At 38.4% G+C, this 72089-nt stretch overlaps 2 long non-coding RNA genes across 2 annotated transcripts; one reads left to right on the forward strand and one right to left on the reverse strand.

Annotated features, from left to right (window-relative positions):
• Window positions 1-2108: 2108 nt before the first annotated feature.
• LOC134474080 (uncharacterized) lies at window positions 2109-21252 on the forward strand. Its single transcript, XR_010044684.1, has 3 exons — window positions 2109-2171; window positions 6687-6812; window positions 21142-21252. It is a non-coding gene; the product is annotated as an uncharacterized LOC134474080 (long non-coding RNA).
• A 24113-nt stretch (window positions 21253-45365) lies between these two features.
• On the reverse strand, window positions 45366-50717 carry LOC134474082 (uncharacterized). Its single transcript, XR_010044685.1, has 5 exons — window positions 50356-50717; window positions 48740-48891; window positions 46966-47060; window positions 45973-46224; window positions 45366-45569 (listed from the first exon to the last, which is right to left on the reverse strand). It is a non-coding gene; the product is annotated as an uncharacterized LOC134474082 (long non-coding RNA).
• Window positions 50718-72089: the final 21372 nt, after the last annotated feature.

The raw sequence follows: 72089 nt of genomic DNA on the forward strand, positions 1-72089 counted from the left end.
CCCCAAATATTTACCACATTAGACATCTTGAGAACAAGCAACAAATCTAATAGGAGATATAGAGAGCTAGAGCATAGATATAGAAGACATAGATATATAGATGTTTATAATGGGAATTGGCTCATATGATTATAGGGGTAAACCCACAAAATGTTATCTAGGGGTGAGAGAGGGCTGCTCCCTGTGTGTATTCCGGACCCCGGAGGTCTGAGATCTAGCATCTCCGCTATCCAAGAGCTGGAGAAGGTGGCTGTCCCAGATCAAAGAGAGGAAAGAATGAATCCTTCCTTCACCTTTGTGTTCTGTTTGGACCCTGGATGCAATAAGTGCTGCCACCCACACTGACTACAGATTCAGACACTAATCCTTTTCAGAAACACCACACAGACCCACTCAGAAATAATATTTTATCTGTGGAGCGTCACTTAGTAAAGTTAAAAAATAAAACACCATTGTACCACCTGATTTAAAAATCTTATAATCTGTTCACTGATTCTTAATTTGGCAGTTATAAGACATGGTCTGAAATGCTTCCAGGTAAAAGATTCAGGTCTTGTTTGCTCTTTGTTTTCTGAATTATTCAGTGCTCATTCTAAAGTTCTGTCAGAACTTGAAAATACACTCAGCCATTGTGACCCTGACAAATTCACGTTTGAATTTTAATTCTCAAAGAAATCTGTCAAGAGTATTTGGAAGTAGAACCTTTCAAGCATGGTCAGGATTATCCTTATCAGAATGATAAAACCCTGTAAGACTTCCATTATGACATCAGTGACTTTGTAAGAAAAAGAAAGGAGAGGTAACCTATCACATTGCTCCCTCGCCATTTGGTGCCTTCTATCATGTCATGGTAGAGCAGGAAAACTCTCAGGAGAGACCAGTCTTCTGCACCTGGACTTCATAGTATCTAGAACTCTGAGATAAATAAGCCTCTTTTCTTCATAAATTTCTCAGGCTTGGATATTTTGTTATAGAAACAGAAAATAGAATAAGACACATTGTAATTGATAGAACTGTGGAGGGGAGGAAGAAGAGGAGTACTGGCGGAGGATCAGCGGCGGCTGAAAAGATAAGAAGTATAAAACATAAGTAACCTTTATTTTGGGAATGCGGGGAGAGACACCCCTGACCCCCTGGAGCACGGCATCTCCACCCCGGGGCGGCGATCTCTCCGTGGAACACGAGGAGTGAGGCACATAAGTAGCCTCGGCCTGGGGTGGAACCTAAGGGGACATTAGGGATGCACAGGTAGCCCATTGGTCTTAGTTTGGCGCCAGAGGCAATTCCTAAGGGTGGGGGGAGATAGGAGCTCCTTGGCTTTATCGGCTACAGTATCCGGCCTGGGCCAAAACCCTTTCAGTAATAAGTTATAAGACATCACATAATTTAAGTACTTTTTGCCTTGGGGACATCTCCCTTTGAGCTTGTCATCTGCCTCTAAGTGAAGTAGATACTCCTTGGCCAACTGCATAGCAGGCATAGTGGATTTCTCTTCTTTCCATCTCTCTCTACACTAAGGGCCCCTCCATTCTGGATCTTATACTCTACCATTTATTTTCTTATCTCCCTGTATGCACTGAATGAGAGGTTGTGTCCAGAATCTTTTAGAATTCTCTCTTTAGTGCTAGTGTTTTCTATTTCTTGATGATAAGCCTTGGTGTCTTTTGTCTTTATTTCATTAGGGATGGTGCAGGCCTTTTTAATCTAGAACTCAAATCAAAAGAAAGCATTTGTTTTTGAGTGTTGATTGAAAAACATTTTTAAGAATCTAGGTTCAAATTGCTTTTTTGCAACCTAGTCCTGAAATTGATATTCTATCTACTGATTCTATTCATTTGTAAGACACAGATCAGTAAATCCAGTCTATGCTCGAGAGAAGGGGATCACACAAGCACATGAGTGTGAGGAGGGATTCAGTGGGATCACTTATGACTGTGCACCAACCTACAAATAGCCAAGTGGACTTCCCTTCATTTGCCTCAGATAAAAGCAAACTTGTTATATCACAGCAATATCAGGCCTCATATCTGATACAGAGAATTTTCTTAAGAGCGTCCTATATTAAGGGAGAATTGTATTGTGGAAATTAATTGATTTTCTTTTCTATAGAAAAAGTCTACAGTACTTCTTTTGCCAGCAAATGAAGAGTCCATACATGCATACACAAAAAGGTAAAAATTCATTGGTTTGCATTGCTATTGTAAAAACTTTTTGTGCCAGAATAACAATAACAATTACTCTACCCGACTAAGGGCATTAAGGTAAAAAGAAAAACTACTGACAAGAAATTTAAGATAAAATTTGGTGTAATTAATCATTCATTTATTTTGCATAAAATATTCATTTGTCTTCATATTAAGATATGTAAGGATAAAAGAGCACCTCCTCAAAATTACGTAAAGCAATGAATCAAAACTACCTTTTGGTTTATTAACAGAGACAGTTTAAAAATGATTATCACTTATTTCATTTCTCAAAGAAAAGTCACCAAACCAGAGAGTTAGAACTAGAGTTTTGGGCTGGGGATTTAGCTCAGTGGCCCAGTGCCTGCTGGGAAAGTGTGAGATCCTGAATTGGATTTCTGGTACCCACTCAAAAAAGAACTGGAATATTGAAGGTTATTTCCATGACTCTATCACTTCCAGCAAAGAGAAAAATCAGATAAATCATTCTGTACTTGACACAATCTAGGTGGTTATAATTGAGTTTGTCTCACTTTTTATATCAAATTATTGCAACTACAACATAGCTAACTTTCTTTCCTATGTTGTCAGTGTAGACTAATCATTAAACAGTTCCCTGCTCTGAGTACAACTTATTTTGAGGCTCTGGATTCAAATGAATAATTGAAGAGGTATTCTCACCATCAGCTCTCTGTATGTGTCTCCTAGCTTCACTGTCTCACAAAATATATTGTAAGCTGGCATTGGTTGTTAGGTGCAATATATGAATTATTTGGAGCCCAGTCAAAGGTGAACAAAAATGGTATTTTCTTTATGGAAGTTAAAAATTGATTGGGCATCATGTCACACACACTTTCTCAGTCCCAAGACCACAGTTCTCATGATCAAATCCTACTTGAACTCAAACCTGAAATAATTGACCGGGTCAAGAAAAAGCTGTATGACACAAAGATACTGGTCATTCTATTAAAGTAAATTTTCCTTGTGTTTTGATGGGATAACTTATTATATATTGCTATATTTTCAAACCAGTACTTAAAGACTGTATTATTAAAAAATACATATTAGGGCAGGAAGGAATGAAGGAAGGAGGAAAGAAAGAAATTTACTTATTCATTTACTTTTTATTTTAAACAGATTAAGACAAAACAGGACATAACAAAGAAGATCAGATCAGAACAATACAAGTAACACAGCATTTTACCACAAGAAAACCCATAATTAACACTAACTACCATAGTGTCTCTTTCTTTGAAATAGTTGAGCATAGCTTCATATACGATAGTATCAAGCATAACAAAACAGTATAAAACCAGTCAAGAGAATGAAAGCATTACAGGGCTTTCAGAACCCAATAGCAGAGAACGAACAATGGCTACTATATTATCTCATTTTCCATAGAAAATTTGTTTATACTATTACACATAATAATATCCAATAAGATATAACAGGATAGAACCAAAGTCACAAAAAAACAAAAGCATAGTAGGACTTCACAGTAAGATGATACTAAATCAGCTTTGGCTTTTCTAATATCTTCTTTTCTTTAAAATAGCTATTTATACTATCACAGATAATAAAATCAAACAAACTAGGATAAAACCATTCCAACTAATGAATGCAGACATTATAAGGCTTCAGAGCAATGTAATGGGGAATCATGATTACTATTAACTCTTATGTACTCTTACCATTTCTTTTTTTTTTAATTTTATTTAAAGAGAAAAAAAGCAAAACAGTAAAAGGGTACAAGTAATACAGAATTTCAAAAAGAATAAACAGTAAGAAATAACTAGTTAATAGATTACATATGGTCATCTTAGAAATAGTTGTTCAGGTTACAAAAGTAAAGTATACGAAGTGGACATTCAAACAGTGAGTTTGCAATGAACTCTTCTGCTTATGATCCAACAAAAACTTAGTAATATGGCTATCTGTCTTACACATTTAAATATACTTGCAGTTATATCCTTGAGAGCACTTTCTTTTCCTCTTTTTTTTTTACAATAACAATTACACATTTTGGGTTTTATTACCTCCACAGTTATTATTTTTTTGAAGAAAATAAAATCAAATGTGACAAAACAAAACAGAGTCAGTCAAAACAAAAGGATGGACATAGTATATGATATAAAAACAGAATTACAAGGTGATCAACAATGGTTACAATAATGCCTCTTGCTGTCTTAAAAAGAATTGCCTATATCATCAGTTATAATAAAATTGAACAAAACAGTACAGAACAAAACCAATAAAACTGAAATGTTGGAGACCTTACAGGACTTCAGAAGAAGATAATAGTGAAACCAGAATGGGCATCAAAACAAGATGATATTAAATCAGCACTAGCTATTATGATGTCTTGTTTTCTTCAAAACAGCTGTTCACACCATCACAGACAATAAAATTAAACAACCCAGAATAAAACCATTACAATTAATGAACGAAAACATTATAAGGCTTCAAAGCAATATAATGGGGAATCATGATTACCACATACTTTTATGTATTCTTATCATTTCTTACACTAGGGAAATTATTCGGTATTTATACGTATGAGTTTGATTTATTTCACTTATGAATTAATCTTATGTTGTTTTTGTTTGCATCATCTTGCAGCTGTTGAATTATTTCCTGATTCCTTGTTTTTTTAAAAGATCTTTCCTTTCCTGTTCGCTAGCTGCTATCTTGTCTTTGAGGTCTAAAATTCCATCTTCACTTTTTTGAGTCAGTTTTGACAACTTTCGATGGAATTTTTGATTTCCTGTATATCTGTTTGAATCTGCTTCATGCATTGCGTTTGTCTCTGAAATTGTTCATACAGGGATTCTATCTTTTTGTTTTGTTCCTCTAATTTTTTAACTGTGTCTTCTTTAAATATGTGCAGGATCTCTTTCATTATTTTTATCATTCTTCTTTTACCTGGGAGATTAGTTTTAGTTTGAATACCTTTAAAGCTTCCTGGAGTTGCTTCTTTATTTCAGTTGCTATTATTACAGGTATTTCAGGTGTATGGCATATGTTTTCTTCTATGTACATGGCTCTTGGGCTTTCTTGGAATGGGCTGGAGGTTTGAGATTGCATTTTGGTCTTTTGTTTTGTCATTTTCCTATATTTCTGTGTTTCAAGTGTTTTTCTAAGGCTTCCCCTGGATGTGTTGGAAATCGTCTCCTATGCCCTAGGCTCCTGGGACTGAATTGAGGTTGCTGAGCATGGTCCAGTCAGGCCCTCATGCCCTCCTTCAGTGTTCCAGGTAGCTGGGCTGGCACCTACCCACTGTGGATGATGGGCTAAAGCTCTCCCCGGGCAAAGACCACTGCTCTTGAACTCACTTCACCTGCTTTCAACTCCCATAATTGAAGGTGGCTGAGCACAATCTACTCGGGCTGCAAAACCTCCCAGGGCTAGTCTAGTGTGGCTGGGACCTGGGTGGGTCCTTGAGCTCTGGGAACGATGATCTTAATAAGTCCTTTGGGGCTCAGGATGGCACGTGGACTCACCCCAGTGGCCAGCTGAGTTTCCTGGTACCGGAGAAGGTCACTGGGCTTGTCTTGGGCAGTCCTGAAACCTGCTGGACAAGTGCAGCCTAGTGTGGCTGGGCTCTGGGCAGGTCCTTGAGCTCTGGGAGTGATGAAAATTTATTTTCTTGAAAGAATAATGTCTGTATTTTCAAGCTTCTAGTATGTTTCTACTACCACACTAGGCACAATGGGAAAGGGTCACAGAAATTACAACACAAAAATTCACTATTGAAACATAACTTAAAGAAGACAATAATACAAAACTGTAAGTGATTGAACTATATTTTCAGGGATATATATTTCTAGACTTAAACCTGAGAAGCACAATTCATGTCCTTTTCAGTAGGTCATCAGTGCCTAATACAGTATCAGGAGCTTAAACGATGTTTATAAGATGGCAAATGGACTAATAAAATAATCAGCAAATTAATAAATAAATTTATAAATGAGCCAAATGCACAGAGTGCAGTGGCAGTTAAACCATGGGAAATAGTCCTGCAGACTAGTACGACTAAAGTATTTTTGTAAGATATGGGATTTACCCAAATCTTGGAAAATTAGGAATATTTTAGGAGGACAGAAAGAAGGTAAAAATATTAGCAGAGTTTTACTGACAAAATGCTCTTCCCCAGATTGCCCAAAGAGTCATAAAGTCCTAGTCTTTTTTTTTTTTTAAACTACTTTATGAGTTTGTCCCTTTTTGACAGTCACACAGAGCAGGTGTTATATAATGGTTAAGAGCAAGGAATCAGGAATCCGCTTGCCTGGACATGGTTGAAATCCTGTTTTGTGAATGTCAACAATTTATTTGTTTTTCTACCTCAATTTTGTCATTTAGTACTAAGAACAGCAACACAAGATACTACGAGCTGTTGTAGATATTAAAAGGAAAAGTATACAAAAGGTCATAATAGTACTTAGCACAACAAGACTATGAAATATGTATCAGCAGCATATTTTTATATCTTCTTCAATTCTGCAGGATTCAGAATGGAAAGAGGAAGTGAAAGACCTGAACCTCCTGCATCAAGGTGTGTCCAGATGAGCACTTCTTACCTGAAATATAAGAAGAGACGTGTCCCCTTCAGGACAGGGTTTGAAAAAACAAGTAAGTCTCCTCTGGATTCCTTTGTGTTTTTTTCTTTTCCCAACCAACTGGGCTTAGTTATATGAGAAATAAACTTTGTAATTATTTTAAAATGCTCATATTCAGTAAGACCTACAATAACTTAACCCTGATAAGAACTGGTGAAAATACATCCTGCCATTAAAATTTAAAAACTTTTCTGAGTTTTCTGGGACAACTATTTGAACCAATAGAATAAAGCTAAATAAGCCAAAAGAGTAAAGTTTATCTTTTGCCTTTGCTCTTTCTTAGATGAGACATTTAAGCTAGTTGAACAACCAAGTTAAGCTGGGTGTCCATAATCTAGAAAAACATAATCAATGACTATCTGGTCAAAACAGCAAGAATCAAGGTACTTTTTTTATAAGGAGGCTTGTTTTGAAAAGAGTCTCTAAAACTTAATTTGCCCTGACTGAATACCTAAGTTTAAATCATACTCCACAAAGCCTATCACACTGCCAAGCAGAAAAATCTCAGTAAGTAAGATCTTAGAAAATCCTTGTGAAATAATACGCTCACATTGCCATCATAACATACAACAGACAAGCTAACGTAAACAGCAGAAATATTTCTCAAATTCTGAAGGCTGGAAGTACAAGGTTGAGGTGTCACTAGGGTTTGCTCCCTACCCCTCTGTCTTTGGCACGTAGATATTCATCTTTTCCCTGTGTCTTTACCTGGTCTTCCCTATGCACATATCTGTGTACTAAACTCCTATATATGAACACAGTCAATTAGAACTCACCTTACTGACTTCCTTTTAATATACTTACCACCTGCTTAAAGACTCTCCAACTGTAGCCACTTATGTGGTACTAGAGAATAGGACATCAACATATAAATGGGGGGCCACAGTTTCAGTACATAATACCAGGTGACCTCAAATGACTCAATTCAAAAAAATTAAATAACTGCTTCTATCAATAATATCATTCTTTCCCAAAGTGTTGGAATATCTTTCAATATGTTTCAGAGTGTGATGCACCTTATCACTGTCCTTCAATTACAACAGGATGGAGCCACCACTATCTCTCAGTAGTGCCAATATCTAGATTCATTTTCTAGCTAACATACCCATGAAAAGTGCTTCATAATCCTCATTTGGAAACTGAATACAGCTTAAAACCTCCAAAGAGTGAAGTTTGTCTACCAGGGAAGACCTTTGCACAAACATTCTTGATACTCTTTTGAGATATTTTACTTGGTAACATTAATTTTTTCCACTTTAATTATTGTATGTGTCATTTCTTTGTTTTATCCTAAAATCTCAGACAACAAGCAGTTTTAGGAACACTGTTCATTGCTTTCCAAGTGGGCTCTTTCATCTGAGTAAAGTTTGAAAATAAAATCTCTTCAAATAGTTTTTGGTTAGGAGAGGAGGAAATACAAAGGTATCTTATGCACAGATGTTCCTCAGCTTGGAAGACCATCCTTGAAGGACTTAATTGCAATTTGAGCAGAAGTTGCATGACGTTTATGAAAAAGTAAGTTGTTCTGAAAACAGCTAAAAGAGGTAGAGCCTATTTGTCTTAGCTCAGTTGGCAGCTGTTTGGGTACTTAGAAATGAGATGAATAATTTAATTGGCAGTTCTGTAGTCACCGTTATAGACATGTGTCTGTAAACTATTGGCCAATTTGCCGTACTGGAAGACATTAGAGTCAGAAATTGAGTTTTCCAGTACTAGAGGAAGCATTCTTCATAGGCTATCATTGAAAATGATAAAATCTGATCAATTTTTCAAAAAACTTTAGGCACTCATAAATACTATAAAAGTCTTCCAAGGTTATTCATAGTATGGAAAAAAGTTAAATAATTATTTTGTTGCAAACATAAGTAGATGGAACTCAAACAAGGATGGAACATGTAGAAAACTGCCTTCATTTGTATGAGGTCTAAAGAAATAAAATCATGAATTCAACCACCAAAGAATCCTAGAAGTATTTAGCATCCATGAGACAAAATATCCTCCTATAATGAAGAGTAATGGAGAATGAATATTCGATTTGGCTCTCAGATCTTTTTAAGTCAGAGTTTCCAGCACTTATTCTTATAAAAATAAGAACAAAAATTAAATTATCAAAAATGACCTGCATATTACTAGTCCAACAAGCATTCTACCTTACTGTCTCATTAAAACCACGTAAAATGAAACTGATAGTAGCAGTTTAGATCTTTTTTAACTTTCTTCCATGAAATTTGTATAACTTTATAACAAAAATGATTCTCACTCATGAAAATATTATTTTTACTCTTCACTCTGAAATAAAATCCTAGCCAATGGTTTTCATTGTGCTATAAATTTTGTTGGAAGAAATCGATCAGTCCTTATCAAACTGGAGGTTCTGCCTGTCTGAGCTTAAAAGTTATAAATCCCTTAGTCACTAAGGACCTCTCTCTATGTTCCCCCTGTCAGAGTTACAGCACTCATTCCAGCTATCCCATTACTGTGGCAACATTATTCACTGCATTTGTGAGGGGCAGGTAGCTTGCTTGTCTAGTTTCCTAGGATTTTATATCAAGAGGATTAGTGACCAGAGGACTAACCCACGAAGCCTTATCTACACTTGTACTCAATTTGGATGATGAGATCCTTGACCAGGAGTCTTAGACTCAGGCCCAAGTGACAAGATTTTGGGAGAATTTTTGGAGAAAAACAGACACTATGTTTTGTAAGTGGAAGGATATAAAAAATTTGTAGACAGAAGACAGAACAGGGTGATTCTTTAAATATGCCAAAATATATTGATTTTCTCATTGAGAGAAGCCATGCCTGGTCTTCTTGGAGATTTATTCTAAGGAGAAGCAGCAATGATCTAAAAATCAATTATCCTGACACAACCCATGAAAGCCAACAGTAGACATTCTGGAGGACTGGCTCACCTGAGTGCCCCATCAACAGCAAGAACAATCACCAGTTAGAAGAAGCATCCTAGGACTACAGTCCTATAACCTTCTGATGTCTGGCACCTGATTTCCACTGCAATGAAAAAATACAAGCCAAAAATGGATCAGCTGAGGACTTTTCATATTCCTGACTCAACTCATGAATAAAATGAAATGATTATGGTAAGCCACTTAGACTTAAGGTAATTTTAAGCAAAGAATTAGCAACCAGTCCAGCAAATAGAAATCAACCCTGGCTTATTTAAAAAGAAAAATAAATTTACTGGATCAATAAATGTGGCTCATGGTGTCAAATAGAAATTATAGCCTCCTTGGATGTGAATTCAGAAAATACTAAACTATTTCATCTGAGTCCTTCAACTAAATGAATGATTCAAACACATTGTTTTTTTCCTGTGCTTTTTCTTCAGTCGAGCTGAGGTCTCAAGTTTCCAAGTGTCCTAAATTTTGGCTATTGTCCAAAATTGGGATGAGGAAAGCCCTCATATTTTGACTCATGACCCCAATATCTCAATTACCTATTGCCATTCTAATGCTGTATAGCAAACAGTATTAGTCCTAATACAGCAATCAGCATTGAGTATCCACGCATGTAGGGTTTGCTCAGGATCACATGCGACCTTTGCTAATTTTAGCTGGGATTTCTTACATGGAGACAGCTGAAATTTGCATGATTTCCAATGACCTTGGCTCACATATCTCTCATGTTCCATCAGGTTAGTCCAGTAATTTTTCTCATAGTTGAAGCAAAAACACAAAAGAAAGGGGAAAATTGTCCAGCTGTCTTGGGGCTGAGTCCCCAAACTGATAAACTTGCATCTTCACTCTGGGGGAAAAAACTCAAATAGAGCAGTGGGGGAAATGTACTCCGTTGCTTTCGTGAAAGTAGCTGCTAAGTCACATATCAATGAGGATGGACACGAGAGAGGGTAGAATGTTGAAGCCATCAACACAACCCTGCTGTCACCAAGGCTGCATAATGTGGGTAGAAGAAATGTATCAGTAGGAATCCAAATGGCAAAAAAAAAAAAAGGAGATTTAAATTAATACTGGGAAGCCGATTATATAACTGAAGTACAAACTTATAAAGAACATGACATGTACACAGTATTTTTAGTAAGAGGTCTAGAGTTTTGCTTCAAATACTCTTGTAAGTTTTAGGTTTAGAAAATTGCTTTTTATAATTTCTCTAACTGTAGGGACTCCATGTCAGAACGCTGCTGTCTGAAAGGTAATGACTGACCCTGCTTGCAGACAGAAAATAGCATCTGTGGGCAATGGTTTTCTCCTTACTCCCACCTTCCAGAACTTAAGGGAATGTAGCATATTGGTAAAAGCTAGTTATATTGAGAACCCTATCTTCAAAAGAGTCTAGGAAACATAGGATTCTTTTGCCTTTCTAATTTCTGCAGGAGATCAAAATACACAACCGACAATAGTCATTACACTCATTTTCCAAGGGAAGAGAGGTGAAGTGAAGCTTTATATTCTTTGGGGCAAAAGCTGTACAAATTGTGAAGGCAAAGAGAGAATGAAATTTCCAAGAGTAACTTTAGAGTTTTTGGTAGATCTCACGTGGCAACAATACCATCACCAGAACGCGTACTTAGGTCCCACCCCATTTTTCAGTGACATTAAATGTATCTAACCTATTAAAATATTCAAAATATCACTAAATATGCTGTGAAAATTAATGAGACGATGGATGTGAATGTAATTATTGCAATAATGGCAAAGCTATTGAGTTCCATGAAAAGCCAATCTGAATTTTCAGGAGCAGAAATAAGCCCTGTTTTTTGATTCTCCATGCATGGTGTAATGGTTAATTAATTTTGTCAATTAGAGACATTTAGAAGCTTAACTGAAATGGTTCAACAATTCTACATGCTACAGTGTAGAGGACCCACTCTAGGGAAACAATAGAAAGAGGAAATGAGGAAGGACAGATCTGCTTCCGTTCTGAGGAGCTCTCCTGGCATTCAGCACAGATTCATCAGCTTCTGCCTCAAACCCTTCAGCCTTCTGGCATAAACTCTTCAGCTTTCTATTGCAGACTCATTGGCCTCCTGATATGGATTTTTATGAGACACTGCCGTGAAGTCCTGACCTTGGACTGGATCCTTCAGTCTCCTGTGTGCAGATACCTTCTGCACGCCAGCTCATCCAGCTCTATGGGTGACCATCATAAGCCAATCTTGTAACTTCTTATACATTTAGATATCTCGTGCTATATCTGCTTCCCTAGTAAAGCACTGACTGATATGCAAGTTGTGTGGCCCAGAAATAGACATTAATACATGTTGATAGGCTGTACCAACCAGAAAATGTATGGAAATCTGGGGATTAAAGTAAGAGAGGAAAAGAAGGAAAGAATTCCTTTTACAAAAATTCACTACACAGGAAGCAGCTGCTTTGTCTCTGAGGAGAGCAAAATTCTGTCTTCACTGAAGGAACATTTCTAAGTGTTTAACAATTCTTCCAATGAGGAACTGTAAAGAAACAGAATATCATTGGATTTTCGGATTTAATGCCTATTCAAAAATTTAGGCTTTTTACTCTAGAACTATTTCATTTACTTATTTCATAAATTTTTGAATCTCCTTCAAAATATGACAGCCATAGTACTTTTAGAATTAACAAGGCAGGCATATTGTCAGTGAATTCATCTGCTGGTTAAGAACAGTGACATGCATCAAAGTATCCCACGAAAGGCAGCAATTTATTACACTGTTTTCTAGAATCAGACAATGTGTCAGACACAGGGTAGTGAAAAACTGAGCCAAGGGTTTCCAGAATCCCTACTATGTCAAGCACTATGGCACTGCACGCGAACTACCCTCATTAACTGGACTGGGCAGAGCCACCCTAGCACCATTAGAATTGTCACCCTTCTTTTCTGAACTGCAGTGTTTTCACCTCTAAAAAGTGAAAGCTCCTGAACCATTCAATAGAGTTTTTGAGGTAATATGTTCTGTCTTAGATTCTTTTCTCTCACTGCTGAGACAAAATATATGATGCCTAATATGAAGGAGGGGAAGGTTTATTTTTCTTACAGCTTTGGAGGTTAAAACCTCCAAAGATCACACTCAGCTGGCTCCAAGGCAGGATGGCACGTGAGGGTAGTCCTTCTTGGCCACTGCAAACAGCAATTGCAAACAAAGCAAAAGAGGAAAGACATGCCTGCTTCCCGCCCTGACACTGTATGTTGGCTCAGCCCCTGGTGGATGCAGCACTCAAGCTTGCAGCACAAGTCCCAGCCTAGACAACAAACTAATCACAAATGTAGATTAGCTGTGTCCATGACTGCACGAGGATTATAGGAGGTGGGGTCCAAATACAAACCATAACATGTGCAAAAGCAAAATGTGAAAAGAGTATATAACAAACTGAAAGACCATTACCACTGAGAAATTTCTAATTATTGAAATTGTCTTTTGAAGTTATAAAACAAAAAGTTTAAAACCTCAATCTGAATATCCTAAAGTGCCTTTTATTTTCAAACTGTCAGCATGAGAAATAGCAATGGTACATCACATCGTAAAAGAGACAAATTAATATGAAAAAGAATAGAATCAAGAATTTGAAACATTTCTAGAATTTATACCTGAAGTCTGCCCAACACCTACAACTATCTTTCTAAATAAGCAAGAGTTTCTAACAGTATTTTTAAAAGTGAAGTACACAAAATTTTGATGAGAATTTTTACTGTGCTTAACCTGGTAAAGACTGGTATCAAATAGATAAAATATCTCCATAGAGAGAAAATCAAATTACAGGCATTATAATCTTCAGACTCAGAGACAAAAAAATTAAATCTAGGTTGTCTACAAAAATTACAACTCATGGAGTTGAATTTAGAATAACAAACTTTTGTATTTAATGTCATCTTTTAAAAAAGATCCAACAGGTATTTACAAGAAATGATTTTGCCAAATATGATTTATCAAGCTCTGAATGATAGGCTCCAACAAATCTTGCTCGGTTATAATGTTTAAAAGAGGGGTTGGGGATTTAGCTCAGAGAAAACAACATTACTTGCATTGCCCAAGGTAGGTGGTGCTATTTTATGCAAAAGCAGAGACTCTAAATTGGAAGAGAAACAGATAATTATGCTTACTTATCTCAGCTTTAGTAGCAAATGGTAATGAATAAACAAGCGGTTACTTTTCAGCAAGAATTTTCATCCATGGCCCAGATCAGAAAGAAAAGTTGAATTTGACAAAGAGTGTTACTAATCAATTATAGCTTCTACTCTACTTTATTTCTATTTTGTCATAATTTACACTTTCATATGAGTTACCATCCATTTAGATTGTTCCATCACCACATCAATCATTTGGGATATTTCTTGTCTAGAATGTTTGTAAAGTAGAATTCATTCTTCATAGGTGTTCTCTCTGTGTCATTTTATTTAAACTCATTTCTACCACAATAAAAATGAAAATAAACATAAGACTATTACAAAGCTTCAAAGTCAAGGTTTTCAATGAAAACAGTTCCTATTCTCCAAAGCTCAGTTCCATGCTGATTATACACAAAGCCCCATATCGTCTTTACCTTCCTTTGATTTCTGAAGTAAAACTTCACCAAACTTTTCTTCTTTCTTCCCAACACCTCTACCAGGAGGTCTACTGATCCTCTGCTTGTTTGTTGTCAGATCTTTTCCCCACCTTTCCCCTAAGCTACTCTCAGTTCACAGGTGGTGATGCCTGGGAACCGTGAACCATATGTGGAAGCTCCTTTGCCACATGTTTTCACTTGTGGAGCACAGAAAAAGACTACAGGAAAAAAAGCCAGTAGATCTCTTCCTTTCCACGTTTGCTTTAGACAGTCTCCACCGCAGCTGTATCTGTTTTCTGGTCCCAGCCCCATTTCCCAGATCCTTCTAAAAGGGTCTGTCCACATGGTTCCCATGTCCATTGTGGACCTCAGGTCTTCTCTTCATCCCTCCAACTCAAGAGTTGAGAGCTGCTTCCCATAGTTCCAAATCTTGTGATCTGCTCATGTGTTGTTTCTTCTTCCTAATAGTTGCATATTAATTATTGAATTTCTTTCATTAAGTTATCTAACATAGGCATCTTTGGAAGCCATAATCCTGTCTTGTAAGGATTAGTGTTGCTTCATGAAAGACCTCATACAGTTTATCAAGATACACAATACTAACTTTTTTTATAACTTCACTCTGTGGCAGACACATTGCAGTTACCATTAAAATATTTTTTTTAATTTTACTTAAAGAAAGACTAAACAAAATAGAAAACAGGTAGAAATAATATATACTTTCAAAGAAAAAATTAACAGAAATCACTAGTTGGTGATGGATTACATATTGTCCTCTTACAAATAGTTGTTCAAGATACAAAAGTGAAACATACAAAGAGGGGATTCAAACAGAGAGACTGCAAATGGATCTGTTCAACTATTCAACAGAAACTTAGTAATATGGTTATCCATACTATACACTTAAACATACATGCAGTTATCCATATCTTCATTTATGTTGAGATTAAACAAACCAAAGCAGGCTAAAATCACTCTGAACAAAGAATAATAGTACTTCTGGATTTCACATCATGACACTGCAGGATCAGCACTTGGTACTGTAGTGTCTCTTTTTCTTCAAAGTATTTGTTCATTTCATCATGCATTATAAGATCAATTCTCATAAACTATTTATAGGATCTATGCATGCATGAGCCTTGACATTTATTTCTATACTTTCTGTATTAGAAGGAGAAACAAAACAAAGCAAGACAAGACAAAACATATTCCTATAGACACATGAAATGAAAAAGACATATAAAGCCACTGTACAAGGAATTCTACCATGGTTACTGTGTTGTCTCTTGTTATCTTCAATGGAATTGTCTATATCATTAGACATAGTATAATTGAATATAGCAATACATAACAATATTAAGAAAAACACAACTTTGTAGACAGTGTAAAACTTCAAAAACAAGTAGTAATCAAACCAGAATGGGTATTGTAGTGGATCTTGTCATCTTCAGTGTAGTTGCCTATATTCTCAGACTTGATACTATCAATCATAACAGTTTTGAATAAAATCTGTCAATACCAAACAACAATCAAACAAACCAGATTTAACTAAGATCAGTCATTATAAAACAGTATAAGTTATACAAGACTCCAGATTGAGTTAACAGGAAATTAAAGATGGTTACTGTGCTTTATCCTGATATTTTGTGGATAGCTGTCTGTGCCCTCAGATCTAGTGCAAATAAACAAAGTGGGACAGAGTAAAATCTATCTAAGCAGAGTGGTGCGAGTATTGTGGGTTTTAAATCCTGATGCACTATTAACAATGTCCTCTGCCATCTTTTTAAAGACTATTCCTTCCCTTTCACTCTCCCAGGGTGCACTGTGCATTTTTGGGTCTCACCAACACCCTCAGCTTTTAGATTGGGGGGGGGAAACCTGTCATTTCCATAAGTGGTTCCAAACCTTCTCCCTCCTGGACTTGATCTCTAGTGTATTCCTTTACCTATTAAAGCCTGTCTTTCCAACCTATCTACAAATACTGGTCAAGTTGCCCCTATTACTCTGTCACATAGAGAATTGTTTTCTCATATTTGATTTTTGGTCCATAAATACTTTTTCAGGTTAATTATATTTCCTATAAAGAGCATCTCGGTGGACTGTACCTCCTGATCTGCTCTGCCTGTCTCTCTCTCTCTCTCTCTCTCTCTCTCTCTCTCTCTCTCTCTGTCTCTCTCTATCTCTTTTAGTGTATCAAGGCCATCTATATTAGAGATTATAGCCAACATTCTCTGCCTCATTTCTGTTGTGTTCTTTTCTGCTATTAGTTGTCTGCTTTTCTTCTTCATTCCACTTTCTGCTCCATTGATTGAGGCCTCTCTGTCACTGTTCCTGGAATCCTGGTACTTTTCTCTTTCTCTAGAATGTCCTTCAGTATTCTCTGTAGAGTTGGATTGGTGGCTGCAAATTCCCCCAGTTCTTCTTTGTATTGGAAGCATCCTGTTTCTCCATTAATTTCTAGAGACAGTTTTTCAGGGTACATAAATCTGGGCTGGAGGTTATTTTCTTTCAGGGCTTGGAATACATCACTCCAAGCTCTTTCTGATTTGATGGTCTATGTCAAGAAGTCTGTCGTGATTTTGATGGGTTTTCCTTTATAGGAAATCTGTTTCTTTTCTCTGATGGCTTTTAATATTCTGTTCTTATATTGAATTTCTGGGATCTTGAATATTATATGCCTGGGTGCAGCTCTGTTTTGGTTGTAGGTGGCTGAATTTCATATATCTGAATATCATTTACTTTTCCTATGCTTTGGAAGTTTTCCTTAATTATTTCTGTGAATAGCCTTTGCAGTTCCTTTGTTTGTACCCCTGCTTATTCATTCACTTTTTTTATTCTTAAGTTATAGATTCTCTTGTCATCTTTTAGCCTTTGTATTGTTACTGCCTGTTTCCTTGTTATTTTTAAGAAATTTTTCCTTTCATGATCACACATTGCAAACCTGTCTTCCAGTTTGGATAACCTATCCTTAGTTTCTTTCAAGCAGTTTTGCCAGCTTTCAATAGAGTTTTTATTTCCTGGTAATCTCTTTGAACCTGCTTCATGTATCCTATGTTTTCTTTATATTCTTCACCAAACATTTCTCTCCTTTTTTTTGCGTTCCTCCATTCTTCCATCTGTGTCTTCTTGATAGGTGCTTAGAATTTCTTTTATTAATCTATTTATATTTTGCTTTACTTGGTTAAATATTTCACTTTTGAACTTGTCTATGAGGTCCCGAAGATATCTTTTTATGTTCACTGATGTCGTGTCTGATATTGCATGTTTGCTGTCCTCAATCTCTTCTGTATTTACCTCTCCTGGATCAATATTTTTAGGATTGGAGGCTGGGGGCTTTTTCTTGTTGCTTCCACTTGTTATATTTTTTGTTTCTTCTATACAGGCATATAGGAGAGGTCTCAGTCCCTTTCTTTGTTGGTTATGGTTTTCTAAAGCACACTGGCTAGGTGATCCTGCCCACTCCAGTGTGTTATTGAACACACTGTGGTGTGTGCTGGCCCCTCCCCTATGGCTCAGTCAACCTGCTGAGGCCTTCACTGCATTAGTGTGCACTGCATGTAGGGAGTTGGTTTGGGACAACTTTTGGGTCTCAGCCAGGGGTTATCCAGGCCAAGCATGCCCCACCAATCTCATCTGGAAAGGGAACAACTGACTGAAGTCACTGCTGTTCCTTGTTCTTGCCAGTCCTGCCTGATTCCAAAGTGTCATCCCATTGCTGCCCCTTTCCTGTGGAAGGGTTTTATTCCTGGCACTCACCGCAGCTCAATGCAGGCCCCTTGCTGGCTCCATTCTCAGTTGGGCTCACAGACCTCCAACTTCAGTATGACTTCAGTGTGACTTCAGTGTGACTGCACTTCAGTACGACTGCAGTTCCAGTGAGTTGAAGCAGCGGGAATTTAGGTATGTGAGAGCACAGAATCTTAGCTTCCCCAATAATCTTAGCTGCCCCAACTAATGTGAAAAGAACCAGTCAAACATGCAGTCCCAGGGCTCTCCCAGGGCTCTCCCTGGGACTGCATGTTTGACTGGTTCTTTTCACATTAGTTTCTTCCTGGGTCAAGAGAATCCATCTCCCTCTGTCCAGGATATCCCATGATGTATTATTTCAGCATCTGAGTTGTCTGTCTCAGGGATCCTCTGTAATCTGCTCTTATCTATCTGCCATCTAAATGAGTCCCAGTCCAGAGTCTATGTAGCAAAAGCAAACTCTCACCTCCACTCAGTGATCTTGGTGGAAGACCTCCAAATAATATACAGGAATGAAACTCTCAACCTCGTGTGTCCTAGAGCTCATGTTCTCTAAAATTGATGAATGAATTTTAGGAACAATGGAGGTTAAGAGTAGAATATACTTCTTGAGAGAAAGAAAACTATTGTTTGAAGAGAGACAGTAGGGGACCCGAGCAGGTTGCCCCAGTTACCATTAAAATCTTGAAAAGCTGATGTCAGTGGAAGTATTATTTTTAGGGAGATCAGAAGATCCACTGTTAGAGCTTCAAATTTCCCTGTGGGCAATACTGTTATCAACAAATGGCTTGATTAACTATGTTCCCTCGAACTGAATTATCTTAATTTCATGTAAAATAATTTCTTAGCTTCATTTATGCCTAAACTGGAAGAGCATTGTCTCTAAATATTCGTAGGTATAGTAATTCTGGAGATACCACTACATCTAGATTGTGAAACGAAATATAATTTCCATCATTAGAAAAATGTTCGTGTGGTGTTTTCCCAAAATCTGTTTATTCTGGAGTTTCCCTATAGGAATTATTAGTAGTTCAATTTTAACATTTTTTCAGATCTAAATTCCTGGTGTCATGTGTAATACTTTTTTAATCATACACCACATCTAATTCATCAGCAAGTCTTATTGCTAAGACTTCTCCCCATTCTGATATAGTTCAAGTCACACCATCCAATACTTGAACTGTTGCAATAGATACCAAATTGTCTCCATATTCTGATTCTTATGCTCCTATAATCCTCAATCAGCAGCTAGATGAGTTTGTCAAAAAATATCAGCTTTATTACATTATTCTTTAACCTAAAAACCCCAAGTAATTCCCAGCATCCTCAGGAGAAATCCAAAGTCCTTACTATAAAATTCATAATATCCTACATAATCTGGCCTCCCTTCTCCTTTGTGTCTTTACCTCCAGCCATGTTCCCTTACAACAACACAAGTGTCTTCCTTGACTCTGAAAGAAAACTCCAGTGTCCTATAATCATCCTGAGACTACCACCTAAATCAGTAAAAAAAATAACACATTATATTGTAATTATTGATTAGAACACAAATCTAGAACAGGAAAAATTTCCAAATGTCAATTCTTTCTTCTCAGTCTTGTATGAACTCATTGTCTATGAAAATAGCCTCAATGTTTCAAGATTTCTGTGCTTCATCTTGGTCTCTCAAGTTTCATCTTTCAGCCTATTTTCCTATCCACGCACTCAGTTTAAGAATGAGTCTCCCTGTCTGAATCTCAGTGTGACTCTTAGATGCTATCCTTCATCCTTCCCTCCTCTCCATAATTTGTGTCCTGAAGGGAAGTCAGACTCCTATTTCCATTTGTAAGTTTAGCTCTTCAAAGACCAGAGTTCACAAAATAGCCTGAGCCCTTATTTGTTGAATATAAATAAGCATAAAAATGAAGTCAATAGCATTAAGCAAACAAATTAAAAATAGAATTTATATATGAATCTGTATTATGGAATTGTTTGGGAACATCTAATGACCCACTTAATATTAAGATCCGTGGAGACAGAATTATATGCCCTTCATTAAAGTCTTTTATGAGAAGACTATTTGTAAAGTCACTGGGACAGAATAATATTTTAAATTCTCTTGGATAAAAGAAAAAAGTAGACAAAACATGAGAAATCCCTAGCATAGAAGTATTTGTTATCTGCAAAACACAGACTCTTGGCATGAATGAAACTAAGAGGTTTCTTTGGAATCCAATTCAAAGGAAAGAGATAGAGAAGCAAGTGAAGTTCTCTCACATCTCCTTCCTGCACTAGTAGCACCTGGGCCAAAATAGAGGTGAGAAATGCAAGGATTTTCGATCCTTCTTAAGGAGGAAATCCTGTTGAAAATGAGGCTTGAATCATGTTACAGAACATTTAAGGAAATCTCAGAGGAGGAAGCATAGTTGGGTTTTGTCACAAAGATGGCACTTGGCCTGGCTTTCTCTTTCTTCCCAGCTGTTTTATACTAAAGTGAATAAATATGGCACCTTATCTCAGAGGAGAAGCTTCAGAGGGTCAGATAAGGAAAAAGGGAGACAAGACTTTACTTCACTATTTATCAGAGTAAAAAGAAGCCAGTAGGTAATTTCCTTAGTTAGCATTAGCAAGGAAGGGGAGTGTAATGGCTCATATATTATGTCAACTCAAGTTTAGAAGTTTAACTAAGTAACTCAGTAGTTCTATATACTAGGGTGTATAGGACATGCCCTAGGGTGGTTGTTTACACTCCAGGATGTTGTCATGGTTGACTCATTGGGTCAATTTGAAAAGTGTAGAAGTGTAAGTATCTCAGCAGCAGACCAGGATCCCTCCTCACTATGTAAATATTCTGATCCAGAGCATGAGGAGGACCTGGAGACGGTATGAGTGCTACACCCACCTGAGGGCAGGCAGTCTGCATACATTATAAGGGAGGTAAAGATGATTGTTCTACCTGTCTTTTGTTCTTGTTTTTATGACTTTTGCTACCTTGAGTTGATGCCCTTCACCCTCCCACCCTGACTTGGGGTCCACTAATTACATACTGAAACCTGCACTAACTGTGAGCTAAATAAACTTTTCCTCCTTTAACTTTGAGTGTTGCATATTTTGTCACAGCAAAGAGAGAGAAGTAACCAACAAAGGGATAAAGGAAGAAGGAGAGAGGGGAAAAATACAGCAGGAGGAAAGAAGCAAAAGATAGGAAAAATAAAACACAAATGAAGAGATCAGATGGAGAGACTGAAGAATGAGAAGAATCACAAAGGGACACTGCCAATAAATCACGCATTAAAGTCCTAACTCTTGGGCTAAGGAGACTTTGAGAGTCTATTTTCCTATTTGTAGAATAATATTTTTAAATGTGTAATGTTACATTCATAACATTGTAAGGGAAACAATAATATTACAAGTATAATTATTAAAATATTTAATGGAACATTTGTAATGCAAGGTTATGTGTTTATTATTCCAGCAAGAAAAAATATACAATGGTAGGTCTATTATAATTCCTAAATAGATAAGAGCATAAATAATGTTTCACCACCTCAGGAAAAATTAGATATAATGTGGAAATCTGTGATTTCTATTGACAAATTCACAGGTACTGCTAATACTACTGAAAATGTAGCCAAAACTTCACATATGAATCCCTTGGAGAAATCCATAAACCCCATCATCAAAGTCCTTGTTTGAAAAACACTATGTAGAACAAAAGAAAATATCTTCACACATGGAGACAATGCAAATGGAAATTTTTGCTCAGAGGTTTTTTTGTTACTATAGCCATAAAAATGTTTAATATTCAAAAACTTCAGTCTTTATTAAAAGTAAAGAGGATATAGTTTTCTGTTAAGGCTGGTGCCATTCAGTTTCTCCAGGGATTACTGCTACAATGCAAAATCATAGCTTTTATTTCACAATATGTTTGTTGCTGTCTTGGGTACGTTTGGTTTTGGCTTTGATTTTGGTGTCTGTTTACAATAACCAATAGAGGAGGCAAAAGGTATGGCCCTTATAAGGGCTGTTTGGTTTGGCACAATACTAAATGGAGTCGCTAAAGATCAGGTCCCTTCCTTTTGCATTCCTTGAACACAAGTGAGACCTCTGAACCAGCCAATATTCATACAAAATCTGTGCCTCTAAATCTCAGGGGATGAAAATTTTGGAAGTCAGTGAAATGGTACCATCTTCAGAATTTAAATCAATACTAAAACGTAAAGAGAGCTGTGGATGTTTAATTTCCGAATGTTGATATTTTAGCATTTGGAAGAAATAAATTTTTACAGGATTCATTTTTTTCTGAATAGAAAAACTATATTTATAATTGTAATGTGAATTACTTCCAAAGACTTCTCAAAAATGCTGACAAGAGATACTAGAAGCACTTAATTCTAAGGCTGAGGCAGTTCCAGTGCTCATTAATGCAATGGTAGGAAAAGATAGGAGGGAAGGACTGCTTTCTTGAATCTTGAATTATGTGTGCTTTTCAGAGTGAGAGGAATGAGGGGTAAACTCAGGGGCTTAAGGATAATTCTCAATTTGGTGAGGGAATTACCTCGAGTCAGGAGACAGCAGCCAGCATGTATTAGACATTTATGAAAGTAATTGCATCACTATGGTTTGGGGGATGGTTTTAAAGCTTAGCAAAATTCAAAATGAATTTTTAAGTGTTTGCCCTAAGTTGTTTTTCAAATCAATCCTATCACTTTAAAAAATATCCACACTTTCCTTTTATTGGAAACATGGCACTCTTTCTGAATATTTGTTCGTTGTTCAATTTATATTCATTCAGATCCTTATCAAGTGTCAGACACTGTGCAAGGGGCTGGGAATACAAAATGGGAAGAAGATGGGCTTTTCTGTCAGTGAATTTAACAGAGAGAGAGTATGCACCAAAGTCACTGCAACAGTGCAGGACACTGCTGGGACTAAAATACCGAGTGCATACGCTGGAGCAAGGACTGAGGGCAGAGTGTTACTTGAAGAGTCTGGTAGTTGTTTCCAATGGAAGAAATTGTTAAAATAAAGCATGACTACAGAACAAAGATTAGAGTCCAGGCCCAAATCAAAGAAGCATGACACAGCGGGGTGCTGGTGTACTTGAGTGGATAACAAGAACAGCCAAGGATGAGTCTCTGAGTTGGAGAAGGGTGAGATTCTGGGCCATGTGCACAGAGCTGAGATGTTCACACTAAAAACATTATGCATGAAAAAATTCATCCTTGGCTTCGTGGACAGCATCCAAGGATGCAGTCATTCTGTTAGAGCACTGACCACCAGCTTCAGAGAAGAGTTAAAGCAACAGTGAAGACAGAGCCATGTGCTTCTTGGGATGACATGATTGTGAAGAGCTGTGTTCTCTATTCTGAAGAAGACAAGCTCAAACCCTGTCCTACCGTTTTCTCATCAGTAAAATTAAGGTGGTAATAGTACCAACCTCAGGGGGAAACTTGAGAGGAATCATGTGGTTTGAGAGATGATTTTAAAGCTTAGCAAAATGTACGAATGAATTTTGAAAGGCCTAAATAAAAAAAATGCTGAGTACCATGCCTGGCAGAGAATAAGCACTCAGTACACGTTATTATGGTTGTTTTATCTGTGGAGAAAATACAAATCACTCAAGAAAAATGAGAATATAAACAAGTTATATCACAAACTGATGTTAGGTCTAATACTGGTACCAACTGTGTTTTTGAAACTTGTTGGGCGCAGGTGCTCAACATACCATACCCCACCCGGGACTAAGGACCACGCCAGCTTCCGCAATGTGCTACGTCCCTCTCCAAATTAAGTCACCCTGTACTCACTTCGTATTCACCACAGCTGAGTATATTAGCCAGAGCCCGTGTCTCATTCCAGCCCTTCCTCCTTGTGGTAGCCCTCGTGGCAGCCTGATTGGCTACAGTCAGATATATAAGCCAGAACCCACAACAATAAAGTTGGCAGTTCCTGTTACCCACCTGAAGTGTTTCCTGTCTCATTGGGGAGCTGCGCCAGTCAACTGGTGGCCCGTACGGGGAACGAGACCCTCTCTCCGACAGTAGACCCTCTCACTGACAGTACAGGGAACCAACCTCTTTCTCCACTACAGGTAAAACCGTCAAGCGCCGATGGCAGGGGCTACTCGGCGGGCAGGGGGCTGACAGGTTAAACTGTTCAACAGGCAGCGAGTGCTGCTGGGCCGGATAGCGGGGGCTATCGGGCAACCTTGGGTCGATGCGTCGCAAGGATTGAGGAATTCGTAAAGAGAGTTCCGGGGGCCGTAAAGAGGCCGGTTTTAGGGGCGCCGTAAAGGGGCACGGGGACTAAGCTGTCCCTGTTATTAAAAAAAAAAAAAAAAAAAAAAAAAGGAAAAAGGAAACAAAAATAAAAATAAAAAGAAACTCTTGAAATTCCGATTAACATGGGTAACACCGCTACTCAGCCGCTGTCAGTCGCTTTGGGCGACTTGCTGAGGGAAAAGGGATTAAAAATGAAACAAAAACAAATTCAAAACTTCCTCGATCAGGTAGATAAGGTAGCACCTTGGTTTGGTCCCACGGGGTCCATTACCATCCCCAGCTGGGATAAATTAGGGAGAGATCTTGACTTTGCAGCAGAAAATGGCCTCCTGGAGCCAGGAGTCAGACCCCTTTGGGCGGTAGTGAGGAGCTGCCTCGCAGACGCCTCTTGTCGTGACCATATAAGGGCTGGCGCCACGGCGCTTGGTCACCATCAGGCAGAATCCTCCCGCAAGCAATCTCGCGAACCCAGTGTTGCAGGTGAGGTGACTGTATCCAGCCCAGAAACAGAGGACTTGTCAGATAATGAGGGGGAGGAAGAAGAAGTACACAAAATAATGGATGTAGACACCACCGAAAGAGGGGAAGTCACACACACGCAGTCGAGAGGGCCGTACTCTGAGGCCATAAATGAGTTGCAATACATGATTTCTCAGAGTAAATGGGCCAATGAAAGCGAGTATGGGATCCCAGGGCCGCCCCGTATAAGACCTACGGCTCTACCTCCCGACCCACCAGATTATCATGTTTACCCGAGACCCTGCCATCAGCTATGTAGCTGCCCGCAACGGGTCCAGGCGTCCTCTGGGACATTCCAGGAAGACCTATGGCATCAAGTCAAAAGAGAGGACCCAGGAGGCCTGGGCCGTTTTCTCCAGGCTTTTCTGGTTGCTGTAGATGCTCAGGGAAACAGAGCCCACCTGCCTGTACATATAAAAGCGATAAAGCACCTTAAGGAGGCCAGCACCATGTACGGTGTTAACGGGGCGTATACCCTGTCCCTAGTAGAAGCCCTGGCAGGAAACGCCATGACACCTGCTGATTGGGCCAGTTTGTGCAAGGCGGTGCTCAGCCCAGGCCAATATCTTGATTGGAAAGCTTGGAATGTTGAACTTGCCACAGAACAGGCCCAAGCTAATGCCCAGAACAATCAGGCCGCCTGGGACGTGGATATGTTATTAGGACAAGGGCAGTATCTCAATAACCAGCTGATATTCCCACAAGAGGTGTATGCACAGATAAATAGAATAGCCATACAAGCATGGAAACGGGTCTTGGCTAGGGGAGAAGTCTCAGGCCACTTGACAAAAATTTTGCAGGGCCCGAGTGAGCCTTTTTCAGATTTTGTGGCCCGCATGATGGAGGCGGCAGGGAGAATTTTTGGGGACGCTGAGACAGCCATACCGCTCATTAAGCAGCTCATTTTTGAGCAATGTACTAAAGAATGTCGCTCTGCCATTAGTCCATACAAAAATAGGCCCCTCGAGGCATGGATAAAACTCAGTCGGGAGATCGGGGGGCCATTAACGAACTCAGGTTTGGCAGCCATGTTAATGAAGCTAACTAAAGAAGGTCAGGAAGGCAGAGCGGCGCCACAGAATGGCACCCGCCTGAAAGAAGGCTGCTTTAAATGCAGCAGACAGGGACATATAAAAAGAGACTGCCCATTTTGGGGACCCGGAAGAGAACATCTCCCTTAGGGGCAGCCTTAGGGGCAGGAGACCGCATCGCTCAGATGCTAGTTTTACCCAGCCGTCATGGGGACTATCCATCATTGTCTGGTATTAGAGGAGACAGAGGAAAGTTAGGACATATCCAACCCTCAGACATGGAATTCCCTATAATCCTCAGGGCCAAGGCATAGTTGAGCCTGCTCATCAAACCCTCAAGTCTATCCTGAATAAACAAAAGGAGGGTATTCCCCAGGGCATGACACCTAGGGCCAGACTCCAACTCCCCTGGTTAGTAGCCTCCTTTTCCCCTCCTTCTTGTATCTCGTACAGCCCTTGCAGCCAATGACTTTTCTAAATTGCTCCACCGCAACCTGTTATGTGTTACAATGTTGGGATAACAGTGCACTTTCAGCTGTCGTTATGGAGATACTCCAGTTCGTACTGATTCCAGCTATGGCAGACCCAGACGAGTTTCCTGTGATCCAGCTCGTGCGCAATGGGGGAGATTTTGGAATCACAGCCACGATAGTGAGCTACACTTGCCGCATTCGGCAGTTTACTTCTGCTCTGTCGGATTCGCAGACAAAGGAATAGGGACAAAGCAATTATCAAACAAGCATTGCTGGCCGTAGAATCTGGTCAAAGCCCGGCAGCATGGCTTGCCATGCTGTGACGCAGGTGTGGAGCAAAGCATCGCAGGGGGTGTCATCCTTGGCCAGGAGACACCCCGGTCCCCATGTCGGCGAGCATGTGGGTTGGGCTCATAAAATAATACTTCCGCCCCCTCCAAAAGAGCACCAATGGGTAGTGAGGTACCGTCATGACTGCGCAGCATGACGCCTCACGAGGGGCGCCGACCTCTGGAGACCCTGCGTCAGTTATAAAGAAAGGGGGAGATGTTGGGCGCAGGTGCTCAACATACCATACCCCACCCGGGACTAAGGACCACGCCAGCTTCCGCAATGTGCTACGTCCCTCTCCAAATTAAGTCACCCTGTACTCACTTTGTATTCACCACAGCTGAGTATATTAGCCAGAGCCCGCGTCTCATTCCAGCCCTTCCTCCTCGTGGCAGCCCTCGTGGCAGCCTGATTGGCTACAGTCAGATATATAAGCCAGAACCCACAACAATAAAGTTGGCAGTTCCTGTTACCCACCTGAAGTGTTTCCTGTCTCATTGGGGAGCTGCGCCGGTCAGAAACTATCAATAAGGAAAACGTAAACATAGCATTGGAATACAGACACACACACACACACACACACACACACACCAGACCTCTGAGTAAGAAAACAATGAGTGAGCCTCAGTGTGAGCTTAATGCAGAGCTCATTTGCATGTATTTTTTAAAATTTTATTTAAAAGGAAAAAGAGAAAAAACAAAACAAAGCAGTGTAAGGGTACAAGTAATACAGAACTACAAAAAAAAACCAGTAAGAAGTCACCAGTTAATAGATTACACATTATCATCTTAGAGATAGTTGCTCAAGTCACAGTATCAAAGCATACAAAGTGGACATTCAAACAGTGAGACTGCAAACAGTTGTGTTCAATGATCCAACCAAAAACATTAATATGGTCAGCTATTTAACACCCCTAAACACACTTGCTGTTGTATCCTTTAGAGCACTTTTTTTCCTCTCTTTTCTACAACCAAATTTACACATTTTGCATTTTATTACTCCTTAGTTCTCATTACCTTTTTTTTTTGGAAGAGAATAAAGTCAAATATGATTTGCATGTATTTTTACACATTTATCTTAACATTTCATTCTGTGTCTTCCTCAGTATTTCTCATAATACAAAACAAAAATAGAGTTATGATGGCTTAAATCTTTTAAACTTTTAGTAGTTTTAGTTCATCAGGTTTACTCTAGTTTGTTATTGGCACCATTTCACTTTCTTTACCTCACGTAAAACATATTCAATAAATACATCACTCAAAGTACTTTTATTACTGGAAGAATATTCATTAAAATTTTGGTGAAGTCCTGTAGTTTTATAGGAATTGCACTTTGCTGAACAATTTTCAGAGCTAAAACTTCCAATTCAGAGTAGTAAATACTGGAAAACCTGTCCTCCACATTTACTAAGTGCTGGCCGCTGAAGGGCAGCACTGTGTCTCCCAAAATCAAAAGGACAGAGTATCACTGACTTGAGAAAAAACTTGGGTTGTGCAAGAATAGCCACGTCCTGTAGATGGTCAGCATTTGGGGTTAGAATTTAAGGGTGCTTACAATCCCAGGCTCCACAAACTGTGACCCAACTTGATTGCTTAAGGAAGAGGGTGCTGCTAATTTCCTTACAGGAATGCAGTCAGGTTTTAATATAATATTGCTTGGAAACACTTATCATGAAGCCTGACAGAAATGCTATCAAGTGTTCCTAATGAAGGGCCGCTGGTGGCAGTATGCACAGTTGTCGCATCAGTGCTCTGGCAGTACAGTGACAGTGACAGCAGGACAGCAAGGGGACGAAATGGAAGCTATAGTACAAATTCTACTGGCAGCAGTGGTGGCAGCCACAGCTATAGTGATAGCACTGCTGCTGTCGGAAATGATGGTATTGACTGTATAATGATTAAAAACATTAGTCCGATGAAAACAACTCTCTGGGAGACTGAGTCAAGAGAGTCAAAAGATAGAGCACAATACAGAAAAGTAGAAAGAAAGATGAAAGAGAGAGATTGATGAAGGAAAGAAGGAAGGAAGGAAGGAAGGAAGGAAGGAAGGAAGGGAGGAAGGAAGGAAAGAAAGAGAATTGTGGAATGTAGCTCAGTATGAAGGCCCTGGGTTCAATTTCTAATATCACAAACATAAAAGAACATCAACTCCTTCCTATTTTCTCTTTTTATTAGTATAATTCCTCCTAAGACTTCCATCATCACTGTTCCTTTGCCCTCTGCCATTTATATAACACAATTCAGCTTGTTCTAGGGATGAATCATTTAGGAAAACCAGAGTACAAGCAAAATCAAAGATTGAGTCCTGCCAGTTTGGCCAGAGGTTCACCCCAGAAGGAGGGTAGGAGGAAATCTATTGAAAGCTAGATGTCTTCCAGTCATCCTAAGGTGTTTCTGAGAAAGTGAAGCTCCCAATTCTGTCAAGGAAAAGTAGAGAGCGCCAAGCCCAGGACCGAGGAGAGCCCGAGTGAATTCAAGGCAATCGCTGGGGACACTTCGGCTCAGCTTTGTTGACTGGCTGACACTGCATTTCCTTTGACAAAGCAGTGAGGTGAGAGTTCTCTAGTGTTTGATAGCATTAGTAGTTCCATCCTTCAACCTCCATTCCTGGTCTCCACAGCATTCTGCCTCAGTTCTCCAGCTGTCTCGTAGCCTTTCTTCTCTGTGTGTTGCTATGATTCTTTTGTTTTGCCCATTTCCTGTGTGCTGCAGTTCCGGAGCAGCATTACACCCTGCTCTTCTCAACCACCTCCTCAGCTGGTTCCGTTCACTTCACAGTTTTAAATCCCTGTTACCGAACATTCCCATACTGCAGCCTTCAACCCAGAATTTTATTATAACTCTAGACTGTTAGAAACACTCTCCCCATTCCATGCTGGGCAAGTATGCTTTGGGTAGATTTATTGTCAAGGAAACCTGCAGTCATTGTTAGCACTGTTATCTCTCTCTCTCTCTCTCTCTCTCTCTCTTTCTCTCTCTCTCTCTCTCTCTTTAAACCACCATAGCTACTATTTAGGGGAAGGAAGAAAGTTTGACCTCTCTTTTTATTTTGTCAGCAGCTAGACTACGTTAAGCCTCCTCCTAGATGCTAAATAATACTTAGTGAGTGAATAAACATGTAAGAAAAATACAATATAAATAGGAGGTTGACAGAGAATAGGAGGGAAAAAAAGAAAGAACAAGACTTTGATTAAAAGAAATGGGTTTTAGAGATCAACATATTCTGACAGGAAGACAATATGGATGAAAATTTCCTAATTATCATGGCTATGACATCATATTTGATGGAAATCGCCTTGTGCATTTTAATCTGCAAAGAATGACACCAGTTCTGGTGAGGATCAAAAGTCAGGCTGAAGTGACATGTCTGCCTCTCCCACTGCCTGGAGAGAGTGCAGCCTTTCTGTTGCAGCCCTGTCCTGCTGGCCTCACGAGGATCCTGGCATGTCATGCTGGTCAGGGAAGCCTCAGGCTCGAGGTCAGAAGCAGCAGCTCCTCACCCAAGAAACTGAGCAGCAAACCTGAGGGCAGATGAGACTTTACTAGGAAAGTGAGCTGAGTGTTTGTTGGGAAGGAGTTCTCATTTTTTGAAATCTTGTTTTTGTTTCTTGTGAAAGACATTTCTTCTCAAAATTATCTCCTGTCAGAGTAATCAGAATTTTTAAAAAAATTTATTTGGCCTAACAAATAGTTTATAAGGATTTGATAATTCTTTTTATATTTGATGAAATAAATGACTATTCTTTCAAAATTCAATCCAGTATATTTTCAGAAAAGATTTAAGCATTATATCATAACTTATAAGGAAAAGGGGGAAATTCCCATATTCTCTCCCTAATTTCCTTCTCCTTAAAAGACCCCCGTCAGTGACAATGCACACTTGTTGAGATGGTTTCCATGTACTTAGATCCAGCCAGTGAGTGTACACCAGAGAAACATAAAAATCTTATCACTGGGAAATTGAGAATTTTGGAAAGAGTAAAGAAATCTTTGTGACTGAAATAAAATCATGACCGGATAAAACTTTTCAAATATTTTACATTTGCTATTGTAAATATTGGTATTAATATCTAATTCTAGCAAGTTTATGTTTAGAAATTATTTTTATCTATACATTTCATTTTATGGACTAATTTCTGAAAATATATTATGAAAAAATTTAAAAACAAATTGTTATGTAAAGCAAAGAAATATTAAAGTATATCAATATATTTGCCTACCTCCCCTCAAAAAAACTCTTCTCTAATGATTTAGAATTAAAATTAGTGAGGACTAAAGAAAAAGAACATAAACATGTCCACAGGAATATGAAGGAAGCTAAAATTATATAAGTGAAATAAACATAAAAGCTATATACATGTTACTTGTACTACTCATTTATAAGGTACACTCTCTTCAAGCTATAATTTTTCTTACCAGTTTCCATTTTATTATCTACATATTAGTCATAGTTTTATGTTTTCCCCTAAATTTGAAATATGAGCATGAACATGTCCCTTGACTTAAACTCTTCCTTTTTATCTTGATGGTAAAATGCTCAACACACTTGGATCAGCTACTCTCTGAAAACTCCAGCCCCTGACTCTGGGCTCCTGTATTCAGCTATTCTCAATATGAAGGATATTCTCAAGGATTATCAGATTTAGGAAGCAGAAAATCTGTATAATGCTCAGATATTAATCACTGATAAATATCTTTTCAGTGAAAGTATGTCCTATAAAATATTTGTGATACACTTCAATCAAACACATCTATTGTTTAGGTAAAATTTAAATTTTACTGAACATCTTGCAAAGTTTTTCAGATTTACCCAGTTCTATCCCACCTCCCATTCTTTAGGGTTTGCTTTGACTGGACATGTCTTCCTCCCTTCATGTCTTCCTATGTTTGGGTTCTATGGTTTTTCTGCTTGGTTTATTCATCCTCCTATGTTTATTTTTATTATAGAATTTACTATATTATTTGTGATCATCTCTTTGCTCCTCTCAACTATTAACCTATAAATTCTGTAAGTTTCGAGCTTTGTGTAATTCATCATTGTATTCTCAAAGCCTAAAGAAGTTGCTCACAAAATGCCCCTGTTCAGTATTTACTTGCTAAATAAATGAACAGAAGTCTGTTGCTTATGTAACACTTTCATAACTCAGCAAATTATCTTTTTCTGTTCTGTGTATGCAAAAAGTTGCTTTCCATCCCTATATCACCTAAGGGATCTTTTTAAGAATCCATGAAAGCACAACATGCTCCCAATCTAAATTCTCCAGTAGCTTGCCGTCAAAATTAGAATAAAACCATAAATCCTTTCCACGTCTTGCAAGTCTCCGGGGACCTCATTGCCAGCAAGAACCTCAGTCCCTTTCCCTAGCGCTCTGCCCCTCCTTGCTCTCAGGGAGCATGGGCATTACTGGCACCAGCATTCCAATCAAAGCTCTGCCACTTGGCCTTGTACTTGTTCTCATATCAGCTGGTATCCTCTCTGTGCTGCACTGTCCTCAGGCTAGAGCATCTCCTCCTGGGAAAAACCTACCCAGAGTATTGTCTTCAAAGTAGCACCCTTTTTACAGTCCAGACCCACATTCCAATTCAATGTACTCATCACTATTTTCTTTTATTTTTATATTTAGATTTGGTTTGTTTTCTTTAGGAGAATATAAACTGTATGTGGGCAAGGAGTTTCTCTTCTCCTTTAGAGCATCAGAAGCCTTGAATGTATAGATGAAAAATAAATATCTATACAGGAAAGGAGAAAGATGTCAGGGAGGGAGAGAGGAAGTGGAAGAAAAGAGGAATCAAGATATAACATCTACGGGTAAAAATTCCCATAGATGTGATCATTACATATATCCAAATTGTGCCAATAAACTTAATTTTAAAAGAAAAAAAGCTAGAACTCTCAGAATGCCTGGTGTTTTACTTTTTCTCAAATTACAATCAAGTAATATTTACATATTCTAAAACAAAACCAAAAATAATTCTCCTGATATTTAAAAAAATAATTTACCTGAATATATAATGGTAGAATAGCCACTTACTGAATACTTTACCTTGAAGACTTTGTATTTTTGACTATTTCCATTAAGAAACAGATTCTAAAAACCAGAATAAAAGAACATGCAAAAATATTTTAGATGAAAATCTTCATTCTTAGTAGTATTTGCACTGTTAAAAAATGTTTTATTTAAATGTTTCTGGTTTTATTTAAACCAGCAATAAATCCTATTAATGCTACCAGAAACCAAAATTTTAGCTAAGAGATTCAAATACAAATCTCAAAATAGTTAACCACAAACCATGTATTGTAACCCTCGAACTGGGAATGTAGCATGATTTTGTTTAATTTTATGAAACAAATAACACGTCCTATCTCTGTCTACTAAGAAGTAGCAAACCATCAATAGAAGCAGACTGTGGACACTGACCACTCAAATGAAACTAGAGATTCTTAGAGAAATGATCAACACACTGTCTAGGTATAAGCTTGGGTATGTTCTGTTAACAGAAAGGAATTTATTAAATGTTGATCTATTTACATCAAGACATACGGAACCACCATGGTGGGGTGAGCTCCAAAGGTTACAAATGAAACTATTAACAAAGAAATGAGTAACACCAATGTGGTTGAAACACAAACAAATGATCTATAAATTCTTAAAAACATGCACAAAACATTGAATTTCCTAATAGTAAACCAACCTTCTCACCATTCTGAATCTTAATAAATGAAGAGTATAATTGTAGCTGGCAATCACTGGGATGGTTACCAGCGCAAGCTGAGGGAACCAGCCAGCATGCTTCCAGGCACCTGCCACCACCAGAGGAGTCTCAGTGTAGCCGCACATGTCTGCAGAAGCCTGCCCTGTGCCCCACTGCCTCCCTTGGAACCTAGGTTAGGAGAACCCAGGTGTATGGCCCGTTCCTCTACTCCACAAGCAGGTAACCAATGCAGGAAGCTCCTGGGACCCCATAATTGGGTTGTTTGGAGGAACCCAAGAAAATGTCAAGACAAAAGAGCAAAAGGAAATCTCAGACCTTCAGCCCACACAGCACAAGTCTGGGAGATACGAAAGAAAATGCAAGTCACACACTGAAATCTCTGAGTGCATAGAAACTGAAGTAAAGAAACAACTTTGTTAGTCTGGAAAAGTAATCAGACCAAAAACAAAGTCTCAGGTAAAAGAATAAATGGCAAACATAAGGAAAGAATTGCTGAGCGTATCTAACGAAGACATATACATACAGGAGGAGCATAGCTAGAAACCTTGAATGAACAATATACAGTTCATGAAACCGATTTAAAGAGATATCCAGGAAAATGAAAACTTCCTTTAAAGCTGGTGAAAACACTAAGAGACTGAAAATAGACTTTCAGACCTTGAAGATAGGATTGCAACTAACAATTATGAAAGGAAAGATATCTTAAAAACAACAAGGAAACAGGAAATAACAATTCAAGAGTTGCAAGATGATGCAAAGAAAAATATCAAGACTGATAGGTGGCAGCAAATAAAGCTGGGAGTCAACACAAATGACATAAAAAGACTATTTACAGAAGTAATAGCAATAAACTTTCCAAGCCTGGGAAAAGGATCTGGCATTTTGAGAAAGCAAGGCACATAGAACGCCATGGCCATAACCAAAATAAGTCTACACCCAGACATGTAACAATCAAGATCCCAGAAATTCAGCTCAAGAGCAGAATATTAAAGGCTGTTAGAGAAAAGAAACAGATCACTATAAAACAAAACCCATCAGAATGATGGCAGAGTTCTCAATACAAACCATCAAGTGAAGGATCCCTTGGAATGAAGTGTTTCAAACCCCGAAAGAAAAAAACTTCCAATTCAGACTGATGTAACCTGAAAAACTATCTTTCAAAATTAATGGAGAAATAAGATAGTTGCATGATAAAGAACAACTGAAGGAATTCATACCCATCAAACCAACCCTACAAAACATGCTGAAAGATATTCTAGGGAGAGATAGAGATGACCACAGTTCTAAGAACAGCAGCAGAGGAGGATTAGCAAGTAGGAAAGATAATTGAATGGAGGGGAAAAATGAGGGGCCAATCGCAAGAGAATAGCATGGCAGAGATCAGCCAGTGTATCAATCATAATTATTAACATAGATGGCCTCAGTTCACCAATCAGAAAAAACATAAGCAGAGTGATCAGAGGCAGGATCCTTCAATATGCTGTATACAAGAAAAACATTTGACTTGAAAGGAAATTCATTGACTAACGGTCAGAAGGGAGAAGAAAATGCGCCATGCAACAAGGACCCAGAAAAAAGCAAGGGTAACTTACCCATCAATCACAGGACAGATAAGAAAGATATGCTAATTTATATAATGAAAAGCTACTGGACTATAAAGAAGGAATCTTGAGGCTCTTGTAGGTAAATGGATGCAACTTAAGATCACACTCATGGGTGAAATGATTCAGATTCACATGGGTGAACATCATGTTGTCACCCTGATACAAAACCCTGAGGGAGTTGGTGGAATCCAAAGTGTACAACAGATACTGTGAAAGTGAAAGGGGAGGAAACATCTAAAAAAGGAAGGTGGCACCCACTGTTAATTTCCTACTATCTTCCTTTGAAGTCTTGTGTCATTTTCATTGTTTTGTTTTAAATGGTTTTATTGTTTGTTTTGTTTAATTTTATTATGTCTGATAGTTTAGGCAGATGAGAAGAGACATTAGGGTAGCCATTGTTGATTTCCTATTATCTTGTTTTGAAGTCTTGTATCACTTTTTTTTGTTTTCATTGGATTTATTGTTTCATTTTATTTGTTTTATTCTCTTTAAAATGAAATTTTAAAAGTATAATTGTATTTATTCTGCTTTTTCTGTATAAAATTTACTTCGTAGTATATTATTCAGCTTTTTAGTGCTGAAACAAAACACCTGACATACACAGCTTAAAAGAAGAAATGTTGTTTGACTCAGAGTTTCACACACTTCTGTCCATGGTTGCTGGATCCAAGGGATACACGTTATGGCAGAAGGGTATGACAGAAGGAAGCTGTGCACATCATGGTATTCAGATGCAAAAATAACAAGAGGAGAGACAGAGTAATATATACTCCAAAGATCAGTTCCCATCACCCACAGCCTCTAAAATGGGCCCCACCTTCTAGTAGCCCATCTAGTGATGAAGTTACCAATGGATCTATCCTTTATTGATGGGTCCTTTATGGAAGTTAGTGTCCTTTTGATCAAACTGCCTTCTGAAAGCTCCGCCTCTGAACACATGCTACTTTTCTGGGACATTTTAGATACAAATCATAATACACTAATAAATGAAGTTCTTTAGAGGGGAATTTCAGTTAATGGATACAAAAGGAATGGTAAAATTTACAAAAATCATCATTTTGTAACCTGTTATGACAGCAGATATAAGAATCATTGGTAGCTACTGCAAGCAGTAAGTGGAAGATTGATTGGGAACCCTTAGTAAGGGCATCAGGCCAAAAATCTATATCCTCTTGTGCTCATTTTCTACTAGTACTGTAACATTAAACCACAAAGTCAGACATTTAAGCCAGTATAAATTCACTGCCTCCCCGGTCTGGAGGTGGAATGTGTGGCTTAGTCTGTCTTATTTGTTTGCTCAGTTTTAGCAAGCTGAAGTTAAAGTGTCAGCCAGAGTCTTATGAGTCTGGGGACAACCCTTTGTATCCTAATTCCTTTGATCTTAATTTAGTAAATACAGCTGTAAAACTACATTTCTGGAGGAAAATGAGAAAAGTGAATGCACATTGATTCTAGATTATAATAAAGAATTATTAACTTTGCTAGGCTAATATTGTGGGAATTTTGTATAATACTGTGGGTCTTTTAAAAATTCCTATTTTTAGAATGATTTCCAACTAAAGATAAAATGGCATCTATGATTTATTACAGAATAATTCAAGAAGAATAAATGAAGTGGTGGGAAGAATTAGGCAAAATAAGATTGGCAAAATCTTAGTAACTACTAGGTGATAGTGATAGGTACACAGAGTTCCACCATATTATTTACTTTTATGTTTGAAAATTTTCATGACAAAGTATGAAAGGGAGTTTCCACCCATATCCTATCATCATTCAAATTCAACAGAATACTGTATTTCCTTTGGTCCTTTGTAAATCCTTTGGTCCAGCCCTTACAATATTTCTCACATATAACCCTATTTCACAATTTCCACCACAAGCTTGTAGACCTAAATTGCTGCAATATGCATCACTGAACTGTTTTTACCTTTACTCTTTAACATTTTCCAGATAATAGACAGAGGGAATAATCTTTGTGAAACGTAAACCACAACCCAATGTTCCATTCAAGCCTTCTGATGGATTTCTACTGCACATCAATAAAACTTCAAAATTTATCAACATCTGTAACATCCACATAATAGAGCCAGCTTGCTCTCCAATTATTTCTCATCCATCATCCCACTTTTTCTAGCTCAGTTTTCTCCAATCATCCGGTCCTCCTTTCTATTTCCTCCAATTCTTTCCTCAAATTTCATCTTTCTAGTTTCTTTATAAAAGTGTTTCAACTATTAAAATTCAGAGTGCTTCTTTGACTACTTTAAAAGGCCATCCACAAACCCTCTTTATCTTCTTAGTTTGATATCTCATAGCAATCATCACCTTTGTGAAATTACTTTTATTATGTGTCTCTTTCACATGACAGTTTTAATATTCAAGAAAACAAAACCCACAACCTGCTTGAAACTCTAGCCCTGATGTGGGGAATGGGGAGCTCGGTACTCAAGTTTTTATACCTTGAATAAATATTGACTGAATAACATTCATACTGGAAGTCGCGGATCCCAAATCCAAGAAGTAGGTCATTTTTTTTTCTTCAATTCTTTTTAGCCTTTACCTTAATTAATATTAAAGGAACCTAACAAGTCGTAGCTGCCCGTGAAAAAATGACTGCATACAAGTTACAGTGTTAAGATACACACAGTTTTCTAAGTGATCTCAATAGTTTGTTAGAGCTGTCAAACTGAAGAAAATAATTTGGGGTCTGAGAAATTCTCTATAGATGGTTTGCTCATAGGTATGTTTTAGAATTCAACAGAAGCAGGAAGCTACAGACATACAAGACTCCTTGTTGCTCATAAACTAAGCACTCAAACACCACTTTAATTAGATCTAATTTTATAGTAAGACATGATCTTAAGATTTAATCATTGAGAGAAGCACTGCTTTCTCCTGCTGGTTCACAACCTTAGGCAGAGGTCTAAGCCACCTTAAAATGAACCATCTGCTCTGGCTCAGCTCTCATCTGCACTTCCCTGAGTTGGATTCTTGTTTTGTGTTTTCCCTTTGTATAAACTATCTGTTTATTTTTAGCTGTAGGCTTGTTATCTAGCTTTTACCTTTTAGCAGAGGTACTTTAAGGTTACCCTGAAATTAAGCTGTTCATTGGTAGAGAATCTGGTAGACATGAGATATAAATAACTATATCCCAGAGTTTTTTTTTAATGTTCTCATTTTTACTTCTCTTCAGAAAAATACAATTCTTCAGGATATCTATTCCAGTAGTGCTGCATGTACTTTCATAAATTTAGTGTGGTACACAGCTTGTGTTCACTGGAAGTCACAGGTGTTCTCAACAGCAGTCACAGGTCAACACAAATGTAGTTGGAGAAGCAGCAGGTTTTCAGAGATATCAGTAAGAAGGAAAGTTTCTACAGGACTGTGCAGTTTACTGAGGACTTTTATTCTATTATTTCACTCGTCTCATTTAACAACCTTACACGGAAAATTGTTACCCTCGCTCTATACGAAGACGTTAGAGTTTATAGAAAAGTGACTTAAGCTCTCAAGTGGCTTAGGATTATAAAAAAAGTATTTTTCTGCTCAGCCTCTCCTCATTTTATATTCCACACGGGTCTCATTTCATATCTTCTCAATGCTATTAGTTAGGGTAACTAACTTCCATTCTACCCAACTGCAGGGACTAGAGGACTGTAACTCTGGTCAAACAAACAGCAGTGCTCTATCTATTCTGCTTCCCGCAGATTCTTTTGAGGACCTGACTGTGGTGGTTCACTTAGAACTACGCTTCCTCACTCTGTGATCACAATCTTTGCGGACAAAGTAAGCTGAAGCTATTTCTCACCAATGCTCTGGGTCCAGTTTGGACTGTATTATCAACAAGAGGAGAAGGTGGACTAAAGCAAAGTGAGAGAAGCTAAAGCCAATAAATTTTATTTACTTGCTAAAGAAAGCTTCTGCTTGGGGCTGGGGATTTAGCTCCGTGGCATAAGCGCCTGCCTTGCAAGCAGGTAGTCATGAGTTCGATCCCTGGTACCGATAAAAACGAAAAAAAAGAAAGAAAGCTTCTGCTAGTTTTCTAACCGATAAGACTATGTTCACTTGCAGGTTCCCTAACAAGAGCTTCTTTTCACTATGCAGTTCTGTATATCTAAGCACCCTTAGTCCACTAGTGTCAGAGCATCACAAATATAAGTGCAAAGCTTTTGTCACCCACCTGTTCACCTCTGGTACTTTAACATCACAAACACTTGGTTTGAGAGACATAATTTACCAGCTCTATAATTCCAAACAATTTTTCAATTCAAGATTCAAAAACCTGGTTACAGGCAACTACTTTGAAGGCATGATGCCCATTCTGGTTTGACTATTATCTTCTTTTGAAGCCCTGTAATGTCTCCAATGTTTCGGTTTTATTGGTTTTGTTCTGTACTGTTTTGTTCAGTTTTATTATACCAGATGATATAGGCAATTCTGCTTAAGGTAGCAAGAGGCATTGTGGTAACCACTGTTGACTACTTTGTATTCTGTTTTTACATCATGTGCTATGTCCATCCTTTGTTTTGACTGATTCTGCTTTGTTTTGTCACATTTGGTTTTGTTCTCTTCCAAAAACAAGTAATAAGAACTGTGGGAGTAATAAAACCAAAAATGTGTAATTGTTATTGTAAAAAAGAGAAGAAAAGAAAGCTCTCAAAAAGATACAACTGCAAGTGTGTTTAGGTGTGTAAGATAGATCACCATATCACTAAGTTTTTGTTGGATCATTGAACACAACTCTTTGCAGTCTCACTGTTCCAGTGTCCACTTTGTATGCTTTAATTTTGTAACTTGAACAACTATTTCTAAGATGACAATATGTAATCTATTAACTAATGATTTCTTACTGTTTATTTTTTTGAAATTCTGTATTACTTGTACCCTTTTACTGCTTTGTTTTTTTTTCTCTTTAAATAAAATTTTTAAAAAAGATTCAAAAGCCTCTTTACTACAATAGGAACAACTAGAGGATATACCCTATAAAGTCATTTGTCAGGCACTTAAATAGTATTTTGTATATTCCCAGTAAATTATAGCATATGCTATTATTATTATTATTATTATAATCAGTAAGTGAATGAGAAGACTTTAAATGAGACAAGGGAGTTAAACATGAATTTTTCAGAGACTCATCTACCAGGATATAAAGGAACTCAGGTATACAGATGACTTTTAGCAGTATATGTTACATGGCTTCTTAAAGATGGGGGTAGAAGGACCAGGCATTCAGAGTTTAGTGAAAAGTCTATTCTGTTCTTCTGATACCAACAAAGTGTTGCTTTAAAGACCAGGAACACGATAAGGTAATAAGACAGAATTAATGCTTCTTGAGTATGTTCTAGATGTCGGGTTGCCCTAAGCGTTTGATAATAAATGTATCACTTAATTTTCATGAACACTTTGCAAAGAGATAAGCCTTATTACACTTATTCTATGGATCAGAAAATTGAAGTTCTAGATGCAATGCATGAAAAAAAATACTACTAGTAATTAAATTAGTGTTTCAAAGCATCATATCTAGCTTTCCGATCTGGCCATCCCTCCACACTGACCTACTTTTTACAATGAACTAGTATCATGACCCCAGGTGTTTTGAAAGCACTTAAATTCCCCTGCAGATGGAGAGAGATGAGCATTCCTTCCATGCCCTAAACTACAGGTGAACCTTGTGTCTCCTTTCTAAGAGAAAGGGATCCAACACCTCATACTGTTGAATAAGACAGGCTTGTGCTTAAAACTTCTTTATCCAGACACCCCATCATTCCTCTCCCATTTTTCCCATATTCTGAATGCCAGAGGAAGTGTCTAACACTAACAGAGCTAGAATATAGTTAACATCTAAATATCTAGGTTGCCCTCCCACATTTTCATTTATTAGCTGTTTCAATAAGAAATTGTTGTATCTTGTTCTATGAAATAAAAGTATAGGGATTCTGTTACTTTTATTTCGTAGAAATAGAAAGATTCAACAATAAAAGTAACAGTATCTGTATACTTTTATTAAGAAAGTAGTGTTTGTAAAAAGATCCCAAAAAATCACTAAGTGTACAACAAAAGGAAAAACCACATACAGGTTAATTTCAATTGTTTTTGTCATTGTGTTAATCACATTCTTCTCCTTCATCATTCCAATGTAAGTATCAAAAAAACAAACCATATGTCCCCTTTATCAATTCCTGATCAGCCTTAGAACACCACCATCTCTTTCCAGTTCCTTGGTCTCCAACACCAGACTCCTAAGATTGAGGAATAGCAGTTATGAAACTTTGTAACAACTTTAAAATAACTTCACAGCATCTGCAAAGAGACTCTACTGTTTCTATACTTTTTTGCCCTGCTTTCACTGTACAAAAATGACCACATCAACAAGCCATGTTCGTGAAGGCTGTCACAGTATTTTCTGTACATGTTTATTCTAAAAGCAACATAACTTCAGATGCTCATGTAATTCATAGCTATCTTAAGAGGGGCTGTATCACCATGAGCATTTACTCTTATTATAATTCTACTTCAAACATCCATTTGCCATGAAAGAGTCCTAGCCTTCTCTATTTTCAAATGTTATGAAATAATAACTGCTATATCTCTGTTTACTACATTCTCTAAGGCATTGATATGCAGTTTATGCTTTCCAAAAAGAAAGAAAAGCAAAAGAATGTGGTGCTCAAATACAAATTTTAAATATCGCATGTTTAAGAATCATCTCAGGAAGACATCATATTCAATTTAAAATTCAGATTACCCTTGCACTAAAGGAATCTTTTAATATAACTTTCATGTGTGGAGTTTTTGCAAATAATTTCAAATCACATTGAAAAACTACTGTGGATTTTACTAGGTTTAATAATGTCAACAGTGGATGATGTGATGAATCCCCCTGTGCCCTTTCAGAAATGGAAAGAGTAATCTCTCCTCTATTGGGAGCCCTGCCAGGTAACAGCACTTGAATGGGTCTCTAGAAATTCCCCTCCTGTTGTTCTTGGCTGAAGACAGAGGCCAGCCCCAGGTTATACCCACTTTCCAGGGACAGCCCAATCAACAGGGAGTTTACCAGAGAGTTAAAGCCTAGCCTCCCCTAGACTTGGAGCAAAGACAAAGGCTCAGTGTTTTTAGCTCTGCCTGGGCTCAGCTGAGCCCCTCACAGGACTTTTCTGGAAGGAAAAGTTCCCCTCGCCCTAATCTGGCTTCCTTTCATTTTGTCCATTGCCTGCCCATGTACCTGCTGACCCTAAGGCCACTCCTACTTAACTACCTGTCTCCCCTTCTCATTTGAATTTTCTTCCCCAGGAATATAATGTAAAATTTAAAATAAAATAAATAAAATAAACTGGTATGGGTACCATTTTTATCTCTTACAGACACACCTCAAGCACTGTAAGGATGAGATACTATCAGGTCTGAAGATGGCAACGGAGAAAATGGGAGAAATAAAGATTGGCTCAATGCTAGCAATTGTTGAGCCTGAGCAGTGAGCACACAGACATTCAAGGTAATATGATTCGTGTGTATTTGAAATTCTACATCATAAAATGCTTGGAAAATACGATTTTCCAAAGTTCCCAGAACATCGTCTTTTCAACTAGATTACTATCATCTTGGGACATATTCTGTGCTCCTTTGTTCCCAACTAGGGCTTAAATGAGCCAGAGTAAATTCCCCCAGTCACTTCCCAGTAGCACAGACTCATTCCACTCACTCTGGGTCTGATTTTTCAGATGGGCCTCATTAATGCTAATGAAAATGTCACAGATGCTAATGAACAGCCGCCCTCTAACTCCACAGACAACCAGCTGAGGTACTTTCAGAGGCTTTGAAATCAATTGTCACCTGATGGCAGACCTTCTCTCAGAGGTAACCTAAATGTGCAGAACTCGCTGGGCTGTGAAAATTCCCCAAGACCTGGGAAAGGCAGTAGAATGATGGCAGAGCCTCAGGAAAGCAGACCAAGATAGCAGAGCCAATTAACCATGGGAGCTGCCACTTGGACAGTTGGAAACCCAGAGCAGTAATTACTTCTCATCTGGAACATTAGGCTTCCTTGAAGCCCTAGGAAATGACCTGTGGGCAGCTTGAGGGGACCTTGTAAATAGGAATAGAAATAATTCTTTTCCTTGCAGCCCTGAGCAGGCCAGAATGGATCTGTTAGCCACTTACAAATGGAAGAATAATACTGTTTGTAATGGGAAGTAACCAGGTTTGTTATCGCCTCCACCACCTTACTTAACGCTCTCTGAGTAGCCTGAAGTATTCTACTCCTGCTCATCAAGCCATCTGCTCAACCTTCCTTTTCTCCTTCCTCCACTTCCTCCCAAAGGAGTCCTTTAAGCTCCAAGGCATCAGGAGACCTGCTCTGCATCTCTAACTGAATCTATTTTAAGGTTTCCTTTGTGAACCTAATGGCTAACTCCCACTCCCAGCACTGATTGCAAATCCTCTGAAGACTCCTCGGAGAGCCTGTTTTCTCTCCCCAGGGTTTCTGGTAGACTAGGCAGACACTCTCCACCCTGGAAACTGTCTGGCACAACAAGAGCATCTGATGGATTTTTGCCTTCCTCCTTCAGGGTTAGGGAGAAAGCGGTTTCTCTAACACCTTTTTGCCTTTTTTTTCACAGAGAAGCCCTCTCACTCAAGAGTTCCTTGATGCAAAGAACTGTAAAACTCCCTTGTTCAAACTGCTTTCCTAAACAAACTCTGTGGTTTTTCTTCCTCCCTCATCTCCAGAAACCACCATCTCACCCTCCCTCCGTCCGTACTGGTTTCATTGTGGGCCTCCAGTATGCCAAGCTTCTCACCTTCCTTTTCAGAGAATGTGCTCCTACTCTCTTCCCTCTCTGTGCCCTTCCTGGCCATAGGTCCCATGGTTGGCTCCCTTTTTGTCATTCTTGTCCCAGCCTGAATGTCACCTTCCAGGAGAGACCTTCACTGTCACCTCGGTGCTGGTACTTTACAACGTATGTCCTGTCTCCTTTCTTACTCCAACCATCATGTCGGCTTCACAAGATCACAGGCCTTTTTCTTGCTGCTCACTCCTTTCCCGCAGTGCTTGGAACTGTGTCTCAAATATGGTGGACACTAGATTGATTTTGTGAAATCAATGAATTATTTTCATTGAATCCTTATAATAGCCCTAAAGGTATGCATCACAATTCCCCTTCAATAAAATAATAAAGTGAGGGTTAGAAAGTCTCCAGGTGTAGTAAGGACAGGCCCCAAAATATCAAATGATGGTCACCTCTGCCCTTCTGGGTGTCAGGTCTGTGAGGTATTGGGTGAGATTTGAGTATGGGGTTGATGTGCGTCGGCAGTTCTGTGATTGTAATTCTGTGTCATCCCCGAAACATGTCCCTCAGCCTGACATCTTAGAGAACATTTAATTTTGTGCTAGTTGTGCTAAAGAACAAAGTGATCCACAAAGGGAGAGTGACTGGTCAAAGGCAAAGATGCAATGGCCAAGGTGAACTCAGCCTGAGCTCCCCTGATGCCTCACTCATGCCACAGCCACCCTAGCTGGCTGTGCTGGCCATAATTTGCCCAGAGAGGCTGGAAGATCAGGGAGCAGGAGCTGGAGTCCAGCGACTCTCCAAGCAAAGGGTTCACATTTCCCTGCTCAGGACTGGGCAGGGTTGCCATTTTCATTTTGCCTGTTATTAAACTGCCTGCACCTCTCCCTTGTGGTAGCTACGGCAGATATCTACAAATACAGGCGTGTGACGCCCAACAGAACAGCCAGTGACAGACCACGAGTGCAAAAGTGGTCTTTTAAAATCACATCACCTAGTGACATTGTGGCCATCCTAGTTGGTGTAAGAATGCTCTGTGATGTTCTCAAAAACAACGACCTAATGTGTTGCTCAGAATGTGTCCTTTGGAAGCCACCATGCATGACTGCAAACTGTCTCTATCTTACTGGAGTGCACCAGGGTATTCAGAAGCGCACCTGAAGCCACTGAAGAGTTTCATCTCTCAGAGATGAGCTGTTAGCCCTAGGTAGTTGCTGACTCATCACTAATTAATAGATAACTCTGAAAGTGAAACGCGGTAAACAAATGCCACTCTGGGAGCTCACAAAGATGAAATACTATTACATAGGTTGCTGTAGTTCTTCCTCGTCTATGTCCAATGTTTTTCCTCTTTCCCTCAAAGCACTTATATCCAAAAAGAAACTCTCCTAAGGGAATTCTCAATATCCAATGAATAAGAAACTACCACTAATGAATGTAGGTCAGGAATCCTCTAACTCTGTAGATGTTAGAAACAAGTTCCAAAGGAAATGTCAACATGTTTGCAATGTTTACCCATAGGTGGGGGTCTGGGGTGCATCACCCCTTTACCATTTCTATAATGATTTCCTGGTAAGAATTGTCTATTACTTTTACAGAGAAGGAAACAAAGACTGTATTTTTGAAAAGAAAGTAAAACAGAAAGGTAAAACTGTAGGAAACAGTTCTTGGCCAAGTTACAGAGTTACACACAGAGCTGGCACCAGCAAGCTGAGCAGGAAAAGATGCTACGATTTAAAGCTTTTGCCATTCAAAGCAGAATAAGCCTGTAGGTCCTTCTCTCATGACAGCAGGAAGACAGCAGGACCTAGAGCTGAGAGGGAAAAGATACATAAACCCAAAAGAGGGAATTCTTTTTATAAGCACCTTTGATTTGGATTGCAGCCACGTTGCTGTGTTTCAGAAGGGTCTCTGAGCTCTTTGCCTCCTTGCCTTCCAGCAGATGGCCCGAGCCACCAGGCCTCCTCCTCCCACTCCCCCTCTATCTCTTCAAGTGGCAGAGGTAGGAACCCAGGAAGGATTCAGAGTAAACTGTGAAGAAAACAGCGTGTCAAAACAAAGCAATAAAGCCTTAAAAAAAATAATAAACTCAGGGATTGGGAGAAAATGTGTTTTTCTCATCTAAAAAACAAACAAACAACAACAAACAAACAAACCCCCTCCCAAAACAGGAAAAGCATTATCTGAAGAAACATAAAGCAGTCCTTTTGCCTTACCATTTATAAACTTGCCCTGCTCCTCCTCCATACAGCCACTGCTCTCTTAAAGTCTGAAAGCAAAGTCCTTTCCACTGAACAATGCTTAACACAAGTTCGAAGCTCTCCTAGGTCTTCAACGTAGCTGGGGTGAGGGGAGGATGTGGCCAGCATGGATTCTTCCTGCCCCCCACTGCAGTCTGGGTCCTTCCTGAAATTTCTGCAGCACAGCAAAAATGTAGGTGTGTTCGAGAAGGCAGGCTTGAGGTTGTTCTGCAGCAGCAAATAAAGAGCAGGAAATGCAATGAAGCTTCCATCGTGAGGACCTCTTCATAGACCTGGGCTAAGCTTTGTGCAGATAAGGGCTCTGCGGAGATGGAAAGAAAAACAAAAGCTCACAAGCCCAAAGCTGTAAGTGAGATTTTGGGAGAGAAGGAATGGAAATATGTAGATTTTTCTTGGATGCATCGAGCTTTCTGATCAGTGCTAGTCCTATGATGTGCGGGTCACATCACTGGAGTTGAAAATCTTGGTCCAGGGACTGATTCTAAGTGAACTTTACAGAGAACCCTACAGAAATGAAAGACAGCCAGGTCTAGAGAGAAAATGAGAGTTTGCACAACTCATTTATTTCCTTCAACTGCCATTATGTATGGGCTTGACTCGTTACACCTGACACTGGGAATAATGTGGGAATCAAAACCGGAAATGTGTCCATACTCCCCAACCCTTTACCCACAAATCAATAAGACAAAAGTTTGTTCATAATATACAAATCATTACAAAAAAATCAAAATTAAAACTACAGTAAGCAATAGAAAATATTAAGGCTTTCAAGGTTAACACATGACAGTCATCTTTCCACCCAAGCTGTCATTTGTTGAGGTGCAAAGGACTTATGCAGATGAAGATATGAAAACTGGCCTGGGAAATGGGGTTAGCTGTGCAGCAACAATGGGGTGCCTTGCTACAGCTTCCTGAGAGAACTCTGAGCAGCAAAAGATAGGTACTTACACAGTGTTCCTGACCTGCATGGATATAGAAAACAAAGATTCCCCAAATGATCTGCTCCAACAATTTTCAAACAACAAGATGGTTTACTCGGTTTCCTGGGGGCCAAGAGAAGAACAAGGGTAGAGGTCAGGACTGTTGAAGGAAAACATAATTTTTCCCCTTGAAGACAGAGGTGGGAACAAGTACCTCCTCCACTTCCCTGAGCTTGATTGCTTAGCCCACTGGGCTTGGCCAGCATCACCCTGTGTTTTTTGTATACCCCACTCCTCCCAGGAGCTGTAGGGTGCTTTAGGTGTTGCTTGCCCCACATTCCATAAATAGATGTATAGCACTGACTAATACAATTCACAGATCGTGCTATCTTTACTTCCTATTTGATTCCCCATTCACAAATTTTATTCATCTATTCCCAAAATCCATCCCCCAGTGCATAAAAACCACTATTTGGGTGGGACAGTATAAAACCGTGGCCATGGTTTATACAGTTTACACAGCCAGAGCCAGTTCCTACTGTGCGTTGGGAAATTACTCTAAGAGCTTGTGGGTACAACTCATTATTCAAATCCATGAATAATGATTCTTCCCGCTTCTCACTCCAGTTCTCAGTGGCAGTCTCTGCTGGGCCCCCCTGAAACGAGATGCCCTCAGTCTCCCACACCAGACTCTCCGAGGCATTCACAGAACCGAGTTACAGCCTGAACCCTTGACATATAGACTTGGCAGTGAAACAATGCAAGTACTAAAAATAACTCTTCTGTCCCTGGTCCCTTAGAGGCATGAGTTTGGAAAAGCTCTCTTTTTCTTACCGCCTATTTTTTAAAGAGCAGTATCTGTGATTGAACCCTCACATGTAATAGTCTAAACCAGGTGTTACTGAACTGAGCTCTGTGAGACCACGATGTTGAGGAGGAGTGTGAACTACCCCAGTATGATTTGCTACACACCATGGAAGTGTGAATCCCACAGTGTGAATTAATGAACAGCATGGTAACATGAGCTACATGCAGTGTTAGCAACTACACTGCTCAGGAGTGTGAAGCATACAGTGTAAGCTAACAATGTAACTGTATGAACCTCATGCAGTATGACTAATATACAAGGTAACAGTGTAACTGATGAAAGTGTGAACTTATATATAGTTATTGTGTATGCAACTACCCTGTGACATAGTGAACAATTTCATCGGGCAGTGAATACCCAGTGGAATAGTGCGTTGTGAAATAATAGGAAGTACCACATGGATAGTAATAGGAAGTACTCCCCAGCACACCATGCAAGGTCTTACTATGCAAGTCATATGATTTTTAAAAACTTTTTCTATAAATATAAAATTGCTGCAAAATACAAGTTTATGTTGAGGAAGGCCTTCACTAAGGTGTAGTATCTTCATAGTTTTCAAATATCTTTGTTTTCTATCAGCCTATTATGATAATACCAATAGTTTAATAATCTCAAATGGTTACTGCATTGTAACTTCAAATTTGATTTTGAGCTTCCTGTTGAAAAATGTGAGATAAATGATTATAGAATTCTTAGTATTACAGAAGAAAATTTACGAGTTCCTTAGCACAAAGCACAAGCTTTTCCCGAAAATCGTTTAGCATAAGACTTTATAAATGGGATTCTAAGTGTTCTCAGAAGTTTTGTAACAAATGCAATGATAGAGTTCTAAAGATTGTCAAAGTGTTCTTCCCTAGAACCTGAAAGGAAAGCCACATAAAAATACCAGGAAGATGATTCTGCAAAAGGCTAAATGGAAAAATATTAGAGATACAATTTTCTGGTGGTCCAGATGGATGCAATGAGAGAATACAGATTCCATGGGAAGGCAAACAGACTACAGGTTCTCATCATTCCTCAAGTATGTCTCCTCCCAGGAGAACTTCAGCTCAGAAATGGGAAGCAGCGCTCAAAGTTGACTCTATTCTGGAAGAGAATACAAGACTCTGGGTAGCTGACTAGAAGCATCTTCGGGATAGTACATTGCTATTAAAGAGTCATCTTAAAGAGTTCTATACAGGATAATTTCTGAATAAGTAAGTTCTAAGAAAGCATAATCTCACATTAATTAATGAATTAATTACTTAATTGATGAGATAATGGTCAGTTACTCAGTATCTAGCAATGAGGACAGTAGCCACTTTGCAGGGAATTTGTGAGCATCCAGGAATCACAGGTCATAATGGCTCTCATTTACAGTTCTTGTACTATGCTTACCAGCAAATTTCAGGATACTTACAATTATCCTCATTTATAACCTAAATTACTGATATCTTAATTTTTCAGATAGAGGAACAGGCCCAGTTTAAAAAAAAAAAAAAACCCTGTTCAAGAACACAAGGATAGTATTTAGCAGAGCCAAATGTGAATTCAAATCCAAGCTCCAGCACCTGCTAGCAATGTAACTTTGAGTATGTTACTTAAAATTCTGTGGTTCCTATTTTCTATATCAACAAAATGGCATAATAATAATAAAATCTCTTTCACAGAGTTGTTATGAGGATTAATGACAAATGTAAGTGATAATAGATGTTATTCAGTTCAATGTCCAGCATACAGTAAACCCTCAATTGCAAGGTCTCTTACATTCAAGGATAATGTAATCCTTAAAGGTAACATTTATAACTCACCACTAATATCTACTTAAATATTCTACATAAATATAAAATTTTCATTATTCCTGTCATATATATATTTAATCTGTTTTAACATGATGGTTTTTCTCAATTGAATCACTTTTTATACTAATTCAAACTCTGCTGAACCATTAAATATGAATACTCATGAATATCTAAATGGCTATGACCTTAGGAAAAATCACAAAGATTCTGAAAATAAGCTGAGAATTTGAGAAAAATTGAGCAGTAGGCTTACATTTAAAGAGACTTTTGAAGTAGGTATTTAAATGGATCTGAAGCTCAAACACTGCTGGACCTGCTTCTGTGTTTCCTTTTTAGGGACCATTCTACTCACACTTCTACTGAGGTAGAGAACACATGGTCTCTCGGAATCTATCATTTTAATTTTTATCACCATAAGACCAAAACTGTGCCATCTGAACAACACAGAACCAGTTAGCTTTAACACAAAACAGTTTTTGGTACACCCTTACAAAATCCGAATTGTTATTATATACAGTTTTGGGTTTTGTGATTTACCGCCTTTCTCTGGACACAAAACTACACTGATTTAAATACATCTTGTTATAAAAGAAAGACCAGAAATATTTAAGTTACTGCTTCAAAAATAATACTAATTTAGTGCAGAGATGGCAAATACATAGCACAAAGACCACCACTCTTCACTAGATTACTGTTGTAGTCATGATTTGCAAGGAAATAGATTTAATACAGGACACATAAATAAATAGGATTATCTTATAATACTCACCGCAAAGTCTGATGCAAAAGAGCACAGGATGTCTTTCCACACACTAGAGACCTAAAGGATCCCGCCCAAGGGCCAGGATCCCATGGCAATGTCCTGAACAAGTCCAGCCGAAGTCCCAGAGCCTGTGCAATGTGTCCTGTGAGTCTGTATCAAGGGGGATCTGCACCAAAAAGGCTCAAGGGCCAGTGGTGAAAGTTAGAGAGTCTGCACCCAACAACTGAAGGATCTGTGCCAGAAGGCTGCGGAATCTGTCTGTTCTGGAGCCCGGAAGTGATGCTCAAGATAAAGCTGAAGACCAGAGCTCTCCCCAAAGAGAACAGTAGCATTCCCAGGCACGGGGAGGACATGAGGTCCTCTTTTGATGAGAACATCCAAGATTATATCAAGGAAAAGCAGCCTCAAGAGAGCTTCTCAGCAGTGTGCAATCTGCAGCTGCAAGTCAGCAGCACGCAGCTGTCCCCTCTCACTCTTCTTTAATGCCCTTCAGACAACAATCCTCAAGTGGGTCCTCCACACCCAGAGCCACACTGATTCAGTTCAGCTGGGTGCTCTCGTTTAAACTGACCACTAATGAATTCACCACAACTTCAGCAGAAATGACGAATCAGCCGCATGCATTACTCCATTCACTTAGACCTGACACGGCCTCAGCCTTCTACTCCAACAGACTTCAGAAGGACAGCGGCTGTGCAGACAATTGAAGGGGTGGGGATGTTTTCCACTTTCTATCACCATCTTCTCTCACTCGCTCATTTGACCATTCCATTCTTCATGCTCTAGTTTCTTACTTGCTCTAGTGCTCTCTCTCTTTCCAGGTCCAGTCCATTAGGGCCTGGAGAACAATCCTCCCTGTCATTAGAGCACAGATATACCTTTTTTAGTCCAGGATTCTGGGCTCCCTCCAAGTTGCACGATGAGAGTGGGCCATGTAAAAAGAGGACATGAGCATGTCACTGTATTCATTGTTTCCTACAACGATTCCAAACCAGGTCAGGGCAGAAGGAAAATGACAGCTTCACCTGAAATATCTCTTCTAAACTTGAGATCAAACAAGTCTTTCATACTGCAAAATTCTTCCTTTTTCACTATTTGGGAGGAACCTCTTTCAAACTCCTCCCCAGACCTTCTCTGGGGTGGAAACCTGTAAGATCACAAGTGGTTCTCCTTCCAGTGCTCTTTCCTTCTCATAATGCTGTCATAATAAGCTGATACCCCTAAAGGCCAGGGCACCAGGATGATCAGCACAACAAGTCTTTGGCCAAGCCTTCTAGCTCACTTTAGTCCTGTTCTACTCGCTCTCACTCACACAGGTGAAAGTTTGCAAACTATTCCATATTTGGCCCATTCTTTGTATTTTGTTCCATGATACCTAAACGGAAAACGTCCCCCAAACTTTCTACATTTACAACTTCTAGGCTTCTCCTCTTGGTATAAAACATTAGCTCTACTCTGAGCAAGATTTCCCACTCATCACCAATAGCTGGTGCCAAGAAGAGGTTTCTGGCTCCTCATCTCTTTACTGCCAAGATCCCAAAGCTTTGGATCACAATCCCTTGCTGCTTACTTCCTGCCCTGTGCTTTCCTTCTTCTCCCCTGCCCACTGGTCTGGCTTCAGAGCGAGCCATCAGAGCAAGGCAAGTGGTTTGGCTTCTGTCAGTAGTTCAGCCATGTCTTTCTTTTGAGACGACACCATGCACTTGCCCAGATGACTATATAACTCATTAGTTTTTAGGAATTCTAGTGGGAATAAAATAGAAGAGGAAATGCTGGAAGAGTGATGCAAGGTTACATAGTTTTTAAGCAAGTGGCACCTGAAGTTTTTTTTTTTTTAATTTAAGGAGAAAAAGAAAAAAACAGAAAAAGGGTACAAGTTATACAGAATTTCAGAAAAAATAAACAGTAGGAAATCACTAGTTAACAGATTACATATTGTTATCTTAGAAATCGTTGTTCAAGTTACAAAATTAAAGCATAGAAAGTGGACTTTCAAACAGTGAGACTGGAAACAGTTTTGTTCAATGATCCAACAAAAACTCAGTAATATGGTTAGCTATCTTATACACTTAAATATATATGCAGTTATATTCTTTAGAGCACTTTCTTTTCCTTTCTTTTGTACAATGACATTTACACATTTTGGGTTTTATTACTCCCACAGTTCTTATTACTTTTTTTTTTTTTGAAGAGAGTAAAACCAAATGTGACATAACAGAACACTGTCAGTCAAATCAAAAGGATGGACATAATAGATAATGTAAAAACAAAATACTAGGTGATCAACAGTGGTTACCATACTGCCTCTTGCTATTTTAAAAAGAATTGCCTATATCATTAGTTATAATAAACTTGAACAAAACAGTAAAAAATAAAACCAAAACATTGGAGACATTACAGGACTTTAAAAGAAGATAATAGTCAACCAGAATGGGTGTCATAATGAATCGTATTGTCTTTACAGTTTTGCCTATAAAGAACTTGGTACTATGAATAGAGGAAAATCAGTCAAAGCAAGATGGTGAGAGCTATACAGGGTTTCAAATCAAGTTAATAGGAAATGAGAGTAGGTTACTATAATGTGTCCTGCTATTTTTCCCTTAATTAAAAAGATAAAAATAAAAAAGTAATTTTAAAAAAGGAGATTTAGATAAAAGAGGGCATAACAACAAAACAGTGCAAGTCAAAACATAACCATTTAAGCAAAGTAGTGTTTCACCACAAGATATCCTGACATAAAAGTAGTTACCAGAGTGTCTCTTTCCTTGAAATCTTTGAGTATAACTTCATATACCGTAGCACCAAACATGTCAAGACAATGTAAAAACATTCAAGAGAATGGAAGTATTACGGGGTATTTAGAACCAACTATCAGAAAATGAACAATGGTTTCTGTATAATTTCCTTGTCTATAAAAGTTTTTGCTTATATTATCACATATAATAAAATCCAATAAGATACAACCTATTAAGACTGTTGGAGACAGAAGAATAAAAGCTTGATGGGACTTCAAAGCAAGATGATACTAAATCAGCACTAGCTATTATGATGTCTTGTTTTCTCCAAAATAGCTGCTCCTACCATTCAATCTTCTCTGCCTCATTTCTGTTGAGCTCTTTTTCTGTCATTAGTTGTCAGTTTGTCTTCTTCATTTTGCTTTCTGCTCCATTCATTATGGCCAATCTGCCACTGTTTCTGAAGTCTTGGTATTTTCCTTTTTTAGAATATACTGCAGTATTCTCTGTAGAGTTGAATTGGTGGTTGCAAATTCCCCTAGTTCCTCTTTATCCTGGAAGCACCTTGTTTTTCCATCAATTTCCAGGGATAGTTGTGCAGGATATATCCATCTTGCCTGGAGGTTATTATCTTTCAAAGATTGAATTATTTCCCCCCACACTCTTCGTGATTTGATGGTTTGTGCTGAGAAGTCTGCTGCAATTCTGATGAGTGTTCCCTTGTAAGTGATCTGTTTCTTGTCTCTCAAAGCTTTTAGTATTCTGTTCTTATATTGGATTTCTGGAATTTTGATTATTATATGCCTGGGTGTAGCTCTGTTTGGATTGTAGGTAGCTGGCGTCCTGTATGCCTCATACATCTGAGTATCTTTACCTTTTGCTAAATTAGGGAAATTCTCCTGGATTGTTTCTGTGAATAGCTTTTGTAGTCCATTTGTTTGTGTCCCTACTTCTTTTGTGTTCTTAAGCTATAGATCTTCTTACCGTCTTCTAGCCTTTGTATTATTATTGTTTTCTTGTTATTTTTAAGAAGTTTTTCATTCCATGCTCCCAAATTACAAATCTGCCCTCCAATTCAGATAACCTATCCTTAGTTTCTTTCAAGCTGTTATGCCAGCTTTTGATAGAGTTTTTAGTCTCCTGGTATCTCTTTGAACCTGCTTCACGTATTCTATGTTTTCTCTATTTTCTCCATCAAACAATTCTCCCCTTTTTTTCTGTTCTTCTATTCCACCATCTGTTTTTTCTTGGGTGGTGCTTAGCATTTCTTTAACTATTCTACTTATATGTTGCTTTATTTTGTTAAATACTTCATTTTTAAACTCAAATATGAGGCTCTGGAGATATTGCTGTATGTCTATTGGTGCCGTGTCTGATATTGCATGTTTTCTGTCTTCCTTTGCGTGGTACCTGAAGTTTTAAGCCACATGAGCCCTACAAATCCCTGAAGGAAATGACTTTAATTCCCACTGATCTCTTCCTGGCTCACTTAGTTCCAGCCACATGGGTCTTAACTGCAGATTCTATAATATGTTACCTTGCCATGAATTTTGCACTTATAATTCCTTTAATCCATATTGCTTCTCTCCTGGGTTTCTGTATGGCTTGTTCTATAACTCCTTCATGTCTGTATTCAAGATTACTTTCTCAGCAAGCTGTTCTCTGATGAACTCTTTCTAGAAAATTCCAGTGTTGCCACTTACCATTGCTATTTTTTTCCTTATTTGATTGCTTAGCATTTATCACTATTTGTTGTAGTACATATTTCAGCAGTACTTACCAGTGTTGTTTATCTGTCTCCCTTTCTGGATTGCAAGCCCCAGGAGAAAAAAATGATTTGTCTCTATTTTTTTCAGTTCTATATCCTCATTGCCAAGAACAGAGCTTGACATATGTTAGGTATTCAGTGCATAACTGTTACATGAATGGATAAATGAGTTTGTAATAAAAAGATGAAGCAGGAAGCAAATGTCTATTAGAATGTATCTTAGTTTGGGCTTCCATAAAAAATACCATTGAATCATAGCTTAAAAATAGAAAATATTTCTCAGTTCTAGAAGCTAGAATGTCCAAGATCAAGGTGTCTGCATATTTGGTGCCTGGTGAAGATCCTTTAACCAATTTAAACAGTGGTATAAGTAACAGGGCACATAATAAAATAGGTAGTTTCTTTCTCCTTCATATAATGACCCAACCTTGGATGGTAGTTCTACTCTGGAAAGTCTTCTGAGCCTGGGTACCTTGTATTTTATACCTCTATCATGAAGGTAGAGTCTTTGTCTCTTATCAAAGACATTTAGTTTCCTCACCTGCAAAATAGACAAGTAAAAGGTAAAAGAAAAAGGAAATGTTATGTCTCTTTCTTTAGAAACTTATGCTCAGCATTTTTTCTTTACCTAATTGGCGAAAACTGAACTACACGGTCATACCTCATTATGAGTTAAAATTGAAAATGCATTTGCTATTTGCGAGGAATCACTCAGACAGCTTCAAAGCTCAGAGACATCTAAGGACACCTGAGGATGTGACCCACTTGTCTAGCACAAGTACATAGTGGGATATAGTTATATCACCATGACTTAGCACAGGTAAATATGCTTGTGCTGGTTACGGCCCTATACAAGAATATAAATACATGATGACAACCTGTATAAAACTTATACACCAAAGATGCAGGGTGCTCTGGCACTCTGATGCTCTTGTGTTTTGCTTTGCTCCATGCTCCTTGCTGTTGTTGCTGATAACTTGCACACACACATTCTTTAGTCTGGCAACCTCACCTGTAAAAAACTCCCTTGGATCCCTCAGACAGGCCAACACTATTCTTGATAGCTGTTATAGAAAAACAGGTAAAAATATTTGGGGATGAATGAATTATTTATGTCATAGCGAATATTTTTAATGATTTGGAATTAACATGGATGCTGTATAAATAACACATTGTTAAAGATGGGTAATACATATACAGGAGGTCATTCTACTATTTTCTCTCCTTATATTAGTGTTTGAATATTTTACAATATAGAGTTTTATAGTATCAACTGTAAGTGTACATTATAGTATTCTATTGATGTTTGAATTGAGACCAGGAATTGGCATAGTTAACTATTATGTCATCAAACAATGAAAGCGAGTTTAAAGGATTGGTAAGGCTTTGCTAGACTCCTGAGAGGCTGCACAGCCTGTATGGTACTGAAGAGCATTCACTTGGGCCAGTTGCAAAACACACATTGACTGGTAATTCTTTGAAATTTTTCAAATTTTATGTCATTTTGGTGGCACAGAAGACATAAACACCTAAAAATGGTCCTGCTTGAAAGACAAGTGTTTGATTCAGGTCATTCTAGGAAGTGTTCCCTCTTGCTCCACTTGTGTTTAGGAACCTCAGCAGCAGCCTATGCCCACTTGACTTTGCCACTCTTTCTGCTCCAACCTGCTTCTGTTTTTTTGTTTTTTTTTTTTTCCATTTTTTGTTTTGGAAAGAATACCATGCACAACTTAAAGCATCTGGAATTTGATTTTGTAATTCTTTCTTTCCAATACAATTGTTAAAATTCATCCTAACCATGAAAAGGCCTGGCTCACAAATGGTACCTACAATCTTGTAAGTGAAATAAACATTTAGTACTTTCAAGGTCTTATTGGAGCAACTTTTCTCAGAAATGCTTTTGTTATTTCCTAGAGCAAATCTATATTCTTCCATTCATCAGCTGGGGAGCCTTGGAAGTGTGAGGAAACAGAGGTCTTCACTCATGCAATGAGGATAATAAATTCTCTAAAACCAGGTCTTTATGGAGAAGGTACCTACACATATATGAAAATGATCTCAATATAAATAAGAATTTTATCAAGTTCTTAATCATACTGAAGTTTAGCCCTTTTTGAGACTTCAATTTCTCCTTAGATCCTATAAAGTTACCCTGGCCCCACAACATCGGTATAAGGTTGCAGTCACAGTTCCACATGGTATTCCTTGCACATACTCATCCACCATATAACATGTCCAGCTTATGTTAAAAATTCCCACAGAATCCTGAGCACGCTCAGAGTGCTTGAAGTGCTCGTCACTGTAGCCCTTTCTGATGCAAGGTGCATTTTACCACCATTATTCCTTCTTCCTTCCCTATCATCTCTAAGGTCTCAAAAGTTCAGAAAATTGTCACCATAATTAAGGACTCTTCTCTCTGAGAAACATGTCTGCCAAAAACAAACAGGGAAAAACTGCTAATTCAGTTTCACCTCTTACCTTGGGTTACAACTTCCATCTTGTTACTGTCAACCTAGTCATCTGAGGATGAGGGGATTGGAAATTAGTCTCTACCTTTTTCTTTTCTCTAATGTGATTTACTATCCCAAGACATCAGTCCTGAGAGTGCTGCCACTGTCACCTGCATGACGAAGTGAAGACAGGCTCTCATCACCTTTGAGTTACACCCTGCTCTTTGGGTCTAATCCTGGACAGCTGGGATTCCTAATTCTTTACGAGTGTCTAATGAGCTTTCCCTTCTGGGTCACTCTTGTAGCTTTTTTTTCAGAACTCGCAGACATGAGGTTTGAAGAAAATTTGAGTAAAGGACATTTCACTCTCAAATCTACTTTCTATGAATTTACATCATTATTCTTGAATTAAGATAATATTTCTCCTTTCTCTCTTCCCTTATCATAATTCTAAGTAGGGAGGTGTTTTTTGCCTCTAATGAAATTACTTACTCTATCACTTCTCTGTACCCAGGTCACTATGAATTCTAGGAGTACACATCTCTGGCAAAATCTAAAACAGCTACCACACCTCCTTATGAGGGTCCATGCTATGGAATACATGTTGGCACCCCCATCCTAGATTCTTATGCTAAAATCTAATCCTCAGTATGATAGGTATTAGGAGGTGGAGCCTTTGGGAAGTGACTGGGTAATGAGGATAGGGCACTCTGAATGCAGTTAGTGCCCAGATAAAAGGAAACATGAGAACTTGCCATCACCCTCTCTGCTGTCTGTCAAGATATGGTACAAAAGAATGGTCACCTACAAACCAGAAAGAAGACACACTAGATACCAGACCTGCCATCACTGGATTTCCCAGTCTCCAGAATTATAATTATAATATAATTATGCTTGGTTTAAGGGACCTGAATTGACTCAGAGATCCTGTCTCTGCAAGTGAAAATCTCTCCTAAATATTTCAGATAAAAGATGAAAGACTCTGGATCAGTGACTTCTCTGTCACCAAAACATAATACCAAGCACAGTTTAAAGTAGGAAAAGCTCATAGTTTTAGAAGATTCAGTCTATGATCTCCTAGCTCCAAAGATGGAACGTCTTGGCAGAAGAGTGAGGTGGAGCACAAACGCTATACTTAGTTCATAGTGGCTGGAAAGCAGGGCAGAAGAACAATCCCAAAGACAAACAAAAGACCAGATATAGAACTCAAGGTCATGCTTCCATGACTCATCCAGGTACACCCAGAATTGTGCTTTACTAATTCCCAAGGCAGCTTCTAAGCCAATCATGTTGGCACAATTAAGCTTAACCACCATGATTTGTAAGTTGATCTTTGTCAATTTTTATGCATTGCCTATAAAAAAGAGACAGCATCACTGGGATTTTAGAGTATAATGCAGATATGTGATCTTTAAGCTTGAGAAATTAACCACGTAATGATTTTTCATGGAAGAATATCATAACTACATAATAAGAATTTATAATTATAGTAATTCTCATATATTTATAAGGATGTATATTAAAGGATAAGAATAACATTGTGCTTTTCTCATTTAATTCCTTATTGCTTGTATTCATGCCTCTGTCTTATTTCTGAAACTTCAAAGAATCAAAGTAGATTGCTTACTCATTAATAGTTCTCTTTTTTATTGCTTAAGCTATAACAGTGGTGGGAAACACACACACACACACACACACACACACACACACACACAGCCAGTCAACCAACTATATCAAATATCTGCTCTAAAAAGAAAATGAGAATTATCTTGGAGGTCCGGACATATATGACTATTCCAATTTTTAATCCTGTTTCACAGAAATTAGAGACTTGAATCTAACTTTAACCTAGGCTGTCCTGCCTCACCTAGATTTGGTCACTATTAATAATGAGAATGAATTTTTAAACTCTCCAATTCTTATCATTTTCTATTATTAATCAGAAAAAAATATTTCCTTAATCCTTCACTCAATGAGTACCTTCACTAATGTTTCCAACTTAGTATAGAAAATTCTGAATAAAATATTATATTTTTTAGAAAAACCCATTTTAAAAGAAATTAAGACTAAACAATTTGCTAAAATCATATCCATGAACTATTCATTTATTCAAGACAATAGTTTTCTCTTCTTGTGAATCTGACCTTTAAAATGTAGCTATTGTTTTAGATGTAGCGGGTGGCCAGGAAGAAGTCTTTATTAATCTGAAGCCCTCTTCACCCCAGGTCATCTGCCTTTCATATTCTCTCTACAGAAGGAGTTAATTTATATTATTTCCACCTGTATGATTTTTTCCATGAAGGACAGTCTCTTGGCTCTGAATTGCCAACCTCAGTGCCAGTGTTGCACAAAACAGTGAATGACATATTATGGATCTTTTTATCAGAACTTCTGAAGGCTGTCTACCCATTAAAATACCATCTTAACTCTCCTCTGCAGACAGGTATGTGACTTAGTGTGAGGGTAAGAAATTCAGTCTCTCCACAAGCATCTTTTCTTTTGTTATAAATTCATGTGTTTATTTAGTGCTGCAAATTTCACACACACACACACACACACACACACACACACACACACACACACACACAAATGCTGCACATTCAGGGTTTGGCAGCTTTTGATTTGCCATCCAAGTGGAGAGGACATCTGAAATCTCACCAAAAAGGAGAGCAAGACAGAGTCCCATGAGCAACTCAGAGGACCAATTCTCGTACGATACTCTTTTGATCAAGAATTTGTTCTTTGGATAGTATCTCTCTCACTCATAGCACTCACTATAAATGAATCTTCATCCTTTGCAAGGGGATGAGCAGGGCTCAAAAATGGGGCAAACTCGACCAGAAACAAAGTTATGACTTAGAATATGAGAGTACATCAGCAACAGTTGGACTGTAAGAAAGGATTTGAGTTAGGGAAACATCACTTGAAATACGTTGTAGCCTCACAATGAGGTTTGAGTAGGATTACTGATATGGGACATAACTTATAAAGAATGCCTTTGCTCTACCTCCTCCTCATCATCCTTCTTCTCTATTTGTTTTTAAACTCTATGTCCATATTTAAAATGAGACAGTTTTTCAGAAATCTGGAGCTTGGATTATAAGGGCTAAATTTTATTCTAAATCTAATAACAACTATCTGAGATCTTAATATAAATCTGAGCCTTAAATTTATTTCCCTATCACAAAGTTTGCTCCTATATTCATGTTCATATTTTCCTTGAATAATTTTGGAATGAGAGAGCATAGCACTGAGTGAAGGGTAGAAGAAAGAGATGGTGTGATTGTAAGGAACAATATGACCATACCTACCCCTATTCTTGAAGAATCCTAAGACAAAGAGAGAACAAGAGAAACATAGAAGTAAGTTACTATACTGTATGGCAAGTGCTATAGAGAAAATGCTGCAGGTGCTATGAAAGCTCCAGACTTGGTATTTAGTCCTCTGGCAGGCTGAGGAGAGACCTCAGAGGTAATGTTATGCTACCTTAAAATGCTGAATAGGGAAAAAGCACTTCTATAATGGCATAGTAAACACACCTCAAAGTATATTCCTCCATAAAGACAATGAAAAAAGTGGTAAAATATTATCAAAGCAATCTTTTCAGAATTCTGGAAATTAACTATGGGCTTGTAACAATCTGAGAAATGTTTATCAAGGAAATAGCAAAATCTCATGATAGACAGTAATATGTGTTGTGCTTTATCTTATCCTGTTCACATTCTCCTCTCTCCAGCTGTGCAACAACCCAAAAAAAAAACTTTAGTTTTGCAGCTACAATTGTGAAAAACAGCAGTTTATCAAATACTAGAAGAAACAAAATTGGTTTGTAGCATGGAAGAAATGATATGTCCCTGTGGGACTGACATTATACAGTCACTCTGACAGTCCCTATCAAAGCCTATTCACAAGCCTTGCCTTCTGGCAACCTCATTCCAAGATCAGTTGGAGGCAGTCTTCAGAAAACAAACAGCAGAAAGTTTTTAGCAATGCAGCGTCTTCTCAAAAAAACTTTAAAGAAATATATGGAGAAAGAACTGGCTATAGAGGGCCTTAAAAGCTCTTACACAGTCCTGGGAATATAGAAAGAAATGCATATGCTGAGAAAAGACTTAAGAAGACTTTAAATTCTCAGCTTTGGCAAACTTTGAGCCTCTTTGCAACAGAAAGTGAAGGATAAAATGGAGTTACAAATTGCTGAAGTATTGAAAGATCTCACAACAGAATACAGAGCATCTCTGCAAAGGGTGAGAAACTTTAGCGCATGGCATATAAGAAATTCTCTATTCAGTAGGTAGTTGGGCACTAAGAAGCTATCTGAGTCAATTCAGACCCTTTAGAATACAGTATTTATTCTGACAATTCTGACTTTGGTGACCCACACATAACCAAGCATATAGACATTACACATATAGTGCAGCAAAGTCATTAAACCAGTAACAGTAGCAACCTGTAGGTGGAGGAAGACCTGATTTCCAAAGTTGCCACTAAGGAGATAACTCAAACAAAAAATAATGAAAATATCTAAAATGGAATAAGAATGGAGCACTAGATATGTGTTACGGTTTTTACTAGAAGCACCCCAACCCAAAACCTTGTTTGGTCATAGGTGGGGCTATTTGGAGACAGCTGATCTAGGGTATGTGATCCTAGTATTAAGAATGTGATGCTGAGGTTATGAAAGCCCACCCTGGAGTGGACAGCACCACCAACAGGGAAGCAGCCTAGAAAGAAGGAAAGGAGAGGTTTCCGCTGCCGCTGCTGCTGTCCTTGTTTGCTGCTTGCTGCTTACTGACTGTCCTACTTTGTCATGGACCGTTTCTCCCTTTTCAGGATACCTCCCTGCCTCAAAGCAAGCCAACTATAGACTAAACCTCCACAAACTGTGAGCTGAAATAAACATTTCCTCATTTAACCTTGGAGGTTAGGTATTTTTTCCTAGCAATGAGAAGAGTAACTAAGACACTGCTTAAGAGGAAATAAAAAATCCAATTCAGATTTCACAGTAAATATATCCTTTGAATCGGAGAAAACAGTTGTAAATTTTATATCAGACATGAAATAATTTCAAAATGTAGAAGGAACTCTTCAAACTCAACAATAAAAGTCAAACATCTACTATAAATGAGCTAGTATATGAATTTGTTTGTTCAATGCATAATATGACCTGTTGTAGTTAGGGGTTGTGCAGAGAACAATTAAAATCAGGACATGGAGTTTATAATACTATTTTTATAATGGTCACCAGGAGTTAACACAAGAAAATGCAGAAAATCTACCCACAACACCAAAAACATAGAATATTTAGACAAGGGTCTAAATCCCACAGCAGTATCCTACATGAGTCCAGATGAAAACCCAAAGCTCATGGCAGTGCCTCCCATGAGTTCAACTGGAGGTCCAGAACCCAGAAGAAGGACTCATGTCACTCTCTTTCATGGATCCATGCCAGGAAGGCCCAAAGGTGAGCAGTGGAAGTCAGAAAGTCCATGCCAATGGGGTGAAGCAGCTGTGTTGGTGGGATGAGGGTTCTGTGCCGGAACCGAGAAGTCACACTCACAACAAAGACCAGGGCTTTCCTGAAAGGTATCGCAGCCATCCTCAGCGATAGAGGCCCCAAGCTCTTCCAAAGACAAGCACAGTTGAGTACATGCAGGAAACCAGCATGACGAGTTCATCCTGGAGACCAAGAGGCACATGCCTTACCCTCCAGAGCCAGGAAGCAATGCTCGATGTAAGGACCAGAGTTTCAAACAGCAACTTGTAGGAGAACCAACAGTGCCTCAACGCATTAACACCTTAACACCTTCCTTCCGCTTCTCCTATTCTCTATTTATCCTGGCAACTTTCCTCAGGTGGAGCATCTATGCTCAGTGCCATGCTGATGTAATCCAGCTGCTGTTAAGCTGACCACCAGTTATTAATCCATAACATGACCACAAGAAAAATTGTTTAAGTACAGGTTAGACAGAAGAAGAGGGGCACTATGATATTTCAGATAACTGTAAGAGCATATATGAAAGCACAATGGCATAATTAAAGGAGTCTGTAGAAATCACCCGTATGTTCAGCCTGGAAAAAGCACAAAGTCCAAAACAAGGAATTTGAGGAAGAGAGACAGTAGGAACCATAGGTGATGAGAAGCTATTGTCGATGATAGGGCTGGAAGTGAACAATGGGTGGAAGAGATGCAGAACCATAAATTATTAGATTAGTTGATGGATTCATCATGAATGATGGAAGAGAAGGAGGCACCTCAGGATTCCCGAAAAGCTCCCATCTTTGAGTAGAACCTTTAATTCCCTCTTTACTGTATCTCATAGAAGAAAAAGAAATAATCAAAGGTGATGTGAAATATAGACACATAAACCCAATGTGAATACTAAGAGTAGGATAAAACAAGAATATGCATGTTTTAAAAGTCTGTATCCAATGGATTATTGCCAGGGATGGGAAGACTGAGTTGTGTTAACTTGAATTCAACACATACATGGAGATTCTAAGAATGTCACTGCGACTTTGGTTAAAAATTTAGTATATTCATTCCAACAAAAAAAGAAACAAACACACACAGATGCTCTTCTACAAATGCACATACAGACGTTGTCAGGCTTGGTGCAAGAATGATTTTTCAGGCACCCAACCTCTCTGTCAGCTGTGGCATTGTTCTCAGAGAAAACCCAGCTCCTCATCAGTGCTGTTACCCTCAGTAAACACAAGATGTCATAAAAAGAGCCAGTCACCAGGACATCTAAAAACATCCATGCGTTTACACTGGATGCCCGGAGAACTTTGCCCACAACTCACCTGAGGTCCCTGCCACTTAAAGTGCTATAAAAAGGCTTTGTTTCTCCCTGTATCCCACAGACGGCCTTTTGGCCTCTGTTTACCTGTACCCAGGCACAATAAATTTCATGCCATGCTGCCTTTATAGAAAGCTGTTAGTCTCTGACTCATGCCATTTCTTACAGACATGACAACTCAAAGTCCAGATTCTTACTGTACAATTATTAAATGTCCATAGAGCCACAGAAACCTTCTCATCTTTAAGCCCATTCAGTTCTTGTTTCATACTGTTTTTCAGCAGGATTAACCTAGCCTAGAGAAGAGCCAAGAAGCAGATTCCTGGAAAATAATATAAGGAAATCATGCAACTTCACAAATTCTGTGTCTCAGGAAATCCTCACTCATTTGGAAATTCTAGTTAACTTAATGCATTATTATACATGGCTTTACAACGGACCTCTCAGTTATTTATTTGTAGTGTTATTTTTCAATAAGAATTTAGTATTTACAAGAAAAAAACTAATGCAATAACGTGTTGTCAGGAAAATTATTGATAGGCCTTGTCTCTGCTGTTACTTTTAATTACTCTAATTAATCTATTCTCTCCCAGGCATGTCTGCTGGTTCTGCCATTAATTATTGGTTTGACCTTATGCAACTCATTATTTTCTTATCTATCAAATTAAGGAGTTACATTAGACACCTTCTAAGGTTGTTTCAGCTCCAGTAACACTTATTTCTGAAAAGAGATTCAACTTTAGTCATAATCTAATTGTATGTTAAATTCTTTCATCACACCACACTAACTACAGTAACTAAATAACTTATTAACTCAAAGTAGTAGATAAAATATTTTTTTATTGGTACCAGGGATCTAACTCACAACTGCACGCTTATAAAGCAGGCATTTATGCCACTGAGCTAAATCCCCAGACCCTGATAAAATATTTTAATTTATTTAAAGGAAGGAATTAAATGGGAATTTAATATCTTCATTGATTAAATGTGGATTTCACAACTGGCCAGTTGTGTCTGATTGTCAAGACATTTAAGGTGAAGTGCCCAATTGTAGTCAAATTGCACTGGAAAATACTTTTTAAGTTTCATGGGTTTAAAACATAGCCAAATAAGCTACAAGCTTCATAAGTTTTTATAGAATAACAGATTCATTTCAAATAGTAGATCCTTTGTGGCTATAACTTTAAAATAGCTCTGCAGATACCTTACTGCCCTATATAGCCAATGGAGATGTGTGCTTATTGAGTCTCCTAGGTTACATAATCCTATTCATGAATTATATCTATAATACAATAAATACTCTGCAATAGATGTGTGACATATATTATCTTCATTGTTACTTAGCTGAAAGTTATGCTTACATTACGATGCAAATACATTTAAACAATAACTCACTTGCCAATGGGCTTGTACAAGAGTGGATAATGTCAATACTGCATTATCTCCAGCTTCAAGCATAGATCCAACAAATGGGTTTATTGCTTCCCTTTGATGTTCAGCTAAAACCAGAGATTTAAATGTGAATAGTCTTTAATGGCTTTCTGCACTCAGGTAGAACTCCCTTGAACATCTGCCAAAGTACATATTTCCTAATATAGTATACCACTCTTGAGGGCAAATTCATTTCCTCGAATTTCTGAAAGCTACAGAGAAGCTCAGCATAGGTATAGGCGCTAGCATTCCTTTAGAAATGGCAGGCACTTCAAACATTGAAAATCACTCATTTCTTTGAGAAGTTAAAATACCATTTGGCATACACACTTTCTCTGGGGAGAACTTTTCCCTAGTAACATGCTCAATGGTTGACTATTTATTTGAATCATTTAGAAGCAATTTGAAGACAGATGAGCTTAAATCACATCTTTAAGCAAAGCAAAAAAGATTCAGGCTTCCACAAACAGCTGTTAATTTTTCATACACACTGCATCCATTAAGATAATTCACCTTATGGAATAATTCACAGTAAGAAACTCCCAACAAAACACAGAAAAATAGAAAATTCAGTTATGTAAATGATTTCGATTTAAATTATGCCCAGTGAAGATAAAGTGATTAAATCTGCATGCTGATCTTCTTGATATCTACAGAGCTCCAGCAAAGCCATGGTCAAAGGGTGGCTTTTCTGTTGAGTTACAGAATAACAGTGTTTGTTCTTGGGTGTGAAAGTCATGTCAGTTCACCTACATGATGGAGAGTCTTTTGAAGTTTCTAGGAGCTCCTCTATTTGATTCTACTTCATGGCTATTTTCATCCAGGGAGAGAATTTGGAGCATCATAGAAATGACAAATTTGGGGGGAGGGGGTCATAAAAATGATAACATTTAGGATATCATAAGAATTATATAACATAAAACAATTTTCTCTCTACTCTGTCTCTCTGTCTCTCTCTCTGTCCCTTTCTCTATCTCTTTTTTTCCTGCCTCTTTTTCTCTCTCTCTCACTATTCAGTATGGACCATGTTAAAAATTGGCTACAGCTGGGTGTGGTGGCTCACGCCTGTAATCCCAGCATCCAGGAGGCTAAGGTGGGAGGATAATTGCGAGTTCAAGACCAGCCTGGGCTACCAAGTGAGCACAAGGCCAGCCTGAACTGCATAGTGAAACCCCCATCTCAAAAAAGATAAATAATAATAATAATAATTGGCTGCAGTTTCTCATAGTTGTGTCAGAAAGCATCATTGGTTCTTGGGAGCAGACTCAAGAATCTTCACGTTTCAAAAGACTCACTACTGTTTTCTTGAAAGTGAGATTTGCGGTTAGTGATAACCCAGAAGGTGATTCCACAGTTGAAAGTATATCAGGGGTTGTAATCATATTTAGACTATCTAAAAGGCTCTCATACAGTTAGAGTAGCAAATTCCAGCATAGTAGGGGTCTTTCAGATATCACAAAGATTGTTTCAATGTTTATAACAAATAAAATCTTTTCCCTCCTCCATTACTCTCTTCACAAGCTTTCTACCTCGAGTTGTTTTAATTGGTAGCGGACCAACTTCTGAAGTAGATACTCTACTAAGTAGTATATAATTTCACTTAATCTTCAGAACATCATAGAGGAAGAACTAGTACATTCATTCTACATTTGAAGACTCTTCGAGGAACCTTTGGCTCTAGGATTTTATATTATTTATAACAAAAACAAGGGCAGTGTAGGGATTTAAATCTTCATATGGATGACTTCCTAAATCCATAATGACTCCAGTACACTATCCTCCACATAGTAAGAAGGCATTGCAACCACCCTGACCTTAAAGACTGTTAGGCTCCTTGCTCTACAGGCAGTGTTTTAATAAGTGCTGATCGTTATCACAGAGTGCCAAATACAGGGGCACTGATCAACAACAGAGATTTATTTCTCACAGCTTTGGAGGTTGGAAGTCTAAGACCAGGTGCTTGCACAATCAGATTCTGGTAGGGTCTTTTTAGCAGGATGCAAAGTCCCCACTGCTCTTTCCGTCTTCCCACAGCAGAAGAGAGGGGAGCAGTCTGTCCTCTCTTTATAAAGGTACTGTTTCCATTCATGAGCCCTCCATTCTTAGGACCTAGTCTCCTCCCAATGCCTAGTCTCCATTCTTAAGACCTAGTCTCCTCCTCCAAATGCCGTCACCCTGTTGATGATTAGATTTCAACATATAAATCCAGAGATACAAACGTTCAGTGTATAGCAATGAACCTAGGATGTCAGCCCTGGTTTGAAGGGATTACTAAGCCTGTATTGGCTTCCTGTGCTACCATGCCTCTGCACAGCAGGAGAGAGCTATGGTTACCCTGACTGCCAAGGCCTTAAAGTTTGCTCTTGGACTCTTAAATTTAATTTCGAAGTCTAGGGCTGGGGATTTAGCTCAGTGGCTTAAGTGCCTGCCTGGCAAGTGTGAGGTCATGAGTTCGATCCCTGGCACCAACAAAAAAAGAATCTAATTTTGAAGTCTAAAGTTTAGAACTCACATGCCTTGACTTCTCCTCAAAGAATTCTAATTCAGTGAGCACACTGTACTTTTCAAAACTTTCCCAGTTAAGTCTAACATATCCTTTCATCACTGATTAGATCTTATACCATGAGAGCTCACATACATGTTCTTAGACTCCTTAACATCTACAAGAAATTTTTAGTGCTATATTCTTATTTCAATATTTTTTTTAAAAAAATTCATACAGGTCAATACTTGACCTGAATAGTAAAGCCATGCCAGCTTTCACTCCTCTTTGTTTATTTCAGCTTTACATTTACAGTCATTTACTCATTCATGCAACAAATATTTATGTTTCTAACATTTTACCCAAGATAGAATGATAAACAAGAAAACAAACATGCTTCCTTGTTTGCAAGATGATGTTAAAACATAGTGACTACTTCTTTCTTGCTATGAAACAAAAGGAACTATTATACACATACATATGAATTACTAAGAGAAGGTCTAGAATATAGTAAACAGTCAATAAACGGGACTTATATTTAATCACAAGGCTGAAGGAAGTGATGAAACAAGTCACATGGCAAATGGAAAAAGAATTTCCATGTCAAAAGAAGAGCTGGTGCAAACATCCTTAGGCAATAAAATAAGGCGATCTTTCTATTGCTAGAACAAAATAACTGACACCACAATTTAACGGAGGAGAGATTTATTTTGGCTCAAGGTTTCAGCCCATGGTTAACTGGACTGGATCCATGGCAGAAACTTCATGGTGGACAGGTAAGATGGAGAAAAGATATGGCACCTGGAAACCAGATACAGTTCCTAAGGTGACGCTCCAAGACTCACTCAGACATACCCAGAACTATGTTTTCCTAGTCTCCCAGGCATTTCTCAAGCCAATCAACTTGACAATCAAGGATAAGCATCAAAGTGTTCTTAACCATTACTTAGTTAGCTACAGGATATTATATAAAGGACAATATAAGTTTTAGGGAAAGTTTCTCAAAAGGCTAAAGATTTTGCTATGAGCTGACTTGTGTCTCCATAACACTCATAGATAGGATTCCTAACATGGTAGTTGGGACACCTGAGAGCAATCCTATTTGGAGACAGGTTTTTTATAAGGCAATTAATCTTAAATGAGGTCATTAAATGAGGACCTTAACTGAGGTCCTAATCCATTCTCACTGGAAGTTAAGGCACAGATACATAAAAAGAGAAGATCACAGCATACCACACAAAGAAGACAATGGCCATTCACAAGCCAATGGGAGAGAAGTCTGGAACAACTCCTCCCCTCATATTCCTAGGAAGAAACCAATCTGAGTGACATTTTGGTTTGAATTTCAACACTATGAGAAAATATATTTCTATTATTTTAAAAGCAACCTTAGTTATAGCACTTTATAGCAGCCCTAGAAAACTAACACAGATCTTATTTTCAAGAATAAGAAGGCTTTCCAGCACTAAGGAGGATGAGCCAGGAGGATTACTGTGAGTTTGAGACCAGCCTGGGCTACAAAGGGAGTTCAAGCCCAGCCTGAACTGCACAGTGAAACCTTCTCTCAAAAAGATAAATAGTTAAAAAGAAAAACATAGAATAAGGAGAACTTTGCTACTGTTGGGTAGGTATATTCATCATTCAAATTTTGAAGTTATGTTCTTTAAAAACTTAATCTGTTTAAAGGGACAGTAAGTGTTAATTCAGATTAGATCTCTGAAGAGTTTTTCTAAATGAATTAGTTAAATTCAAAGAAGGCCAGAAGTAAACCAGTTCCCCAGGAGGCAGCTGAGACAATCACACGGAAATTTTCACACTGAAATTTGTGAAAGCACCTTGAGCAGCACAGGTTTATTAATATTTCTTATGAAATAATTTAATGGCAAGAATTAAGATGCATAGAAAAAAGTAAGAGCAACCTTGTAAGCACTTGAATTCCTCTTACTATTGTAAGCCCACAAATCTTTGGTTGGAGAACCACACAGTGAAGGTCAGACCATATCTGAGCCTTAAGCTGGTACCTTGTGTTCAGCAGAGCTGCATAGGAATAAGAGGTGTCAGGATCGTGAAAAAAGAAAGCTTGGTGGCAATTTTGGTATTAGACCCATGGAAGTACCTAGCTGAGGGAGAGCTATAGCTAAGAGCACTGAGCAACATCTTATCAAAACTGGAGAGACAATGGTAGGACTGGGGCCAGGAGTAAGAGCTGCCTGCCAGGAGGTCAGCAGAGGGAAGTGAAGACTAATGCTAGAGCAAAGTCTCTGCCACAGGGAATTTAGGGGGGGTGCATCACTAGAGGGCGAGCAAGTGCACCCTGCCAAGTAGTGATGGATGCTTGCAGAACAGAACTATCTCTGAAAATAGAAATATTGTAAAACAAAGATGTGATTGCAATTTAATGAAAACAGCACTCAAGCAACCATACAAAAAAAAAGAAATCATCAAGAATAAGATGCTCCAGCAGCCAGTGTTGCCATGGCATTTTAAAGTGCTGGTTGTACCAGAATCTTGACTGAAAATTGAGATGGAGCCATAATCAGGTTGCATTCAAACACAGGCATACTATAATTAAGTAATTATTTGATCCATTGGTTTTGTTAAATTTCTCTGCACAAAGCCAGCACCTCTCCTCAGTTCCTGCCACATTCATTATATTTAGCTCCTGCTTGATATTTCTTAGTATAAAGGCTAAATAGCCAAAGTTTACTTTCCTAGTTCAACAATAAAAATGCAATGGTTTAAGTTAAACCATCTGAAGAGTATTTCTGATTATAATATAAACAAAGTTCTCAGTCAGTCACGCATAGAGAAAAACATGTAAATTCAGACCCCGTTTGTGTTATGTTGATTTTAGTTTAGTACATAGTGAGATATATAGGTCTAGTTCAGGCTTCTGCAGGTGGGTAGCCAGTTTTCTCAGCACCACTTATTAAAGAGTGAGCTAGTGTATCCAGCTAGGAAGCATTACTGAAGCAATAGTGATGGCAGCTTGAATTTCAGTTCGGTAAGGACAGTGGTGAGGAGAAGTTGCTGATATATCTATAAAGGGACTGGAGAGAACACAGATCAAAGAGAAATCAAAGAGGAATTCTAAGTTTAGGGGCTGAGGATAGTGATGAAATTCACAAAGATAGGAAGTCCCGGGGAAGAAGAGATAGGACTAAAGGGACATTAATAGTTACGTTTTGCTCATGTTATTTGAGATACAAATTACATCTTCAACACTGAGAGACAGAAGAAGGTAAAGGTTTTGGGATGAATGCAGAGATTTGGTTTCCACAATTTAAATATAGTGCACTTTAAAGTTATTATTGCTATGGTTTATATCTAGATGTCCAATCAAAACCTCATGTGGTCATAGGTGAGACTTTTTGGAGGTGGCTGAATACTGGCTTCAGAGGTGTGCAATACTGGCTTCAGAGCAAGTGATAATTGGATTAGCCTACTCATTGGATTATGGTGGCTCTGGGTGTGGATAACCTGGGCATGGGTGGCACTAATCAATGGGCCTATAGCCTGGTTGGAATATCCAGACTCTAGGCCCATTGCTCACTGCCGCCTACTTGCCATGCCATGGACTATTTCTCCTCTGCCATAGCCCTCTGCCATGATGCCCTGCCTTGAAGCCATCTGACATGGACTGAAACCTCCACAAACTACAAACTAAAATAAATTCGTTAATTTGTGGGGGTTGTTTATTTGGTACCAGAAGCATGAAAGCAACTAAAACCATCACCATGGCTGTAGACTAGCACCATGGGACAGCCCAGAGAAGCTCTAAATTATCCCTTTCTTCTGAATTCTGGTAACGAGATGATGCTTGCAAGTGAGGCCTTTAAAAAATGAGCATATGATAGATAGGAAAAAAGAAAAGGACATAGTCCTTTACAGTTGCTGCTAGGAATTCACATTAAAAAGAGAGATAAATGAGCACTGAGTGTGGAATTACCGTAATGGGAGAAAGAGAAAGTGAAGACTTTAAGGGAAGATTCTATCGAAAAGTCAATGTGGGGCAGAGAAGTAGGCTGAAGGAAGTTCTGAGGCCGTGGGAAAAATATTTTCAAAGTGGGG

The sequence above is a fragment of the Cavia porcellus genome, unplaced genomic scaffold (assembly GCF_034190915.1).
Source record: "Cavia porcellus strain 051 isolate PalLab524CR breed Dunkin Hartley unplaced genomic scaffold, mCavPor4.1 scaffold_30, whole genome shotgun sequence".
NCBI classification, from domain to species: domain Eukaryota; kingdom Metazoa; phylum Chordata; class Mammalia; order Rodentia; family Caviidae; genus Cavia; species Cavia porcellus.